This window comes from Bos grunniens, chromosome 10 (assembly GCF_055505025.1).
Source record: "Bos grunniens cultivar Pamir isolate PY7600 chromosome 10, Bosgru_T2T1.0, whole genome shotgun sequence".
Classification (NCBI taxonomy): Eukaryota; Metazoa; Chordata; class Mammalia; order Artiodactyla; family Bovidae; genus Bos; species Bos grunniens.
The window spans coordinates 76,385,128-76,457,216 of NC_141174.1; the positions used below are offsets into that span (position 1 = coordinate 76,385,128).

Below are 72,089 nucleotides of genomic sequence, written 5' to 3' on the forward strand. Positions count from 1 at the left end.
GGTTGGTCATAACTTTCCTTCCAAGGAGTAAGCGTCTTTTAATTTCATGGCTGCAATCACCATCTGCAGAAATAGTCACATATAAAAGAATGAAACTAGACCCCTATCCTACACTAATCACAAAGATTAACTAAAAATGGATTGAAGATTTAAACATAAGTCCTGAAACCATAAAACCCCTAGAAGAAAACAAAAGCTTCTTGACATGGATCTTGGCGATGACTTTTCGGCTATGACGCCTAAAGTATAAGCAACAAAATCAAAGATAAACATGAGGTATGATATCAAACTTAAAGTTTCTGCACAACAAAAGAACCAATCAACAAAATGAAAAGACAACCTATGGAATGGGAAAAAATATTTGCAAACTATATATCTGATAGTGAAGTAAGTGAAAGTCGCTCAGTCGTGTCCAACTCTTTGCGACCCCATGGACTATACAGGCCATGGAATTCTCCAGGCCAGAATACTGAAGTGGGTAGCCGTTCCCTTCTCCAGGGGATCGTCCCAACCCAGGTCTTCTGCAATGAAGATGGATTCTTTACCAGCTGAGCCACAAGGGAAGCCCAAGAATACTGGAGTGGATAGCTTATCCCTTCTCCAGCGGATCTTGCTGACCCAGGAATTGAACTGGGGTCTCCATAAGGGGTTAATATCCAAAATGTATAAAGAACTCATGAACTCAAGAGGAAAAAACAAATAATCCAATTAAAACCTGGACAAAGAACCTGAATAGGAATTTTCCCAAAGATTTATGAATGGCCAAAAGGTACATGAAAAGTTACTCGAAATCACTAATCATAGAGAAATATAAATCAAAACCACAAGGAGATATCACCTCACACCTGTTAGAATGGCTAGCATCAAAAAAGACAAGAGATAACAATTGCTTATCAAGGATGTAGAAAAAGGGACCTTAGTCCACTCTTGGTAAGATTGTAAATTGGTATAGCCATTATGGAAAACAGTATAGAGGTTACTCAAAAAGTTAAAAGTAGAACTACCATCTAATCTAGCAAGTCTACTTCTGAGAATACATCTGAAGGTATATATATATTTTTGACATAGTAATTTTCTTTCAAGTAGTCTACTTTAGGGAAATGTTCCAAAACAAAAATTTAAGCCCAGTGATTTTTATTGCATTATTTTAAGGTCAGAAAATTGTAAATAGCCTAAAAACCCTAGGGAAATGATATTAAAACAACACTCACTATTATGCAGCTTTCATAGTATTTAAGAGAGTTTTAGTTACATGGGAAAATGCAGGCTATAAATGTAAGCAGAATACTAAGTTGTAAATGCTGTATGACCTTATATGTATGAATTTTTACAATAAAAAAGACCAGAGGGAATATGCCAAATTTTTACTTGAATTATGTGTGCTTGAAAAAATTGTGAGTAATTTTTCAGCTCCCTCAATTTTTCTGACTCTTCCAAATTTTTGTTTAAATACAAGTTATCTTGATAATCAGAACTTTTAAAAATTGCCAACAGTGATACCCAGCACACAGGGTGTTGTAAGGATTAAATAAAATAAGTTAAATATAAGAATTTGTCACAGTATCTAGTATAAGATATCAATAGCAATTGTTTTCCATCTTTGACGCGTAAGATGGAAGGTAAATAGTTTACTATTTAAGAACTCACGCTTCACTCTCAGAGAGAACTGAATTCCGATCTCATCATTCCTATTTATTAAATGTTACAAATTATTTAATTAACGTAAGCTTCAATAGCTTCCCCATAAGTAAAAATAATAGTATATCTAACATATAAGATTGGGAGGGGATTAAATGAAATTACTCATAAATTTACTCATCTTACTGCCTGACATGTAACAAGTTTTCAGTAAATATTAACTGCTATATTTGTATGCCAAAGTACAAGGGTAGCTACAGGCATGGATAGGCTTTTGAACCCATATAATGAACTTAAAAATAAGTTAAAAAAAATAACTGTCCCTTTAATCAGAGAAAGAAGCTCAAAATTATATGGCAAATGCATAGCATCAATTGATAGAGTAGAATCATTGGTCCATTATGAGAAAAGGAGTATCAGATGTTTGAAATAACCTTAACAAAAGATGAGTCCCTGGGGTACTGACCATCCAGCTGAGGGAATCTCAGCAAGAGTCCCTTTAGGGAAACTGGCTTTTGCTCAGCAACAGTTTCACTGGGGACAAGTGGAGAATTCAAGCTTTCATTCTTACTACTACTGGATGGGGAGCAGGGGAAACACATCTTTTTCAACTTCCAAAAACAGAAAAATATTTCCCCAGATGCTCTGAAAGTGAAAGCACAAGGGAGAGAACTCTGAGATCCAAGGGAAATGAAGAGCAGAGGAAAGGCTCATCTGCAGACACTGTTTCCTATTCCAGTAAGTGCCTGAATCAACTCCTTCAACAAAGGGCATATTCATGAACACGGGACAGAGAAAAATACGTGTTATATTTTGACGGTGGAAATGTGAGTTTGAGAAAGTATCTTTCTACCTGTCTAGTTGAAAGAGAAATCATTACATTCAAATTTTATCAACTGTAAAGGCAAAAGAAAAGAAAAATAAGTGTATTGCCTTTATTTAATCCTGTCTAATATCATCATGATTTTTTTGACTTTTATTCTAAATTACAATATTCTCCTTAAAGTTTGCTGAAAAAAATTAAAACCCAAAATGGAAAATGGTATCATTTTCCTGTTTTTTTTCTTTCTCAAGGTAATTGATTGAGAATAAGGTATGCTTCCTTCCAATGGGAAAAGACTAATAACACGAATTCTCTCCAGAAGCTAATGGCTATCATTTCTCATGATGTTGCATTTGATTTTTTTAAACTTAACTTCTAATCCATGTCCTAGGTTTATGAAATGGCATTGGCCACTTATAAGTAAAATACAGCCTTTAGGATGCCCCGCTGGGAATCTTCCCATTCTCCTCAACCCTGGCACAGAGACTTACTTCATTGACTTTAAATCCAAGTAGCAAGTGAGTGAGAAATGATATTCTGCATGGTAAGTCACATATGACATAAATAACGGGCTTCCTAGCAACTTGTAACATTCCAGAAATAGCAAAGGTTACAAATTTTGGTTAGGGAAAATGGAAGATCCAGAAACGTGCCTTCAAGAATAATATTTTTTAATGTTTATCTTTTCAGTTTATAAAAGTAATATATGTTATTTATAGAAATTTTAAGAAACATACACATGTATAAAGAAGAAAAGTATGCAGCCTATCACTGATCTTGAAAAACTTACCACTATTAATTTCATTTTTTCCAGGAATTTTTATATTCCTCAATATTATTTACTTTTTCTAAAGAAGTATATATAAAGAAACTACATAAACTCCTGCTACACAAAGAACTCTCTAAAGTATGGAGGACTTTATAAACTTTTACTACTCAAAGAATTAACATTATCTTATTGCTTATTAGAAATTTAGAATCCCAAACCTCATCCACTCCTTCTGAGTCAGAATCTGTATTTTAACATGATTCCTAAAAATTCTTATGCACTGTATGAATTTTTTCTACACCTCTAATTCTTATTTAATGGGTATAAATGCTTTAAAAGCTCTGAGTATTTCTAAATTGCCAGCCAGAAAAAAAAATGTACAAGTTAATATACCCTCCAACAGTTTTTCTAAGTGTCATTTCATTGCACCTTTATCAACTCTGGTATCATGATTATTCATTTTTGTTAATTTGAAAAATCAAAACTATGTATTCATATTTAAATTAGTGACCTTTATCTGGAAATGTGGAGTTATAGATTTAACTACCACAATTTACACTGAAACTTATATTGACTTAAAGTGCCTCTTAATTTTACTGAAAATAATATTTCATCATGAAGGAATATAAACATATGTTCCAAAACACCCCTTGCTTAGTATTCAAGAATGCAGTAGACACTAAGCAAACTTTTATTGAATTCTTTAAATTCTTTAGTTTAGTGATGAGCTTATAAAGCTAAATTTAGGAGCTAAGCCTGAAAAGATTGTAACTAGCATATAAATATTCAGTTTATGGTAACAAAGTGGCAGGTGACAGAAAATGAACTAAGGTTCATGATGGATAGCAATCAAAAAGTTAATACTATTATTTTAAAATGTTTTAATAAAAATATGTTAAGAAATATTTTCCTTTATTATCCACATACTGAAACTATATAAGACAGTATTGTAGACAGTTCTTAAATTTTCCAGCAACAAAAATTTCAAGTCATCTTAGAAGTAATTCTAAGAAAAAAAGAAATGAAGAGAGAGAAAGAAACAGAGAGAGAGACAGAGAAACAAGTGAAATAAAGTGATTAAAAACAAGGAATGTTTTTCTCTGAGAAATTTAGTGAGCTTTTCACTGGGCTAAAACCTAAAGGAGAACATCTTTCCATACCAGCTGATAGCATCGTGGTCTCCTTGTTTGCAAGTTTATGAGATGAAAGAAAAAAACTAGGCTATCTTCTGCCCTCTGGAGAGAAAACAGCAAGGACAATCAATCTAAATTAGAATATGGACAGCTCTAAGGATTGATCTCCTTTCAAAAGAAAGAAGAAAAATGTATAAAAGAGAATTGACAAGAAAATAAAGTAAAATAGCACTTAATAATTTTAAATAAACTTATATTTTCAGGCCTAAGCAAATTATATCCCTGGGTACAGAAAGAATTTACACATGTGATTTCAAAATCACTATTGGTGTCTCTGAAGAATGCTAAAGAAAGAAAGAAAATGTTTTAAAAACTGAAATTGAACAAGGGCATCAGTTTTAAAAGCTACTTTTAAAATTTTCAATAAGCCCTTTGTTTATTAATGTATGCCAGAAAGTTTTTCAGATATAAAGTCATTTTCACCATTTTTGTGCTGTTTATCTGTTTATAGCTTAGCCATCTATCCCCAATTGTTGAGAATAATATGTGTTAACCTAGAAAAAAGTTTAAAGTTCTCTAAAAAGGCGATTTTTAATGTTCTACATATTCTAACCAAACACATAGGTGAAAAATCATGAGAAATTTTATCAAATTCACAGGGAATAAAAATACAAATGGAAGTTAATATTTGAAAGTCTTAGGATCTCATTCAATGAAACACTTGGTAAAATTCAGTAATTAACCTCCCTCACTTCAAAAACTCAATGACACAAGCACTAAATGGGGCCACGCTTGTTTTAAGTTCTATGAATAAAACTCTAGGGACTTTAGTATAATGAAAATTCAATAAAAGTCAAAAGTATAAAGTTACTGCCCAAAAAAGCCAAAGAATTTAAGCCTGCATGAGTTCCTAGAGCAAAAGAGATTATAATACCACTGTGCTCTGTGTCAGCCACACGTATGAGGGGTAAAGCCTCACATTCTCTCCTTTAAGGCACTTAGTTGATATTACCCTTTCATTCAGTAAATCTGTCAATTCTAGTTTTTTACAATTAAATTGCCCATGTAAAAGTTTATACATTAATTTAGCGTTAGCCAGACACCCATCTGGAGAAGAAAATGGCGACCCACTCCAATGTTCTTGCCTGGAGAATCCCATGGATGGGGGAGCCTGGTGGGCTGCAGTCCGTGGGGTTGCAAGGAGTCAGACACGACTGAAGCGACTTAGCACGCATGCAGACACCCATCTGTACTGTCTAGACCAATGTTCTCTAAAGTTCAGTGCATCAAGCAACCCAATGAGAGATGCAGAAAGAAAATATCTGGAATTCTATTTTTATTTTAATTCTAAGAAAACTTTTTTTTCAAAATCTTTACCAATATGTACTATATTTATTGACAGTGGTTTGTTGATAGTTTAAAAGCAAATAGTCATATATGTAGAAGAGTACACTCAACAACTGTATTGTTGGACTGTCCAACCAAAAATAGAAACTATTGGTCTAGTCCCCTCCCTTACCCTCAGGAAAATGTGCTCATCTCCTGAGGAGGAACCAGGAGACATAATTCTCTCTGTAAATGTAATTTCTGCTCCAATCCTCACAGAATGGACAGAATGATGATGTCAAAGGTCAGTAATATTTCCCACGTTGTGAGTGAGTTCATCCTCTTGGGCTTCCCTTGCCGCTGGGAAATAGAGATCTTCCTCTTTTCCATATTCTTTATAACTTACATCCTGACCCTCCTTGGAAATATGGCCATCATGTGTGCAGTGCGCTGGGACCGCCGGCTCCACACCCCAATGTACATTCTGCTGGCCAACTTCTCCTTCCTGGAGATCTGCTATGTCAACTCTGATGTGCCCAATATGCTGGCTAACTTCTTCTCCCAAACCAAAACCATCTCTTTTGCTCGGTGTCTCCTCCAGTTGTACTTCTTCTTCTCACTGGGCACAACGGAATGCTTATTTCTCTCCATCATGGCCTATGACCGTTTCCTGGCAATCTGCCGCCCTCTGCACTACCCCACCGTCATGACTACTAAGTTCTGTAGCAGCCTGGTCATCTTTTGCTGGGTGTACGGTTTCCTCTGGTTTCTGATCCCAGTGGTACTCGTTACTCAGCTACCGTTTTGTGGCCCAAATGTGATTGATGACTTTCTGTGTGACCTGGGTCCTCTGTTGGCCCTGGCTTCAGCATGTGCCCCAGTCCCAGGGACTGTTCTCATATGTGGTACCATGAGCTCCCTCCTTATCTTTGCCACCTTTTTCTACATTGCTGGATCCTACACCCTGGTGCTGAGGGTTGTAATGCAGGTGCCCTCGGTGGCTGGCCGGAAGAAGGCCTTCTCCACCTGCTCCTCACATCTGGTTGTTGTGTTTCTATTCTATGGTTCTGTCATGATGACATATGTGAGTCCAGGGTCAGGACAAGCAGAGGGCATGCAGAAGTTCACAACTTTGTTCTACTCAGTTTTGACCCCCTTTTTCAACCCCATGATCTATAGCCTCCGGAATAAAGAAATGAAAGATGCTTTGAAGAAAGTTGTAGGAGGTTCCTAAAACTGCTGCTACTGCTACTGCTAAGTTGCTTCAGTTGTGTCTGACTCTGTGTGACCCCATAAATGGCAGCCCACCAGGCTCTCCCATCCCTGGGATTCTCCAGGCAAGAACACTGGAGTGGGCTGCCATTTCCTTCTCCAATGCATGAAAGTGAAAAGTGAAAGTGAAGTCGTTCAGTCATGTCCGACGCTTCGCGACCCCATGGACTGCAGCCTACCAGGCCCCTCCATCCATGGGATTTTCCAGGCAAGAGTACTGGAATGGGGTGCCATCGCCTTCTCCGTCCTAAAACTGGGACTATGCAAATTAAAGTTGGAAAATCATTGATCTCTGAAAAGGCTCACAATAATCACAACCACATGTAACACTTTCTATTGACATCTACCTCCAACCGAGCAGTGGTTCTCAACTAATTGACTCTGAAATAGGGGTATTAGGACCAAGGCACAAGTATTTTGAAAAGTCCCCTGGGATACTGTAATATACAGAGAGGGTTAAGAACCCTCAAATTTAGGAATTTCTAAACTCTTTAATGGGCTTCCCAAGTGGCTCAGTGGTAAAGAATTCACCTGCCAATGCAGGAGACACAGGTTCAGTCTCTGAGTTCAGAAGATCCCCTGGAGAAGGAAATGGCAACCCACTCCATTTTTGCCTGGAAAATCACATGGACAAAGAAGCATAGCTACAGTCCATGGAGTCACAAGAGTTGGACATGACTTAGTGTCTAAATAACAACAACAACAATAAAATTCTGTGATAACACAGAGTGAGACCACACGCATACACACCCCTTTTCTTTTCAAAAGCCACTTTAGTGAAAATCAATCAAACTGAATCACTCTTTTATAGGTGGCTATCCAGTTTTACCAGCACCACTTGTTGAACAACCAGTTTTTTTATCCACTGTATATTCTTGCCTCCTTTGTCATGGGTTAATTGACCAAGGTGTGTGGGTTTATTTCTGGGCCTTCTATTTTGTTCCATTAATCTATGTATCTATTCTTCTGCCAATAATATGCTGCTTTGATTACTGTAGCTTGGTAGTATATACTGAAGTCTGGGAGGGTTATACCTTTAATAAGACATGTTATAACCCAAATATAATAATCACTGCTTTGCCAAAAAAAAAATGTTTATATCCAAGATAGGGCAATCTCTTTTGAATGATTTGTACATGCTTTTTTGAAGAAATTATGCATAGAAAAGGGGCTTCCCTCATAGCTCAGTCAGTAAAGAATCTGGTGCAATGCAGGAGACCGGGGTTTGATTCCTGGGTCAGGAAGATCCCCTGGAGAAGGAGATGGGAACCCACCCCAGTATTCTTGCCTAGAGAATCCCATGGACAAAGAAGTCTAGCAGACTACAGTCCATGGTGTCACAAGAGTCAGACGTGACTTAATGACTAAACCAACAACAAAAAAATGCACAGAAAAAAAAGAATATGAAAAACTATTCTGGCATTGTACTGGCCTTTGGAGTGACCCAGGTTAGCAATATTTCTTTCCTGTCCTCAGAGTACCATTCCCCGTCCCCCACTCCCCGTTTATTTATTTTTGCTTTTATTTCTTCTGCCTTAAAAGATTGATCCAGGAAAATACTGCTACAATTTACATCAGCATTCTGCCTATTTCTCTTCCTTGAGTTTTATGGTTTCCATTCTTACTTTTAGATTTTAACTATTTTTAGTTTATCTTTGCATATTGTATGAGAGAATGTTCTAATCTCCCGGTTTTATAGGTGGCTGTCCAGTTTTCCCAGCACCACTTGTTAAACAGCCAATCCATTGTATATTCTTGCTTCCTTTGTCATAGGTTAATTGACAGTTGGTGTGCAGGTTTATTTTGGGGCTTTCTAGTCTGTTCTGTTGATCTATGTGTCTATTTTTATGCTGCCAATAATATGCCATTTTGATTACTGTAGCTTTATGGTATAGACTGAAGTCTGGGAGGGTTATACCTCAAGGTTTGTTCTTTTCTCTCAAGATTGCTTTGGCAATTCAAGGTCTTTTGTGGCACCGTATGAATTTTATAATTATTTGTTTTACTTCTATGAAAAATGTCATGAGTATTTTGATAGGAGCTGCATTAAATCTGTAGATTGCTTTGGATAGTATGGCCATTTTAACAGTATCAATTCTTCCAATCCAACAGCATGGGATATCTTTCCATTTATTTGTGTTATCTTCAGTTTCCTTCACTAATGTTTTACAGTATTCAGAGTATAGGCCTTTTGTCTCCTTGATTAAATATATTCCTAGTGTTTCGGGGAAATGTTGATGCAATTTTAAATGGGATAGTTTTGTACTTTCTCTTCCTGATAGTTCATTTTTAGTATATAGAAATTCAATAGATTTCTGTGTATTATATCCTGCAACCTTACTGAAATCATTTATCAGTTGTAAGTTTTTGGGTAGAGTCTTTAGGGTTCTTTATGGAGTATCACGTCATCTACAAATAGTTACATTTTTATATCTTCCTTTCCAGTTCGGACGTTTTATTTCTTTTCTTTTTTTAATTATTTATTTATTTTTAATTGGAGGCTAATTACTTTACAATATTGTTTTATTTCTCTTTCTTGTCTTTTTACTGTAGCTAGGACTTCCAATATTATTAAACAGAAGTGATGAAAATGGGCTTTCTTCTCTTTTTCTGAATTTAGCAAGAAGGCTTAGCTTTTCACCACTGGATATTATGTTAGCTGTGGGTTTGTCATAAATGGCCTCTATTATGTTGAGATATATAGCCACTTTGATGAGAGTTTTTATCATGAATGGATGCTGAATTTTGTCAATGTTTTTATGTGTCTTTTGAGACGATCATGTGATTTTTATCCTTCCTTTTGTTAATATGTTTTATCACATTGATTGATTTGCATATGTTGAACCATCTCTGTAACCCTTGTGAATAAACCCAACTTGACCATGGTGCATGATCCTTTTTACACATTGTTGCATTTGGTTTGATACTCTGATTAAAGACGTTGAGTGGCTGATTGGAACAAAACAAGACCCCTCAATATGCTGCTTATAAGAGACTCAGTTCAGGGCCAAGACACACACAGAATGAAAGGGAAGGATTAAGAAAAAATTTCATGCAAATCAAAAAGAAGAGAAGGCAAGAGTAACAATACTTGTATCAGACAAAATAAACTTTAAAAGGAAGGCTATAACAAAAAGCAAAGCAGGGCTTTATATACCACTTGCAACAACATGGATAGAGCTAGAAATTATCATACTAAGTGAAGAATTCAGAAAGAGAAAGACAAATACTATATGATATCACTTATATGTGGAATCTAAAATATGGCAAAAATGAACTTAACAAAACAGAAACAGACTGACAGACATAGAGAATACATTTGTATTTGTCAAGGAGGAAAGAGGTGAGGGAGGGAAGAACTTGGAATTAACAAGTATAAACTATTATATATAGAATGGATAAAAAATAAGGTCTTACTGTGTAACACAGGGAACTATCTTCAATATAAACCATAATGGATAAACCATAATGGAAAAGAATATTTAAAAATCCCATTTGTGTATAACTGAGTCACTTTGCTGTACAGCAGAGATTGGCACAACATTGTAAGTCACCTACACTTCAACTTTTAAAAGTTAAGTTTAAAAAAAATGTTAAAAAGAAAAGTATAATGATAAAGGGATCAATATAAGAGGATATTACACTTGCTACATATACATACCCAGTACAATAGTGCCTAAATATATAAATCAAATACTAACAGACATAAAAGAAGAAATGGACAATAGTACAATAATAGTATAGGGGACTTTAACACCCCACTGACATCAATAGACAGATATTCCAGATAGAAATCAATAAGGGGTCTTTAATGACACAACAGGCCAGTTGGACTTAATTAATGTCTGCAGAACAATACATCCCAAAACAGCAAAATGCACATTCTTTTCAAATGCACATGGAATATTCTCTAGAATAGATCACATACTAGGTTACAAAATAATCTTCAACAAATATAGGAAGATAGGAATTTTATCAAGCTTTTTCTTCTGACCACAGCAGTATGAAACTAGAAATTAACTACAAGGAGAAAAATCAGAAAAGAACAAACACATGTAGCCTAAGCAAAATGCTACTAAAAATTGAATGGGATAATGTTGAAATCAAAGAGGAAATCAGAAAATACCTCAAGACAAGTGAAAACGGAAACACAACTTTCCAAAATTAATGGGCTATATCAAAAGCAGTTCTAAAAGGGAAGTTTATAGCAATATAGGCCTTCCTCAAGAAACAAGAAAAATATCAAGTAAACAATCTAAGCTACCACCTAAAAGAATTAGAAAAAAAAGAACATAAAGCCCAAAGTCAGCAGAATGAAGGGAATAATAAAGATCAGAGAGGAAATAAATAAAATAGATTGTAAAATAGAAAATATCAATGAAAAATGGAATTTTTTTTAAAAAAGCATAATTTATAAATCTTTATCCAGGCTCACCAAGAAGAAAAAAGAGAGGCCCTGAACAAGATAAGAAATAAAGGAGAAGATATAACAACAAATGCCACAGAGAAACAAAAAATCATAAGATAATGCTATGTACAGTTATATGCTAAAAATTATATAAAACCTGGGGGAAATGGACAAATTTCTAGAAACACAGCCTGACAAGACTGAGTGAAAAAGAAACACAATTTGAACAGACTGATCACGAGTCAAAATGAATTTGTTAAAAAAAAAAAAACCTCCCAGCAAGCAACAATCCAAGACCAGAGGGATTCACTGGGGAATTCTACAAAACTTAAAAAGAAGAACTAATATCTATCCTTTCAAACTATTCCAAAAAAAAAAAAAAATTGAAGAGGAGCTAACATTCCCAAATTCATCCTATGAGGCCAACATTACCCTGACACCAAAACCATATAAAAACACTACAAAAAAAAGAAAATTACAAGCCAATATTTTTTATTAATATAGATGTAGTTTGACTTTTAAAAGTACTTGAGCAGAAACACATAGAAATTAAATATAAAAATTAAATGCTAACAGGTATGAAAGGAGATATTGTTATTTATTAAGCTTCTTGGATGTGTTGATTAATGTCATCAAATTCGTGTATATGATAGTTTACAGTGGACAGATTCATGATCTCTGAAGAAGAAAATTTAACTTCAGGATCAGGGACCAGGCTTGATTACTCAAAGCTTTTGTGTGGCAAAGGTTTTATTACAGTAAGAAAGGACACAGAAAACTTCTGACATAGACATCAGGAGGGAGATGAAGAGAGCCCCAAATAGATAGTCTTATCAAGGCCTTATATACCTTTACCTGACCCATTCCAACAACATACATCTTAAAATAACAAGATTAGAATGAACAGTAGAAAAAAAGAAAAAAAAAAAACTAACAGTAGGAAGGTCTTAGCAGACCCACTCCCACATAAGAAAACAGGATTAGTTAGAAGGTCCCTGTTAGGGAGAAACATGTCCTCAAGCAAGATACATTGTTGTTATATAATCATTTGTACAGAACTTAGAGAAAAACATACCCTTGAGCCATTAGCTCAGGGCTTAAAGTAAAAGCCACATTCACAGACAACTAGCCAATCTGATCACATCAGTTCAGTTCAGTTGCTCAGTTGTGTCTGACTCTTTGTGACCCCATGAATCACAGCACGCCAGGCCTTCCTGTCCATCAACAACTCCCGGAGTTCACTCAGACTCACGTCCATCAAGTCAGTGATACCACCCAGGCATCTCATCCTCTGTCGTCCCCTTCGCCTCCTGCCCCCAATCCCTCCCAGCATCAGAATCTTTTCCAATGAGTCAACACTTCACGTGAGGTAGCCAAAGTACTGGAATTTCAGCTTCAGCATCATTCCCTCCAAAGAAATCCCAGGGCTGATCTCCTTCAGAAAGGACTGGTTGGATCTCCTTGCAGTCCAAGGGACTCTCAATAGTCTTCTCCAACACCACAGTTCAAAAGCATCAATTCTTCGGTGCTCAGCCTTCTTCACAGTCCAGCTCTTACATTCATACATGACCACAGGAAAAACCATAGCCTTGACTAGACGGACCTTTGTTGGCAAAGTAATGTCTCTGCTTTTCAATATGCTATCTAGGTTAGTCATAACTTTCCTTCCAAGGAATAAGCATCTTTTAATTTCATGGCTGCAGTCAGCATCTGCAGTGATTTTGGAGCCCCCAAAAATAAAGTCTGACACTGTTTCCCCATCTATTTCCCATAAAGTGATGGGACCAGATGCCATGATCTTCATTTTCTGAATGTTGAGCTTTAAGCCAACTTTTTCACTCTCCTCTTTCATTTTCATCAAGAGGCTCTTCACTTTCTGCCATAAGGGTGGTATCATCTGCATATCTGAGGTTATTGATATTTCTCCCGGCAATCTTGATTCCAGCTTGTGCTTCTTCCAGCCCAGTGTTTCTCACTCTGCATAGAAGTTAAATAAGCAGGGTGACAATATACAGCCTTCCTCTTATCACATGGACCACAGCCTTGTCTAACTCAATGAAACTAAGCCATGCTGTGTGGGGCCACCCAAGATGGACAGGTCATGGGGGAGAAGTCTGACAGAATGTGGTCCACTGGAGAAGGGAATGGTAAACCATTTCAGTATTCTTGCCTTGAGAACCATATGAAAAGTATGAAAAGGCAAAAAGATAAGACACTGAAAGATTAACTCCCCAGGTCGGTAGGTGCCCAATATGCTACTGGAGATCAGTGGAGAAATAACTCCAGAAAGAATGAAGGGATGGAGCCAAAGCAAAAACAACACCCATTTGTGGATGGGATTGGTGATAGAAGCAAGGTTTGATGCTGTAAAGAGCAATATTGCATAGGAACATGGAATGATAGGTCCATGAATCAAGGCAAATTGAAAGTGGTTAAATAGGAGATGGCAAGAGTGAACATCGACATTCTAGGAATCAGCGAATTAAGATGGACTAGAATGGGTGAATTTAACTCAGATGACCATTATATATACTACTGTGGGCAGGAATCCCTTAGAAGAAATGGAGTAGCCATCATAGTCAACAAAAGAGTCCAAAATACAGTACTTGGATGAAATCTCAAAAATGGCAAAATGATCTCTGTTCATTTCCAAGGCAAACCATTCAATATCACAGTAATCCAAGTCTATGCCCTGACCAGTAATGCTAAAGCTGAAGATTAACAGTTCTATGAAGACCTACAAGACCTTCTATAACTAACACCCAAAAAAGATGTCCTTTTCATTATAGGGGACTGGAATGCTAAAGTAGAAAGTCAAGAAACACCTGGAGTAATAGGCAAATTTGGCCTTGGAGTACAGAATGAAGCAGGGCAAAGGCTAACAGAGTTCTGCCAAGACAATGCACTGGTCAAAGCAAACACCCTCTTCCAACAATACAAGAGAAGACTACACATGGACATCACCAGATGATCAACACCAAAATCAGACTGATTATATTCTTTGCAACCAAAGATGGAGAAGCTCAACAGTCAGCAAAAACAAGACTGGGAGCTGACTGTGGCTTGGATCATGAACTCCTTATTGCCAAATTCAGACTGAAATTGAAGAAAGTGGAGAAAACCACTAGACCACTCAGGTACGACCTAAATCAAATCCCTTATGACTATACAGTGGAAGTGAGAAATAGATTTAAGGGACTAGATCTGATAGACAGTGTGACTTACGAACTATGGACAGAGGTTTGTGGCATCGTAGAGGAGACAGGAATCAAGACCGCCCCTAAGAAAAAGAAATACAAAATAGCAAAATGGTTGACTGAGAAGGCCTTACAAATAGCTATGAAAAGCAGAGAAGTGAAAAGCAAAGGAGAAAAGGAAAGATATACCCATTTGAATGCAGAGTTTCAAAGAATAGCAAGGAGAGATAAGAAAGCCTTCCTCAGTGATCAATGCAAAGAAATAGAGGAAAACAACAGAATGGGAAAGACTAGAGATCTCTGCAAGAAAATTAGAGATACCAAGGGAACATTTCATGCAAAGATGGGTTCAATAAAGGACAGAAATGGTAGGGACCTAACAGAAGCATAAGATATTAAGAAGAGGTGGCAAGAATATACAGAAGAACTGTGTATTCGTGAAGAAAAAAGATCTTCATGACCCACATAATCACAATGGTGTGATCACTCACCTAGAGCCAGACATCCTGGAATGTGAAGTCAAGTGGGCCTTAGGAAGCATCACTATGAACAAAGTAGTGGAGGTAATGGAATTCCAGGTGAGCTATTTCAAATCCTGGAAGATGATGCTGTGAAAGTGCTGCACTCAATATGCCAGCAAACTTGGAAAACTCAGCAGTGGCCACAGGACTGGAAAAGGTCAGTTTTCATTCCAATCCCAAAGAAAGACAATGCCAAAGAATGCTCTAACTATCACACAATTGCTATCATCTCACACGCTAGTAACGGAGAAGGCAATGGCACCCCACTCCAGTACTCTTCCCTGGAAAATCCCATGGACGGAGGAGCCTGGTAGGCTGCAGTCCATGGGGTCGCTAAGAGGCGGACACGACTGAGTGACTTCACTTTCACTCTTCACTTTCATACGTTGAAGAAGGAAATGGCAACCCACTCCAGTGTTCTTGCCTGGAGAATCCCAGGGACGGGGGAGCCTGATGGGCTGCCGTCTATGGGGTCGCACAGAGTTGGACACGACTGAAGTGACTTAGCAGCAGCAGCACATGCTAGTAAAGTGATGCTTAAAATCCTCCAAGCCAGGCTTCAGCAATACGTGAACCGTGAACTTCCAGATGTTCAAGCTGGTTTTAGAAAAGGCAGAGGAAACAGAGATCAAATTGCCAACATCTGCAGGATCACTGAAAAAGCAAGAGAGTTCCAGAAAAACATCTATTTCTGCTTTATTGACTATGCCAAAGCCTTTGACTGTGTGGATCACAATAAACTGTGGAAAATTCTGAAAGAGATGGGAATACCAGACCACCTGACCTGCCTCTTGAGAAACCTGTATGCAGGTCAGGAAGAAACAGTTAGAAATGGACATGGAAGAACAGACTGGTTCCAAATCGGGAAACGAGTACATCAAGGCTGTATATAGTCACCCTGCTTATTTAATGTATATGCAGAGTACATCATGAGAAACGCTGGGCTGGAGGAAGCACAAGTTGGAATCAAGATTGCCAGGAGAAATATCAATAACCTCAGATAGGCAGATGACACCACTCTTATGGCAGAAAGTGAAGAGGAACTAAAGAGCCTCTTGATGACGGTGAAAGAGCAGAGTAAAGAAGTTGGTTTAAGGCTCAACATTCAGAAAACTAAAATCATGGCATCCTGTCCCATAAATTCAGTTCAGTTCTGTCGCTCAGTCATGTCAACTCTTTGCGACCCCATGAATCGCAGCATGACAGGCCTCCCTGTCTATCATCAACTCACGAAGTTCACCCAAACTCATGTGCATCGAGTTGGTGATGCCATCCACCCATCTCATCCTCTGTCATCCCCTTTCCCTCCTGCCCCAATCTATCCCAGCATCAGGATCTTTTCCAATGAGTCAACTCTTCCCATGAGGTGGCCAAAGTATTGGAGTTTCAGTCTCAGCATCAGTCCTTCCAATGAACACCCAGGACTGATCTCCTTTAGGATGGACTTGTTGGATCTCCTTGCAGTCTAAGGGACTCTCAAGAGTCTTCTCCAACACCACAGTTCAAAAGCATCAATTCTTTGGTGCTCAGCCTTCTTCACAGTCCAACTCTCACATCCATACATGACCACAGAAAAAAACATAACCTTGACTAGATGGACCTTTGTTGGTAAAGTAATATCTCTGCTTTTTAATATGCTATCTAGGGTGGTCATAACTTTCCTTCCAAGGAGTAAGAGTCTTAATTTCATGGCTGCAATCACCATCTGCAGTGATTTTGGAGGCCAAAAAAATAAAGTCTGACACTGTTTCCACTGTCTCCCCATCTATTTCCCATGAAATGATGGGTCCAGATGACATGATTTTAGTTTTCTGAATGTTGAGTTTTAAGCCAACTTTTTCACTCTCCTTTTTCACTCTCATAAAGAGGCTTTTTAGTTCCTCTTCATTTTCTGCCATAATGGTGGTGTCATCTGCATATCACGGCAAATAATTGGGGAAACAGTGGAAACAGTGGCTGACGTTACTTTTCTGGGCTCCAAAATCACTGCAGATGGTGATTGCAACCATGAAATTAAAAGATGCTTGCTCCTTGGAAGAAAAGCTATGACCAACCTAGACAGCATATTAAAAAGCAGAGACATTACTTTGTCAACAAAGGTCCATCTAGTCAAGGCTATGGTATTTCTAGTGGTCATGTATAGATGTGAGAGTTGAACTATAAAGAAAGCTGAGCACAGAAGAATTAATGCTTTTGAACTGTGGTGTTGGAGAAGACTCTTGAGAGTCCCTTAGACTGCAAGGAGACCCAACCAGTCCATCCTAAAGAAGATCAGTCCTGGGTGTTCACTGGAAGGACTGATGTTGAAGCTGAAGCTCCAGTACTTTGGCCACCTGATGCAAGTGCTGACTCATTTGAAAAGACCCTGATGCTGGATGGATTGGGGGCAGGAGGAGAAGGGGACAACAGAAGATGGTTGGATGGCATCACCGACTCAATGGACATGGGTTTGGGTGGACTCCGGGAGTTAGTGATTCACAGGGAGGCCTGGCATGCTACGGTTGATGGGTCACAATGAGTCAGACACGACTGAGCGACTGAGCTGAACTGAACTAAAAAAAAAACACTTTATGTGACTAAAAGAAAGAATGTAGGAAAAAAAAAAAAAGTTTTCACTTCTCTCCTCCTTGAGAGCCCCATACCCCACTCTCCTCCTCCAGGTCCCTAGACCCCTTCCTCCTTGAGGGTCCTGGACTCTTTATCAACCTACCTAAGAATTAACTCTCTCATGTATTTACCCATTATTTCTTCAAAGATTCTTTCACCATCTTTTTATCTCTTTTCTACTTCTTGGATTTTCATTATATGTTGGTATGCTTGATGGTGTCCTACAGCTTTCTTTAGCTGATCATTTTTACTCATTTCTTTGGCTTCTATTCTTCAGATTGGATAATCTCCAATTAACCTATTCTCAAGTTTGCTGAATCTTGCTTCTGCCAATTCAAATACAGGGTTGAACCCCTGTATTGAATTTTTTTTTAATTTTATTTTATTTTTAAACTTTACATAATTGTATTAGTTTTGCCAAATATCAAAATGAATCTGCCACAGGTATACATGTGTTCCCCATCCTGAACCCTCCTCCCTCCTCCCTCCCCATACCATCCCTCTGGGTCGTCCCAGTGCACTAGCCCCAAGCATCCAGTATCGTGCATCGAACCTGGACTGGCAACTCGTTTCATACATGATATTTTACATGTTTCAATGCCATTCTCTCAAATCTTCCCACCCTCTCCCTCTCCCACAGAGTCCATAAGATTGTTCTATACATCAGTGTCTCTTTTGCTGTCTTGTACACAGGGTTATTGTTACCATCTTTCTAGATTCCATATATATGTGTTAGTATACTGTATTGGTGTTTTTCCTTCTGGCTTACTTCACTCTGTATAATAGGCTCCAGTTTCATCCACCTCATTAGAACTGATTCAAATGTTTTCTTTTTAATGGCTGAGTAATACTCCATTGTGTATATGTACCATAGCTTTCTTATCCATTCATCTGCTGATGGACATCTAGGTTGCTTCCATGTCCTGGCTATTATAAACAGTGCTGCGATGAACATTGGGGTACACGTGTCTCTTTCCATTCTGGTTTCCTCGGTGTGTATGCCCAGCAGTGGGATTGCTGGATCATAAGGCAGTTCTATTTCCAGTAATAAAAACTGAATTTTTATTTCAGTTACTGTACTTTTCAACATAGTTTCCATCTGACATTTTTTATGATTCACATATCTTTCTTGATGTTTTCTATTTGGTGAGACATGATTCCCATAATTTTCTTTAATTCTTTAGATGAGTTTTTTTAATTGTTTGAGTTTGTTTATAAAAGCTCATTTAAATTATTTACCTGGTAAGTCCCACATTGGACTTACCACAAAGTCCCACATTGCTGTTTTTTCCTGTATATGGGCCATATGATTTCTTTGTATTTCTTGCATGTGTCTCTCTTTTTTATTTGAAATGGAATGTTTTAAATAATATAAAGTGAAAACTCTGAACATCAAATTTCCCCCACTTTTCAAGTTTTGTTGTGGTTATGGTTTTTGTTGCTCATGTTTCCGCTATTTATTAGACTTTTTTCTTTTTTTTTACTAGTTCTGTGAAATCTCTATCACCTGTTATGTGTAGTTAATGAAGTCTGCTTGGTTTGCTTAGTGGTCAGATCATGATTGTACAGGAGGGAGAACTTTACTATATATTTAGAGATATAGACATATTAAAGCTCAAAAGTGTTCCTCAACTCAGTCCGATTAAATTCTGTAATTTAATTTCAGTTCAAATATCAGAAACATCACATTTCATCTTATGATAGTTAAATAAATTATTTGTTCCTAATCATAATTTTGCCAGAAATTAGTGTCAAAAAATTCTTTGTGCCCTCAAACACCAAACATTTTTAAAATTTATTTATTTATTTTAATTGGAGGCTAATTACTTTACAATATTATGGTGGTTTTTGCCATACATTCACATGAATCAGCCATGGCTGTACATGTGTTCCCCATCCTGAAACCCCTCCCACCTCCCTCTCCATCCCTCAGGGTCATCCCAGTGCACCAGCCCTGAGCACCCTGTCTCATGCATCGAACCTGGACTGGTGATCTATTTCACATATGATAATATACATCTTTCAATGCTATTCTCTCAAATCATCCCATTCTCACCTTCTCCTTCTCCCACAGAGTCCAACAGTCTGTTCTTTACATCTGTGTCTCTTTTGCTGTCTCACATATAAAGTCATCATTACCATCTTTCTAAATTCCATATATATGCGTTAATATACTGTATTGGTGTTTTTCTTTCTGACTCACTTCACTCTGTATAATAGGCTCCAGTTTCATCCACCTCATTAAAACTGATTCAAATGCATTCTTTTTAATAGCTGAGTAATACTCCATTGTGTATATGTACCACAGCTTTCTTAGCCATTCGTCTGCCAGTGGACATCTGGTTGCTTCCATGTCTTAGCTATTGTAAACAGTGCTGCAATGAACACTGGGGTACACGAGTCTCTTTCAATTCCAGTTTCTTCAGTGTGTATGCCCAGCAGTGGGACTGCTGGGTCATATGGCAGTTCCATTTCCAGTTTTTTAAGGAATCTCCACACTGTGCTCCATAGTGGCTGTACTAGTCTGCATTCCCACCAACAGTGTAAGAGGTTCCTTTTTCTCCTCACTCTCTCCAGCATTTATTGTAGACTTTTTGATAGCAGCCATTCTGACCTGCGTAAGATGGTACCTCATTGTGGTTTTGATTTGCATTTCTCTGATAATGAGTGATGTTGAGCATTTTTTCATGTGTTTGTTAGCCATCTGTATGTCTTCTTTGGAGCAATGTCTGTTTAGTTCTTTGGCTCATTTTTTGATTGGGTCACTTATTTTTCTGGAGTTGAGCTACATGAGCTGCTTGTATATTCTGGAGATAAATTCTTTGTCAGTTGCTTCGTTTGCTATTATTTTCTCTAGTTCTGAAGGCTGTCTTTTCACTTTGCTTATAGTTTCCTTATAGCTTTTAATTTAATTAGGTCCCATTTGTTTATTTTTGCTTTTATTTCCAGTATTCTGGGAGGTGGGTCATAGAGGATCCTGCTGTGATTTATGTCAGAAAGTGTTTTGCCTATATTTTCCTCTAAGAGGTTTATATTTTCTAGTCTTATATTTAGATCTTTAATCCATTTTGAGTTTATTTTTGTATATGGTGTTAGAAAGTGTTCTAGTTTCATTCTTTTACAAGTGTTTGACCAGTTTTCCCAGCACCACTTGTTAAAGAGATTGTCTTTTCTCAACTGTATAGTCTTGCCTCCTTTGTCGAAGATAAGGTGTTCATAGGTGCTTGCATTTATCTCTGGGCTTTCTATTTTGTTTCACTCATCTATATTTCTATCTTTGTGCCAGTACCATACTGTCCTGATGACTATAGCTTTGTACTATAGTCTGAAGTCAGGCAGGTTGATTCCTCCAGTTCCATTCTTCTTTCTCAAGATTGCTTTGGTTATTCGAGGTTTTTTGTATTTTCATACAAATTATGAAATTATTTGTTCTAGTTCTGTGAAAAATACCATTGGTAGCTTGATAAGGATTGCATTGAATCTATAGATTGCTTTGGGTATTATACTCATTTTCACTATATTGATTCTTCCAATCCATGAACATGATATATTTCTCCATCTATTAGTGTCATCTTTGATTTCTTTCATCAGTGTTTTATAGTTTTCTATATATAGGTCTTTTGTTTCTTTAGGTAGATTCATTCCAAAGTATTTTATTCTTTTTGTTGCAATGGTGAATGGAATTGTTTCCTTAATTTCTCTTTCTGTTTTCTCATTGTTAATGTATAGGAATGCAAGGGATTTCTGTGTGTTAATTTTATACCCTGCAACTTTACTATATTCATTGATTAGCTCTAGTAATTTTCTGGTGGAGTCTTTAGGGTTTTCTATGTAGAGGATCATGTCATCTGCAAACAGTGAGAGTTTTACTTTTTCTTTTCCAATCTGGATTCCTTTTATTTTTCTTCCCTGATTACAAACATTTTAATAAATAAATCATTCTGAAAAACTTGACGACCATGCATCCTCAGATATCAGTTTTATGATGGGAGAAGTAATGTTGCCGTTTAAAAGACAAAAGCACTTCTACCTTACAGAAATGATGCTGAGAAAATGAGCAAGGTAAACTAATAACCCCCCTAGAAAAACCTCTTCTTGTCAGTAAATGATATGTAGTCATTAGTAAATTGCTAGCAAGAGTCCATCTCATTTGAGATTGTTCCAAACCAATACTAGGGGAAAAAAGTAAATATCTGATCTAAATTCATACATACCTATGTGCATATGCACACACATGCAAGTAATAAAAACAAAGGGGTTCAGAAGTTTAGGTCATCTCTAAAGAAGCAAGACAGTTTCAACTGTCATGTCAACTTTTAGAGACATAGTTTAAAGGACGAGATGGAGATGAATCTTCTAGAAGTTTGGCATTTCACCACTTGTACCACAGTTTCCTGGGCCCTACTCACCATGAAATGATATTTTACTTATTACTATCAGACTAGAAGCACAGAGCTTGACCCAGAAGAAGAAGCCTTTTACTAAAGAACAAAATGAAATAATATTTTCAAGCCAGAGTGAATCCATAGGGAAAAGAAAGGACTACCATAAGGCAATTCTGATATTAACACATAAGAGAGTTCAAAACTTGCAGACAGACTCAAAAAATGAATAAAATTTAATGTAAAGGAATAAAAAATAAACAAAAATGTCATACTTTAGCTAAACTGATGATGCTGAGTGTTTGCACCATCATGACTCAGGTAACCAGACCAAAGGACAAAATAAACATCTGCTCTAAAAATAACATGAGATGATCATCCACTGTTGGAGAAACAGGGTCCCAAAGGCCAATAAAGGACTCCCAATGGAAGGGAACATTTGGGATACGATTAATAATCTTCCCTCATAAATCCTCAGTTTTAGAATTCATAGGGGATGATATCCCTTAGGAGAAATAAAACCTAGGTTTCAGTAAGTCTCTGTTTTTCAGCAAATATGCCAGTTTCTTTCCAAACCAGTATCACTGTCCAGTAAGGTTAACCAGCTCTCTGGGCTGTTGGCTGCCAAACAAGTCATGCTCTCCATCTTACATGCCTTTTGCTGCAGCAAAAATAGAAGATAAGTCAGACCCTCGAGTTCTACAAGAAGAGGGGTTCAGAAGAGGTAATATAAGACAACTCTTAGATGTTCGTTTTAGCTCTGCCTTCTTTTGTGTGGCATGAAAATAACAGAATCTCAGGCTTATAAATTAATTTAAGCAGATTCATCCCTGCAGCTAAGAAGTCTGGGAATCAGAGAAATGAGGGAGATAAGAACAAGGTAAGAGCTTCGATGTGTATAAATTCTGTTCTTATTAACCAGGAATTAGATGTACCCAGTCAAAACCAGGTCTTTGGGGAAACAAAGATGTTAGCAAAGTGATATCTGGAAAAAACTGACAAAGCATCTATGAGGAACAGGGTAGAAAAATAAAAAAACAACACAAAACTTAAGCCTTCCCTATTTTTAGCTGTGTTTGGATCTGCCACAGGGAAAATGATGGTCCACTGTCTCTGCAAGGAGGAAGAGCAAGATGATGACTGAACAGTCCAAATTGGTGCGTTCACTCCGTATAGTTTACAAAGTCAATGGAATCCCCATATACATCAGTACCAAATATTTCTTGCTGTTTTCTCTTTCCTCATGGTTACTTTGGCTTCTGAGTAACTCTCAATTTCTCCTACAGAAGAATTGTTCACAGCTTTGCTCTGCCATATATGATCTATTTACAGACTGAAGAGGAAACTTGCAGTGAAGCGTGATATGAAAAATTTTTTCTCTTATCTGTTATGTCACTAGTTGCAATCATCGAGATCATCCTTAAAACTATAACATTATGTGATATGGAAAGTATTACATTTTATCATGAATACATTAATGAATATTCTTAGCTAGAATACTGTTATTGAAGGTTTCTAGGTTTGTATTCTGCACTTCTATTTTCCTGAATAAGTATCATCACTCAATCATGTCACTTGGGTCATTTTCATACAAATGATAACTGTCCCTCAATAATAGAGGGGATCCAGAAAATAAATTAATAAATTAAGACCAAATGACTGGCAACAGAATCTCAGGTGGTTTCAGTGCCTTTGTTTTTCCTTCTCTCACCATAGAAGTCACACAGTGTTCAAGACTAAGTCACACTCAGAGTCAGAGAAAGAAGCTTTAACAAAGATGATTAATCAATTTACCAAAACAGCTCTAACCTTCCACATCTGTAATTGGATGGGGACAAGAGGAGAGAGTAGAAATCAGAGGAATCCATGTCCAGAGGGCACTTATGACTCCCATCACTGTTCTTGATTCCTAGAGGTATCTGCTTATGGGTATCTGATATTTATGATCCTCTGCATCTAACCATAAACTAGAAGAATAGCAAGTTTTCTAAGAATCCTGACATCTCAGGCAAAAATCTCAAGTCTGTTATATACCAGATCTTCTATAGTTTTTCTGGTTTCAACTTAAACCAAGATTTCACAAAAGTATTAAAACATCTAGTAAAAGGACTATTATGTAGATGTCTAGACTTTTCATATTTTTGTGAGTTAAAAAACCATGATGAACACTGAAGAAACAATGGCACATGACATTTCTTGTCTGGGTTATCAGAACACCTTAGGAAGCTGACATTTATAATTCTAACATTGATCCAGAATAAGTGAAATGCACAGAATGTCATGGTGTTATTTGTTACGTTTCTTTTCCTCTTGTGATGCCTAGTATTATGACTCTAATTCCAAATAAACACAGAATCGAAATTCTATGTCTAATATTAAGGGTCTACATATCTTATTCTATAGATACAAATATAAAATACCTATTTATATTTGCAAGTATTGTCATTAATCTTCTCCAAACTGCTTTTTTGGAGTTTTGCTGGGTATAAGAAAATACTGAAAGAGAAATGAGAAAGTCCAAAATTCAAAGACTTACCATATCCAGCATTCTCAAAGTTTGACAGTCTTCAGCAGCGCATTTACATTATTTACTTAATACAGTAATAGAATCTGAGGGACTCACAGATTTCTAAAAGGAGAGTAAGGTCATCTTTGTCATTGTCATTTTTTCCTCTCCACCTCTTAAGAAGCCATGAATGTGTCAAGAGTCAACACGGTGACTGAATTCATACTCCTGAGTTTTCCCTGCTCTAGAGAGGTACAAGTCCTCCTCTTTGTGCTCTTCTCTGTGTCCTACATCCTGACACTGATGGGGAATGGGGCCATTGTCTTTGCAGTGAAGCTGGATCACAGACTCCACACTCCCATGTACACTCTGTTGGCCAACTTCTCATTCCTGGAGATGTGTTATATCAACACCACTGTTCCCAATATGTTAAGGAACTTCCTGTCTGAGACCAAAACCATCTCTTTCACTGCCTGCTTCCTCCAGTTCTACTTCTTCTTCTCCATGGGCATTACTGAGACCTTCTTACTGCCCCTCATGGCTTTTGATCGATACTTGGCCATCTGCCGACCTCTCCACTATCCTACCATCATGAGCAGCCGTCTCTGCATGAACTTGGTGGGCCTCTGCTGGGTAACAGCCTTCCTCTGCTATCCAGTCCCTATCTATTTCATCACACAACTCCCCTTTTGTGGCCCCAATACCATTGACCATTTTGTCTGTGATCCTGGTCCTTTACTGGCTCTATCCTGCATCCCTGCCCCTGGAATTGAGCTTTCCTGTTCTATATTAAGCTCTCTTATTATTTTTATCACCTTCTTCTTTATCCTTTGGTCCTACACCCTGGTTCTCAGAGCAGTGTTGCGTGTCCCTTCAGCCGCTGGCAGACGTAAGGCCTTCTCCACCTGTGGTTCCCACCTGGCTGTGGTATCTCTGTTCTATGGAACCATCATGATGATGTACATCAGCCCAACCTCTGGAAATCCAGCTGGGATACACAAGATTGTAACCTTGCTGTACTCAGCAGTGACTCCACTTGTAAACCCACTGATCTACAGTCTCCGGAACAAGGACATGAAGACTGCCTTGAGAAAAATTCAAATGTTTACAAAAACTGGCCAAAGCAAACAAGAGCTCATGAGTGGACCAAGATCATAATATTTATTTTTTCCTTCACACTCTTCTCCATAGTGCCTGTACCAGTTTACATTCCCACCAACAGTGTACAAGGGTTTCCTTTTCTTCACACCCTCTCCAACACTTATTATTTGCAGAGTTTTTTGATGATTACCATCAAAAAAATCTATTCCAACTTAAAAAGTAGATCTCTACTTACTGTCTCTAGAAATACAGACCCAAATTCATCTACTTCTGCCTAGACAATATGGACAATAGTACAACCGATTAAATCCAACCTTACCTTCAAAACAGGACTTGATAGACAGTAACTTGAATTAAATGACCTGCATCTGAACTTTAAACTCTTCTCCTATCCTGACTGCCAGTAACTAATTTCCCTTTATCTGAGATCATTCTCCTCTATTGTGTGCATATTCTTACATTTGGTTTTTATCATAATTGAGCCAAAATTTGTATTTAATCAATATCCAAAAAAATAATAATGATCTTAAGCACTATGTCATAGTTATTTAGAGAAATCTTTAAAAGAACAGATTCCCAGGTCTTTCTCCAAATCCCCTAATTCAGAATATAAAATTAACACCAGAAATTCCCATTTTAATGTGATTCTGTTGTACCTAGACCAGCACCAGTTCACACACTGACCTTATGGAGCCACTATTTTAAGAAAAATACATGACATATAGTGAGAAATAAAAATCTTATAATAATTGGTTGGGAAAGCGAAACAAATTATGGTGAGTAGTACAGGTGGTGAAAACACTCATGACAGCAGCAGTGAAGCTTCTCCTGCCTCTATTCCCAAATCCTCCATTTATAGAATAAGAAATATATTACAGTCTTCTTACCTTTTCCTACCTGTGAAAAATAATTAAAATACCTAGAAATAGGTCTACATTTTAAAAGATTAGCATGTAGTGACAATATATCAGTACTTTGGGGTTAGTTTCAAGAGAAGGAAGTTTGAGTTGAGCACGCAGCTCAAAAGAGGTAAAAGCAGACAGAGAGTAAAAGCCAGTGAGCCTGAGATATGAGACAGGTGTAGGTGATTTGGCTCAACTATTTGGTCATAAATAAATTAGCCAAGTTGTCCTCTTGGGTTGATGCATTTCATTCAGGCATCCAATAAACATTTATCTCTATTTGAATGCAGAAGATCAAGTCCCTGTCTTTGTGCAGCTTACATTATAGTGAAGGGGATAGATAATAAGAAGCTGAACACATAAATCTCATTAGTTATAACTACTAATTCCAGTAGTTTGAAAAATTTGTGACTATATGTGGTAATGGATAGTATCTACAATTAGACTTCTTGAAGTAATGGTTTCACCATATTTACATATATTGAATAATGTTGTACACTGGAAATTAATGTTTTCTATCAATTATATCTCAATAAAACAAAAAGAATCAATGAGAACTCTTTTAGTTTTTTAATTAACCTCCATACTGTTCTCCAGAGTAGCTGTACCAGTTTACATTCCCACCAACAGTGTAGAAGGATTCCCTTTTCTCCAAACCCTCTCCAGCATTTATTGTTTATAGATTTTTTGATGATGAGGATTATGATCTATTGAGGTGATGCCTCATTGTAGTTTTTATTTGAATTTCTCTAATAATTAGTGATGTTGAGCATCTTTCCATGTGCTTTTTGGCCATTTGTATGTCTTCATTGGAGAAATATCTATTTACATCTCCTGTCCATTTTTTGATTGGGTTATTTGTTGGGTTTTTTGTTGTAGTTGTTATTGAGCTACATGATTTGCATGTATATTTTGGAGGTTAATCCCTTGCCGGCCACTTCATTTGCAAACATTTTCTCCCATTCTGTGGGCTGTCTTTTTGTTTTTATGGTTTGCTTTGCTGTACAGAAGCTTTTAAGTTTAATTAGGTCCCATATGTTTATTTTTATTTTCACTACTCTAGTAGGTAGGTCAAAGTGATTTATGTCAGAGAACATTCTGCCTATGTGTTCCTCTACAAGTTTTATAATGAAATAGAGCTATCATATGATCCAACAACCCCAATCCTGGCCATATATCCAGAGAAAACCATAATTTGAAAAGATACATGAACCCCAATGTTCACTACAGCACTTTTACAATAGCCAGGACATGGAGCCACCTAAATGTCCATTGATGGGTGAATGGATAAAGAAGATGTGGTTCACATACACAATAGAATGTTACTCAGCCATAAAAAAGAAATTAAATACTGCCATTTGCAGCAACATAGATGATCCCAGAGTGAAGTCATACTGAGTGAAGTAAGTAAGACAAAGGGACAAATATCATAGGATATCACTTGTATGTGGAATTTTTTTTAAACGGTACAAATGAACTTATTTACAAAACAGAAACAGAATTACAATCCTAGAATTACCAGGGAGGAAAAGGGGAAGGGATAAATTGAGAGATTGGGATTGACATATACATAGTACAGTATATAAAATAGATACCTAATAAGTACCTACTGTACAGCACAGGGAACTCTGCTTCTGCTACTGCTGCTAAGTCGCTTCAGTCGTGTCCGACTCTGTGCGACCCCATAGACAGCAACCCACGAGGCTCCCCCGTCCCTGGGAACTCTACTCAGTACTAGTTAATGACTTTACAGAAAAAGAGTCTAAAAAAGAGTGGATATATGTATATGCATAACTGATTCACTGGGATGTACAGCAGAAAGTAACACAACATTGTAAATCAACTATGTTCCAACCAAAAAAAAAGATGCTATCCTTGAAACACCAAAAAAAGGAATAAATGGGAGTATGAATACAGAAATTGTTGGGGTAGGATAAGGCATAGTTTACATCTAAATGGTTAGAGAATGTCTTTGTTAGGAAGTGACATTTCAAACTCAGATAATATATCATGCAAAGATCTAGGACAATAAACTGCCATGTAAGTACAGATAGAAGCTTGTGATTTTCAATGAATAAGAAAAGTTGATTTTGCCAGCTGGAAAAGTAGGCAGCATCAAATCACTTAGAAACTTCTAGCCCACAATAAAAAGTTTTTATATGAACTCCTGGGGAAGCCTGCTCAATACAATATACTAAGAGGAAGGCTAAAAAAGTTCTCCTTAGAAAAATCCATATCTTCATAAGCTCTTCTTATATTGAAACTACTTATTTACTTACATGTTTATTTATATGTTCCTTTATTATACTGTATCCCACTTTTTTTCTTTAAGAATCTGAAGTATGAAAGTGCACTGAAAGAAAGAATAATAAAAATATGAATTTAAAAAGGAAAAACAGGATGATGGTTTGTGGAAAATAGGATAAATGCTGACATTAAGTCAAGCCTGTAAAAGTGTTATGAGCTCCCTTTAAAATGAAGTGGGAAATCATCAAAAAGGATCTTCAGTGTTGAAGTTTTTTCAAGTGTTGTTACAATTCTCTATAAAATGTTTCTTTGATTCAAAAAATTGAAGTAGAGAATGGAGAAACATTATCTGTCATATGATTTTCATTAACTGTAAGAAGAAACAAATCTGTTTACAAGGAAAACTAAGTTACTGACTCCTAGTTCTATAATTTCTTTCAAGATGATTCATATGAGGGAGAATGAGATATACTGAACAGTGGTTCCCCAAAATATCTGACATATGTACATATAGTTTAACACAGTTGCTTCTTATAGCATATCTTAATAAGATTCAAAGGCATTATATAGAAATATAACTCAGTGGAAGCAATTCTTTCCAGATCTAAGAACTGAGGTCCAAATATTTGCTTTCTGATAATCTGCCTTAATCCAAAATTCTGACCTTCACCTCACACTAGTCAGAGTGGCCACCATCAAAAAGTCTACAAACAATAAATGCTGAAGAAGTTGGGGGGGAAAGGAAGCCTCCTACACTGTTGGTGAGAATCTAAATTGGTGCAGCCACTCTGGAGAACAGTATGGAAATTCCTTAAAAAAACTAAAAATAGAGTTGCCATATGATCCAATGATCCCACTCCTGGGCATATATCTGGAGAAAACCCTAACTTGGGTTTTGTAGCCCAATATTCATAGCAGCACTATTTACAACAGCCAAGACAATGGAAACAACCTAAATGCCCACTGACAGATGATTGGATAAAGATGTGATACATATATACAGTGGAATATTACTCAGACATAAAAACAATGAAATAATACCATTTGCAGCAACATAGATGGATCTAGACCTCATCATACTAAGTAAGTAAGAAAGAGAAAGACAAATACCATATATCATTTATATACGGAATCTAAAAAATGACACAGTGGAAATTACTTATAAAATATAAATAGCTTCACAGACATAGAAAACAAACTTATGGTTACCAAAGGGGATACTGTACAGCATAAAGAACAATATTCAATATCTTATGATAACTTATAATGGAAAAAAATCTGAAAAAATATTGAAAAAAATGGAAAAATCTGTATATATGTACATATATATACATGTATATATAACTGAATCACTTTGTTATACATCTAAAACTAATATCAGTATTGTAAATCAATTACACTTCAATTAAAAAATAATCTATTATAGGATTGGTGGTTTGGTTGACTGATTTGAGGGAGGACCTAAGGAAGTGATGGTCTGCTCCAGATTGTATGTTGTCAATGCAAGGGCAATTCTAAGACTAGGTATCTCAGCAAATCTTATCTATATAGAGGGCAGAGAAGAAGGAGATTAAAGCTGTAATTGGCTTTTTTTTTTTAAGTACTAGACACTCATTTTAGCCAAGAGAGGAGGATATTTGGTGTTTTATGACTGGCACAGTGACGTTGTTTTTTTTATCCTTAGACAAAATTATAAAGTAGCTTTGTTTTGTTTCATGTATGTGTCCAATAACAGAATAGCATGACCTAGCTCAGAGTGTCAGAACAGCTTGTAATAACTTTGAGGTCTAGTCAAATCATTTATGGACATCTGGGGCTGCATTTATCCCCTTCAAGTTTTTTAAAGTCTTCATTGGCCACATGGTATGCACACTTAGGGGAGTTAGAGTTAGATATACTGGTTGATTAATTAATCAAGCAATCAGTTGATTTGTTAGCATTTCCTTCTATGTGTAAGAGTTTTAAAGAAGGAAAAAGATATCATTCAACCACATAGAAAATAAAAACACTGAAATTAAGAAAGATCCCAAGGGAAGTGAATAACAAGCATAGCGATGTCTCTTGACATTGTTTTCCTTTAGCAACAATAAATGGATCCTCAAGGATCAGGAAAAATAAGACTTAATTCCTGGCAGTCTCTGCTTATAACCCCTCCATCCCTCAGCAAACACATTCAAGAATTTTTACCACAACTATTTCCAGCTCTTTCCTCCTCTCTGGTTATTGTTAAGAAGACTATCTCTTCTAAGAGAATAAAAAATAAACTTTTGATAAGCTTCAGCTTAGAATTCCCTTTGCTGATCCAGGTAATAAGATTATGTACTGTTTAGAAGAGCAAAAAAATCATAATCTACTGATTTTTACCCACAGCTGTCTTTGAATTATTACAGTCATATACATACAACCAATATTTCTTAAACTCTTACTGGTCACGCAATAGTCAAAGTACTTCCACAGGAATTTATCTCATTCAGTTATCTTTGTAACAGCCCTTTAAAGAAGGCATAATTATTTGCTTATTATAGCTAAGTATTAATTTCTTATGACAAGTAAACAAAAGTTCTTAATTCTAAATTCAATAATTTTTCTATTATATACAGCTCTCTACCAGTCATCCCACTCTGGAAAATCATTCTTACTTTTTAAGTATCTTCCAGAAACAGATTATCCAATGTTACAGCCCCTCACTGAAACTGTACAAACTAACTAAGGAAGTGAATTGAGTTGTCATGGTTGGGAAGATCTCCTGGAGAAGGAAATGGCAACCCACTCCAATATTCTTGCCTGGAAAATGCCATGGACAGAGGAGCCTGGCAGGGTGAAGTCCATGGGGTCACAAAGAGTTGGGCGTGACTGAGCAACTGAGCACACACACATGAAACATCTCTGGGTGGGTTCTAGAGAGAGAGCCAACAAATGAGTACCAAGATTCGACTGTCCTGAGCTTTGAGGGAAAATTAAATATTGGTGAATGTCTTCCTTGTATTGCGTATGGCATGGCCTGGTTCATTCAGACATACTCTACCTCAATTTTTCAAGGGCTGACTAATTTAACAAGTAAACAAAGAAAACAAGGCGATTGTTGTTAATTAACTCAGTCCAAGTGGTCAGGGTACAAATACACAGACATCATTGCACCCATGTTCCAGTGCCCTCTGTAACTGACACAGGGTGAGTTTATTGGTCTTTTGCTGTTTGGTTGGTTGATTGGTTTGGGGAATTTTTTTTTGACAGTTTCAGCTCAGACTTGAGGCAGGTAACGTCATCAGTCTTCTGTACAGAGGAGCTCAGTAATAAAAAGTGAATAGTGATGCAAGCAAATTAAATATGTTAGATTGAGCGTAAAATGGTGATGGCAATTCCTGTTTTCTAGAACACGTTCCTGTTTTCTATAACAGCTCTGTAAGACTTCTTGGCACAGAATTGCTGAGAGGGAAAAGTTTTACTTAAAAGTGTAACATGATCAGTTTCTCCATTTTTCAAGGAGTACTCAGTCGCTGCTTAGAAAATGGAGGGTAGAAGGGTAAAAGTAGAAGCCAGGAGCTGTGTTAGAACACTGCTGCAGAAGTCTAAGGAAGAAAGGATGGTAATTTAAACTTGAGAGACAGCAGTTAAGACAAAGGAGTGCATGATACAAGCCATCCTTTAGAAACAGAAGAATCCTGCTAATGAATTGGATGTGAGGGGAAAAGAAGAGATGTAACAATGAAATAGACTATACCAGAAAAAGTAAGTTCTTCAACATTAACTAAGCTATTTAAAGAGCTGAAAATATTTTGAGATGATAAAGTGATTAACACACACAAAAATAACCTTTTAGAAGGTTATTTCTTTAAAACATAAGGCTGAGCACAAGACTCAAAATTAAAGATGACTGTAAATTACATGCATTAAAATGTTCTCCTTAACCAAATCTGAAGACAGTTTTCTTTATAGTTTCCAGAATACTTTCCCTTGAAAGTAAAAAATTTCTAATATAAGCTCCTACTCTGAAAAAAGGAATACTGCCAGGAAGACAACTATGCAGTCTTATATTACAAAAATAAAAGAGAGAGAAGTCATTAAAAATGCAGTATATATCTCACTCCCTGCTGCTTCTGCTGCTAAGTCGCTTCAGTCGTGTCCGAGTCTGTGCCACCCCATAGACAGTAGCCCACCAGGCTCCCCCGTCCCTGGGATTCTCGAGGCTAGAATGGGTTACCATTTCCTTCTCCAATGTGTGAAAGTGAAGTCGCTCAGTCGTGTCCGACTCTTAGCGACCCCATGGACTGCAGCCTACCAGGCTCCTCTACCCATGGGATTTTTCCAGGCAACAGTACTGGAGTGGGGTGCCATTGCCTCCTCCGATCTCATTCATTAGGCTCTGGTAAATAGAGACCTTACCATTAGAAAAGAATGTTGACAATTTGAGCTTTCACACACTATCAGTAGGAGTGATAAATAATGCAATAATGATGGAACACTGTTGAACTTATCTACTGAAGGTAAAGATACACATGCCCTTATGATCTAGCCTATAGAAATGCATGCATGTGTGAACCAGGAAAAGAAAACTATGTTCATAGTACCATTACTCCTAACAGCCCCAAACTAGAAATAGCCAAAATAGTCATCTATAGTACAATGGTTTAATAAGTGGTGGTTTATTCATAGAGTACAGTGGGGTATAAATGGACACACTATAGATGATTGTAACAACATGAATGTAAAAAACCTTACTGTTGAACAAAATAAGCCATCCAAATACTACATATACTATGATTTCAATTATGTAAAATAAAAAACAAGCAAAACTTAAAAAAAATGTTTCAGAATGCATACTTAGTTATTAAAGAAAAATAGGGAGGTGATTACTATTAGGAAAGGAGAGTGTTAACAATTGGAGGGACTAAGAGGCAGAGGATAGTCATCCTCTTATTGGGATGGAGCATAACAGGAGATTCTAGGCTACAAGTCATCCTCTATTTCTCAACTTCAGTGATAGTTACTGCAGAGTTTTATATATAAAGATTTAAATGTTGAACATGTTTCCATACATTTCACAATAAGTAAATATCTCTATATATACTGATATTCATTTAACTTGTGTTTTTTTTCTTTTTCAAATTTCAAATGTTTATTTCTTTTTTTTTTAATTTTATTTTATTTTTAAACTTTACATAATTGTATTAGTTTTGCCAAATATCAAAATGAATCCGCCACAGGTATACATGTGTTCCCCATCCTGAACCCTCCCCCCTCCTCCCTCCCCATACCATCCCTCTGGGTCATCCCAGTGCACTAGCCCCAACCATCCAGTATCGTGCATCGAACCTGGACTGGCAACTCATTTCTTACATGATATTTTACATGTTTGAATGTCATTCTCCCAAATCTTCCCACCCTCTCCCTCTCCCACAGAGTCCATAAGACTGTTCTATACATCAGTGTCTCTTTTGCTGTCTCGTACACTGGGTTTTTATAATCCAACTACTAAACTATGACAGTAATTCAGAATTAGACTAAAATAGTAACTATTCATACATAAATGTTTATTTCATTCCCCAGAGTGGCTTCAATTCATATCTGGGTTCTCACTTGTCTTTACAATTATTCAATAATGTGATGGTGTTTTCACAGCTTGCAGACTCATGAAAATCTCCAACACCCCCAGCACCTCCAGCACCATCACTGGCTTCATCCTTCTGGGCTTCCCTTGCCCCAGGGAGGGGCAGATTCTCCTCTTTGTGCTCTTCTCTGCTCTCTACCTTCTGACCCTCATGGGCAACGGTTCTATCATCTGTGCTGTGCGCTGGGATCAGAGACTCCACACCCCCATGTACATCCTGCTCGCAAACTTCTCCTTCCTGGAGATCTGGTATGTCACCTCCACTGTCCCCAACATGTTGGCCAACTTCCTCTCTGATAACAAGTTCATCTCCTTCTCTGGGTGCATTCTCCAGTTCTACTTTTTCTTCTCCCTGGGTTCTACAGAATGCTTTTTCTTGGCTATTATGGCATTTGATCAATACCTTGCCATCTGCTGGCCTCTACACTACCCCACTCTCATGACTGGACATCTCTGTGCCAATCTTGTGATCAGCTGCTGGGTACTTGGTTTCCTCTGGTTCTTGATTCCCATCATCATCATCTCCCAAATGTCATTCTGTGGGTCCAGGATCATTGACCACTTCCTGTGTGACCCAGGTCCCTTGTTGGCCCTCACCTGTACTAGAGTCCCTGTAATAGAGTTAACTAGCTCCACCTTAAGTTCTCTCCTCTTATTTATCCCCTTTCTCTTCACCATGGTGTCCTATGCTCTGGTCCTACAAGCTGTGCTGAAGTTCCCTTCATCTGCTGGACGAAGAAAAGCTTTCTCCACCTGTGGGTCCCATCTGACTGTGGTTTCTCTTTTTTATGGATCAGTGATGGTCATGTATGTGAGCCCAACATCTGAACATGATGCTGGAATGCAGAAGATAGTGACTTTGTTTTATTCTGTAGTTACTCCACTCATTAATCCTGTAATATATAGTCTGAGAAACAAAGATATGAAACATGCTATGAAGAAATTATTAGGAACATAAAAGTAAGGGTTTTGATTTAAAATATTTGGGGGGACAGAAGCTGTTTTTAATTTCTTGGTTAAAAAGAAGACTAACTGACTATAGAACTATAAGACATCTCAAAGATTTACTGCATATCCCCAATTTTGCAAGTGATAGAGCCATAGATTGAAAAACTGAGTTTAGTTTGCTGGGAAATATAATTAAATATAAATTTCCTGCCAATCTAGAAAACCTCTCCACAATGGTGGAAGAGAATAAAGCAGTTTTATTATTTATTATTTGTGGGTGTGAGAGTTGGACCATAAAGAAAGCTGAGAGCAGAGGAATTGATGCTTTTGAACTGTGGTGTTGGAGAAGACGCTTGAGAGTCCCTTGGACTGCAAAGAGATCAAACCAGTCAATCCTAAAGGAAATCAGTCCTGAATATTCATTGGCGGGACTGAAGCTCCAATACTTTGGCCACCTGATGTGAAGAACTGACCCAAAGGAAAAGACTCTGATGCTGAGAAAGAATGAAGGCAGGATGAGAAGGGGATGACAGAGGATGAAATGGTTGAAAGGCATCACTGACTCGATGGACATGAGTTTGAATAAGTTCAGGGAATTGCTGATGGACAGGGAAGCCTGGCGTGCTGCAGTCCCTGGGGTCACAAAGAGTCGGACATGATTGAGCAACAGAACTGAACTGACTGATTATTGAATAAGCGTTAAAGTAGGAGACTATGGGCATCTCAGGCAACCCACTGAAAAAGGGCAAAGACCAAAAGAAATTTCATCCTTTTGTAGTCAAGCAAATACAACCCATTATATACAGGTTCTCAAGATAAAAAGCTAATCCTCAAAAAGACTTGACCATTTTATCAGACATAATCAATTCATCCTAGACTCACCTAGTAATTGGACTGGCCATCTGTGTTTGCTAATTGGCTTCACACAGGGGAGAAAAGACATTTCTATATAACAGGTGGTAGCTTTCAACTTGGAAATTAGGCCACCAAAGTTAGGCTCCTATCTTCCCACAGGAAATGGAAGATTGGGGCCTTTCTATCTTGATTATTACGTTTCAGAGAGACTTCCCAGGTCCTTGACAAAGACATTCCTAGGTCATAAATCTGGCAAGGTGTTCAAATCCCTTAAAATATAAAACTTTTAAATTTTACATTCATTTCAATGACAGATAAACAAGTACAAGTTTTCTAAACTAAGTGTTCTGAAAACAGGAAGAGGGGAAAGTCTCTTTCTTTATCTTCAGCATGGATACTTACACCTCTTTTTTTTTTTTTTTGTATTTGCTCTTCCAAATTGTACAATCCTAGGGCAAAACTTGTCTCTTATTACTCTTCCAACACCAACAAACTCTTTACTTTTCTGGTAGTGCTTTTATTTCTGTCTTCTAAAACATCTATCGTGATAACATCAATTTTAATGTTGTATATATCTTCAAGTCAATATGAAAAATAGCATCAGCACAATAAAAGTGGTAAATATATGAAAAAAAGTAAATAGCATATGAAAGGCTTTTAAATATCTAAAAATACAATTCTATTTTGTTCAGAATTAGAGAAGTACAAAGAAAGCTATAATAAATATATCTCTTTTCCCCCAAAATTGACAAAGATCAAAAATAATGTTAAGAAAAACAGCAATGTCTTCCCTTACTGGTAGAACATAAATTGGTACAATATCTACGGAGGACATTTTGCCAAAAAAACTATCAGAATTTAAAAGGCATTCCCTGACTCAGCAATTCCACTCTTAGGTATTTATCTGCGGAGTATATTCACAAATAAGAAAAATGACATGTGTACAAGAATATTGACTACTGTTTCTACTAGTAAAAGATTGGAACATTCCAAATTCCCATTAATTAATGACTAATTAGATAAATTATTGTATATACCCCCAACAAAGGTCCATCTAGTCAAGGCTATGGTTTTTCCAGTGGTCATGTATAGATGTGAGAGTTGGACTGTGAATAAAGCTGAGGGCTGAAGAATTGATGCTTTTGAACTGTGGTGTTGGAGAAGACTCTTGAGAGTCCCTTGGACTGCAAGGAGATCCAACCAGTCCATTCTGAAGGAGATCAGCCCTGGGATTGCTTTGGAAGGACTGATGCTAAAGCTGAAACTCCAGTACTTTGGCCACCTCATGCGAAGAGTTGACTCATTGGAAAAGACTGATGCTGGGAGGGATTGGGGGCAGGAGGAGAAGGGGACAACACAGGATGAAATGGCTGGATGGCATCACCGACTCAATGGACATGAGTCTGAGAGAACTCCGGGAGTTGGTGATGGACAGGGAGGCCTGATGTGCTGCGATTCATGGGGTCGCAAAGAGTCAGACATGACTGAGCAACTGAACTGAACTGAACTGAGGGTGGAATATACTATATAACTGTTAAAAATTAAGATCTGTACATGTTGATATAAAAGTACCCTCAAAGTTAAAGAAAAAGCGAGATGAAAGAGATCTGTCTTGGGCCATCTTTCATAGGAAGAAAGATTACATAAATATCTACATATTTATGTTCATAAACATGTTGTGTATCTCTGAAAGAAGAAACTAAGAACAGTGATGATTTTGGGAAACAGAATTGGGTATCTAGGGACAGGGAGAGAAGGAAACATTTTCACTGTGCATACAAACCTTTGTACATTTTAAATTTTTCCATATGCATGTATTTCATTTAAACACACATTTAAACAACATTTATTATTATCATCTAAAAATAAAATTTAAAACTATTTTACTATGAAATTGGAACAAAGGTAACATTTATTCATAATTCTGTGATTCTTTGAGAAACTAAAAAGAATACTGTTTCTCAGAGGAAAATAAAAAAAAACAAAACTGACGTCTTCATGTCATCTCACTAAAATTCTTTCGTTCAGCCGGAACAAAGTAAGAAATGTCTTCCTCTTCTGCGGACCTAAGAGAGTAATAAACTATGAAAAAGTGAAAGCAGCTTTTTAAAAATAATTGCTGTATCATCTTCCTCCATAGTCACTTATTCACTAAAACAAACACATTCAATATGTTAGGCACTGAGCTGGAAGGGACAAGCCATATACAGAAGTAAATAAGACACATTTCCTTCTCTTCTGGGGCTCATGAACAAGTAGTAAATGAAGCAAGATGTTCTATAAACAAGGGAATTATAAGTTGCTATAGGAGCAGGTAAAGGAAGGCACAGATAAAAACCCATGATTATGAGAGGTAAGAAATCATGGCAACTTCTGAAAAATGCATATAACCATTCCCAGAGCACTATCTATTTACTAGTATACTACAATATACAGAATAGAAGTATTCCTCAAATAGATGTCCATGTGGCATTTACTACCCATCATGACTTATAATTGGCCAAACTTATTAATATATTAATGAGCATCCTTAATCAAAATAAATACAGCTTCAAGATGTAATATAATTCACAATTCGTCAAACAGATATAGATAGATAGAAAAATGGCTGATTCATGTTGATGTTTGGTAGAAACCAAAGCAATACTATAAAGCAATTAAAATGAAGAAATTATCCTTCAATTAAAAATAAATAAACCAAAAAAGGCCCCCCAAAAAGACAAATAGAAATAAAGAGGCACATCATTGGGATATAGGTATTAAAATATAAAAGTCAGTCTTCAGATGCCATCACAGTAAAAATATTACTGTTATTTATTATTAGTATTTGTTTCCAGGGAACTCAACCTACAAGACCATATCACTTAGAAAGAAAATAGCACTTGCATGCTTAAGTAAATCAATGAGCCAAAAAAGACATATCAACCTACCTCAGATCTTTCATGAGAATGAAGTATTCCAGTGAGTGGCAGATGGCCAAGGGCTGATCATTTTCCATGACAAAGTAGAACTGTGCAGTTGTGCTGGGGGAAAAAAGTAGAACCAAGTGATGCAACCAGAATAGGAAATGGTCTTGGTTTTCGAAAGCAAATTGTCCTATATGTTGGACTTAAAAGTTGTGAAGTAATTTTAAAAGTCACAATAGCTACACTAGCTAACTCTCAATGTGCCTAAAATGAACTTCCACTTTAGCCATTCAAGTAAGGTACAGCCTCAAGCACACCATTCATATCTTCATTTTATAGATGAGGTAACTAAAGCCTAGATTGAATAAGCAAGTTGCCCAAACAGTTGATTAGTGTTGGAACCAGCTATGACTCCAAAAACCATACTATAAATTGTTATGCTATGGCATCTCTTAATGTTAGATTATTATATGTGAACTCCCAAGCTAAGCATTTTGTATACAATCTCTCTTTTAATCCTCATTATATTATATGAGCCATTACTATTTTACATGCTTTACAGAGTAGAAAACTAAGGCCTGGAGAGAATAGGTAATAATTTACCAGTAATACAGTCTAATAGTAACTAGGAAAGCAGGGATTCAACCAGGTCTCTCTGAGTCCAAACTCATATTCATCATCACTATTAATTTGTCATAGCAGACTTACATATATTGTTTAAAAGCAGGAAAAATTCTCCATGTGCCTCTAAAGCTGAAATAATATCCAACTATTATTATTTGGGTAAATGGTTGATAAAAAGTTTATGAATAAATATAGTATAGCATTGTAAATACAATATGACACGTGCAGAAAAATTAAAATCTGGTCTTTAGAAAAAAAAATACAAAGGGAAGCACTTCAAAATATTTGAAATGGCAATGTTTTGGCAGTAATATGGAGGTTTTGGAGGTTTTTTTTTGGGGGGGGGTTCCAATTGTTTGCTTTATTTTCAAATGTTTCAATACCAAGTACAGATAGTCCCCAACTTACTATTTAACCAGTTTTCAACTTTACAGTTGTGAGAAAGTAATACACATTTGGTAAAAACCATACTTTGAATTTTTACATTTTTCTGGCCTGTTGATAAGTAGTATGATACCCTCTCATGATGCTAGGTTCAGCTCTGAGCCACAGCTTCCAGTCAGTCACCTGATCATGAGGGTAAACACCTATACACTTAAACCACTCAGTACCCATGCAGCCATTCTGTTTATCATTTTCTGTACAGTACTCAATAAATCAACAGTAATATTTATTATGAAAATTCAGCAATTTTATTATGAAATAAGCTTTATGTCAGATGACTTTTGCCCAAAAGTAAGCTAATACGTGTTCTGAGAACATTTAAGGTAAACTAGGCTAAACTATGATATTTGGTAAGTAATGTAATCAACACATTTTTAAGGCTCAAGAGGGAGGATATATATGTATAATTATGGCTGATTTGTGTTGTTGTACTGCAGAAACCAACACAACATTGTAAACCAATTTTCCTCCAATTAAAAAATTGAAAAATTTTAAAGCATTTATTTACTTATCATATTTTCCATTTTAAAGATTTTATTAGGATGTAAACCTATTTCAGGTCAAGGAAGATATGTAATAATATATTAAGAATACTTTGACTCTCCAGTAAGTTATTTTGTAAATAATAATAATGATAAATCTAGCTCAGTTTCCCAGTTTAAAAGAACTAGCATACCTTAAGGATGCTCATCTATATAAAACCTCAGTAACCATAATGTCCCTTATTTTTTCTAACAAAACTAATATTTGTAACTTCAAAACTGTGTTTTCTTAATTTTCTCAGAATTAAATTAAGAGACAGCCACTAGGTACCCTGAGGGAATGGGAGCCAGACTTGAAGATTGAAAAGTGAGCCCTTAGTATTGGACAGAAGGGAAAAGGCCTGTTAGGCCATCCAGCTTCTCATCAGTCAGTTTCACTGGTACCATGCAGAAGAGGGGAAGTTTCTCAACTTTGATACATCAGCTGATAATGTATAAAGGGAGGTGAAATCATGCTAGCAACATTTCAAACTGAAGACTGTTATCAATCATATTGCATACTTTCTAGTTCTGAATTAATATGTCCCTACAGAGTTGGTAACAGTTTACATTTCACTACTATTTAAATTGGTATTTCTCATAAGTACAAATGAATTTCTAGAATATAGTAAATAGGTCTGCAAAATTTAATACAAATCACAATTTATAACCCTGTTTACTTATAAATAGGGATATATGCATACTTAAGTATACACATATAAACATATTTGAGAAGATATGGAAAATAATTCTAAAGAAATGTCACAAAGTATAAACTGAAGAAGCTTTTGCATTTTACTTCAGTGATAGAGTCATACAAAATATGTTTTGGATCACGAATGGACCTTTATATCTAGGATATAGTTTGTTTCCTATCCCAAGGTCAATGTTCTTTAGAGCTCCAAGTTCTTACTCATTAATAATTGTATAAAATATCTGTGGCATCTTTTTCATATTTTTTCTTCTGAAATATTCATGTTAAATTCCCATGATAAATGAGGACAAGTTTTAATGTTCTTTGCATTTCTCTAATTTTCCAATTTTCATAGTCATTCACAATCCAGAGGAGTGGTACATACATAGTAAATATTCAGTGATGGATTTCTGGAAGTCGTATATTCAGTCAGGCATAAGCCACAAAAGATATGCAGCAAAAACCAGAATTACCTTTACTTGCTAATATGTTACTACAGCTGAAATAATTCCCTAAAACCTTTCTCTATATTTTTGCAATTTTTCTTCTTTTTGTTATCTTCTTTAGGACCCAGCTAAATCATAAGAAAAATTGTATTTTGTTTACAAATGTTTAAAAAGACTAACTGCTTCCAAATAAGACCTTGAGAACCAGAAAAAAAAAAGGCATATTTGATAAATAAAAGTAAGATGATTATTTTTATAGTTTTTATTATCAATCAAAACTTCAGCTTTGCAGAAAAGTTGCAATAATAGTAAATTACAGAAAGTCTATATGCCCTTCATCCGGATTTCAAATTATTAAAATTTTAAAACAATTTCTTACAGTCTCTCCGTGTCCTTTTACATCTATTACCCTCTCTGTGTCCATATGTCTCACTGTCAAAATCAAATGAACCTTTTTGTGTTAGTAAATTGGTGAAAACCTCAAAGTTCTAAAACAGACTTTTGAAAGCAAAGTCAATTCTTAGGAAAAAAATTTTTATTCAAAATTAAATTTCCTTATTTGAAACTGTAAGTAACTGTTTTGTAGTGCAAATAAATAGAAATAAGAACTATTGAATTCTAAATGATAAATGCTTATCAGATTCAACACAAGATTTCTAAGGATTTTTTTTCTACAGAAAAAGGCCATGATGGTCTGGGGAAAAGAGTGATTGCACAGCTTCGTTATTCCCTAAAACCAGTCTCCTCTGTCTGATAGCAAGACAAGCATCTGTCCCCAGCACCCACAATTGACCACAGCTTATCAGAAGACCAAAGAACTCCAGCAAGGTGAACAGTCTTGGCTTGGGTTTTGTTTGACAGAATTTCCCCTGATCGTATGAGAGGTATTCTGAACAGATTTGGTGAGTAACTGACGAACCTGTCGATTGAATCTCTGGCCATCTCTAAGAGACTAAAACTAAGGAAAAGATATTACTTCCTCCATCACTGGGGAAATAAAAGCAACAATGAAGACACAACGGTCTCCAGAGGAGAAATGGAGAGAACGAGGGAATAACTAGCACAGACCTGTTTCCTGGCACAATCCTCCTAGAGGCAGTAAATGATTCCTCAAGGAGGACGACAAGGTGTGCTTATAATCCATGGATCCCAAAGCACATACATTCACTGAGCCCCATCCAACCTACTTTTTACACCTTCTCTCCCAGCTGGTTACTACAAAGACAACTGCTTCTACTCAGAAGAATCTGCGAAAACCTGAGAAGCTTCAGTTGAGAATCCCTTTCTTACTTCAGAAAAGAAGGTAATTCAGTTCGTAGAGGAGAAAAATATTAAAATATAGCTGGAGAATCTACATCTCTGGGGGAAAAAAGTCTCCTGTTAACTCTGCCAGCTTTACCCAAAACACCTAATATTTACCATATGTCAGATATTGAGAAGTTGCTTCCACCTTGTCAATTTATTATTCCATTCATTAGTCTTCATAACAACCCTCTGGGGAAGGTGTTATCATCTCCATCTGACATTTGAGGAAACTAAGAGTCAGAAAATAACTGGCTTATAGAATTTGCCACGACAATGCAATGTTTAAGTGTTGGAATTCAAATCCTGGGCTCTTGTATCCAAATTCAGTACTATTTCTAGCACACCATAACTGCCTGCCACTCATCAGTAGTGGATAAATACACTGCTTTTGGGCTTTTGAAAAAGTTTAAACAATAGGAGATATATACCCTATATATATATTGCTAGGCATTTTAAAACTATTCTTTCTGTAATCTTCAAAATGCCCTCTGTAGTTCTATTCACTTCAACTTAAGAAAAGGACACCAAAGCATAGAGAGGTTAATACTTGGTCTAGCATCCATGGCTATAATGTGGTGGAGGCAGGATTCAGACTCAGATGGTCCAGTTCTGGAAGCTGTGCTTCTGTATGGAGTAGCCTGTCCAGGCCAGCAAGGCAAAGGACTGTGTTCACAGGGAATCATCCAGGCTGGCTGCTGAGAGAAGTTAGTGAGGATAGCAGGACTCCACTCCACTATGGAAAACAAAACTCTATTGTTTTCAGGTTTGGAATATATTTCTTCCAAAATATCTTCTATGTATAGATATTGTTAAGGAAGCTTTTATTCTCTTCATTATAATGCATACATTTTCCAAAGTTTCAATAATAACCAAATTTTATAATCAGAAAAATAATTTTGAAAAAGAGAGCAGTTAAAAAAAGTTTATTAAAACTATTTTGTCCCATAGTTTTAATAAAACAATGAAACCAACAGACAAGATTCTTGCCCTCATTTGGCTGGCAAAGATACACAAGTAAAAAAAAAATAATAATAATTTCAGTTCTAATGAGGTAGATGAAACTGGAGCCTATTATACAGAGTGAAGCAAGCCAGAAAGAAAAACACCAATACAGGATACTAACGCATATATATGGAATTTAGAAAGATGCTAACAATAACCCTGTGTACGAGACAGCAAAAGAGACACTGATGTATAGAACAGTCTTATGGACTCTGTTGCAGAGGGAGAGGGTGGGAAGATTTGGGAGAATGGCATTGAAACATGTATAATATCATGTATGAAACGAGTTGCCAGTCCAGGTTCGATGCACGATACTAGATGCTTGGGACTAGTGCACTGGGATGACCCAGAGGGATGGTATGGGGAGGGAGGAGGGAGGAGGGTTCAGGATGGGGAACACGTGTATACCTGTGGTGGATTCATTTTGATATTTGGCAAAACTAATACAATTATGTAAAGTTTAAAAATAAAATAAAATTAAAAAGTAAAAAATAAAATGTAAAAAAAATAATAATTTCAGATTTTGATAAGTATGAGGAAGAAAATAAATAGGAATTTATGAACAAAAGAATGACAGAGATACTTACATAGGGTGTTCAGAAGAACAGAATAATTAGGCTGGAAAGTGAAAAATGGGCTCCAGATACATTTCCAGGCGAAGAGAACATTTAAAGCAAAGAACCCAGTCAGTAAAGAAGTTGCATATTCCAGGATACAAAGAAGGCCCGTGTAAATGAAGAAGGGGGAATAGGAAAAGACAGATCGGAAAAGGGAGAAGGGAAGAAAATGGTAAAATAGGTGGAAGCCAGATCATTCAGGGGCCCATGTATCATAAAAGGGAGCTTGGATTTTATTCTAGGTTGAGTTATGGAATGTTTTTGCATAAGGAAATTGCATGATCTTATTTACAGTTTTAAAAGGTCAGTCTGTCTGCTGTGTAGAGAATTGATTGTATAGAAGCAAAGGCAGGAAGCAGAGAAATCATTTGGGAGACCTTTGCAGTAATTTAGAGAAATGGTATGGGTAACATGAACTAGGAAGGTGCAGGGGAAAGAGAGAGAAGCAGGTGCATCAGGGCTCAAGGCATATTTTAGAAATAAAGAGAATTATAGCTGAACTGTGTATGAAGGATAGTAGAAAGAGAGATGTGCTATTAAAACATAATGGAAGTTTTAATTCAGCATTCACTTCAGCAAAGTGAATCAGCTATACATATACATATATCCCCTTTTCTGGATCTCCTTCCCATTTAGGTCACCACAGAGCACTGAGTAGAGTCCCCTGTGCTATACTGTAGGTTCTTATTAGTTGTCTAGCTTATACATATTAGTGTATACATATCAATCTTAATCTCTCAGTTCATCCCAACTCCTCCTTCCCCCTGTTGGTATCCATACATTTGTTTTCTATGTCTGTATCTCTATTTCTGCTTTGCAAATAAGTTTGTTGGTATCATTTTTCTAGATTTCACATAAAATTGATATAATATTTGTTTTTCTCTTTCTGATTTACTTCACTATGTGCGACAATCTTTAGATCCATCCATGTGTCTGCAAATGCTACAGTTCTGTTCCTTTTTATGGCTGAGTAATATTCCATTGTACCACATCTTTACCCATTCACCCATCAATGGACATTTAGGTTGCTTCCATGTCCTGGCTATTGTAAATAGTGCAGCAATGAGCATTGAGGGGCGATGTATCTTTTTGAATTATGGTTTTCTCCTAATATATGCCCAAGAGAGGGATTGCTGGGTCATCAGATCATATCAGATCAGATCAGTCACTCAGTCGTGTCCAACTCTTTGCAACCCCATGAATCACAGCACGCCAGGCCTCCCTGTCCACCACCAACTCCCGGAGTTCACTCAGACTCACGTCCATCGAGTCAGTGATGCCATCCAGCCATCTCATCCTCTGTCATCCCCTTCTCCTCTTGCCCTCAATCCCTCCCAGCATCAGAGTCTTTTCCAATAAGTCAACTCTCCGCATGAGGTGGCCAAAGTATTGGAGTTTCAGCTTTAGCATCATTCCTTCCAAAGAAATCCCAGGGCTGATCTCCTTCAGAATGGACTGGTTGGATCTCCTTGCAGTCCAAGGGACTCTCAAGAGTCTTCTCCAACACCACAGTTCAAAAGCATCAATTCTTCGGCGCTCAGCCTTCTTCACAGTCCAACTCTCACATCCATACATGACCACAGGAAAAACCATAGCCTTGACTAGATGAACCTTTGTTGGCGAAGTAATGTCTCTGCTTTTGAATATGCTATCTAGGTTGGTCATAACTTTCCTTCCAAGGAGTAAGCGTCTTTTAATTTCATGGCTGCAGTCACCATCTGCAGTGATTTTGGAGCCCAGAAAAATAAAGTCTGACACTGTTTCCACTGTTTCCCCATCTATTTGCCATGAAGTGATGGGACCCGGATACCATGATCTTTGTTTTCTGAATGTTGAGCTTTAAGCCAACTTTTTCACTCTCCACTTTCACCTTCATCAAGAGGCTTTTGAGTTCCTCTTCACTTTCTGCCATAAGGGTGGTGTCATCTGCATATCTGAGGTTATTGATATTTCTCCCGGCAATCTTGATTCCAGTTTGTGTTTCTTCCAGTCCAGCGTTTCTCATCATGTACTCTGCATATAAGTTAAATAAACAGGGTGACAATACACAGCCTTGACGTACTCCTTTTCCTATTTGGAACCAGTCTGTTGTTCCATGGCCAGTTCTAATTGTTGCTTCCTGACCCGCATACAAATTTCTCAAGAGGCAGGTCAGGTGGTCTGGTATTCCCATCTCTTTCAGAATGTTCCACAGTTTATTGTGATCCACACAGTCAAAGGCTTTGGCATAGTCAATAAAGCAGAAATAGATGTTTTTCTGGAACTCTCTTGCTTTTTCCATGACCCAGCAGATGTTGGCAATTTGATCTCTGTTTCCTCTGCCTTTTCTAAAAGCAGCTTGAACATCAGGAAGTTCACAGTTCGCATATTGCTGAAGCCTGGCTTGGAGAATTTTGAGCATTACTTTACCAGTGTGTGAGACGAGTGCAATTGTGCAGTAGTTTGAGCTTCTTTGGCATTGCCTTTCTTTGGGATTGGAATGAAAACTGACCTTTTCCAGTCCTGTGGCCATTGCTGAGTTTTCCAAATTTGCTGGCATATTGAGTGCAACACTTTCAGAGCATCATCTTTCAGGATTTGGAATAGCTCAACTGGAATTCTATCACCTCCACTAGCTTTGTTCGTAGTGATGCTTTCTAAGGCCCACTTGACTTTACATTCCAGGATGTCTGGCCCTAGGTCAGTGATCACACCATCGTGATTATCTGGGTCATGAAGATCTTTTTTGTACAGTTCTTCTGTGTATTCTTGCCATCTCTTCTTAGTATCTTCTGCTTCTGTTAGGTCCATACCATTTCTGTCCTTTATTGTGCTCATCTTTGCATACAGTAGCTCTAATTTTAGTTTTTAAGGAATTTCCATACTGTTCTTGATAGTGACTGTATCAATTTACATTCCCACCAACAGTGTAAGAGGGTTCCCTTTTCTCCACACCGTCTCCAGAATTTATTGTTTGTAGATTTTTTTGATGATGATCATTCTGACTGGTAAGGGGATACCCCATTATAGTTTTGATTTGAATTTCTGTAATAGTGAGCAATGTTGAGCATTTTTCATGTGTTGGTTGGCCATATGCATGTCCTCTTTGGAAATTTCTGTTTAAGTCTTCTCCCCATGTTTTGATTGGGTTGTATGTTTTTTGAAATTGAGCTGCATGAGCTGACAGATAAATTTACAAGCTGAGCAAAAGCACATAGAATCTGGAACTCATAATGCAGTCTTCTCTCCCTCCCAATCTCACTCTAGCTGAAGCCAGCAAGGCACTGTGGTACTGCACAGTAAGATAGAAATGGACAGAATCATGGGAGTTCTTATTGAACACATGAGTACCCCTTGACCTGAGAAGCAAGTAATATTGATTCTGACCCAGAAGAATGGGTTCCAAAGTGCTGTGTTCCCCAGCACAGCACTGCATTCTTATCACAGAGAATAGACAGAACTATTTCAACATGGTCATATTATTGATATATTAATTTTATCATTCAAGAAATCTGTTTAGATGGCCTCTTTCTTGGCGCTATTTTTTCAGGAAATTTTCCCCATGAAAATTGATTAATTTACTTATGAAATTGTCAGATAATGGTACTAGAGAAAAGGAATCAACAAGTTAGGTTGGAAGATAGCCGAATGTCAATTTTTAAATGACATCAAAAGTCACACGTTTTCCTGCTTCAAAATCACATGATCCAACAAAGTACCTGCCTACAAGCAGCTGCATTAGGTGACAACTCAAGGAGTACATAGGAAATGCAGTTTTCCACTCATAAGGAAATTACAGAAACCCTTCTAAATGCAAGATCATGTACGTCCCCAGTCATCACCGTGACACTACTGTTTGACATACTAATAACTTCAGCCTGCCCTTAAGAAGGTGTTTGCCAAGAAGAACAATAACTCAATATATTACACATTGCATTCTCCTACTGGGATAAGCTACATGAGGTATGGGTTTTAATCTCTTGTGTTCATTGCTGTATCCCCAGTATCTAAAAGTAAACACTCAATTATAATGAATTAATAACAAGTAAATAAATCTCAGTTTCATGTTGGGACAAAGAAAATGAAGCTCCTCTGCTATTCCAGGGATATTCAGTAATTATGACCTTTCACAGCTCACAGATCCATGAAAATCTCCAACACCTTCAACACCTCCAGCACCATCACTGGCTTCATCCTCCTGGGCTTCCCTTGCCCCAGGGAGGGGCAGATTCTCCTCTTTGTGCTCTTCTCTGCTCTCTACCTCCTGACCCTCATGGGCAACGGTTCTATCATCTGTGCTGTGCGCTGGGATCAGAGACTCCACACCCCCATGTACATCCTGCTCGCAAACTTCTCCTTCCTGGAGATCTGGTATGTCACCTCCACTGTCCCCAACATGTTGGCCAACTTCCTCTCTGACAACAAGCTCATCTCCTTCTCTGGGTGCTTTCTCCAGTTCTACTTTTTCTTCTCCCTGGGTTCTACAGAATGCTTTTTCTTGGCTATTATGGCATTTGATCGATACCTTGCCATCTGCTGGCCTCTACACTACCCCACTCTCATGACTGGACGTCTCTGCACCAATCTTGTGATCAGCTGTTGGGTACTTGGTTTCCTCTGGTTCCCAGTCCCAATCATCATCATTTCCCAAATGTCCTTCTGTGGATCCAGGATTATTGACCATTTCCTATGTGACCCAGGTCCTCTTCTAGCACTCACCTGTGCTAGAACCTCAGTAATGGAGTTTTTTTGGGCAATCATAAGTTCTCTCCTCTTATTTATTCCTTTTCTCTGCATCATGGGGTCCTATGCTCTGGTCTTGAGAGCTGTATTGAAAGTCCCTTCAGCAGCTGGACAAAGGAAAGCTTTCTCCACCTGTGGGTCTCATCTGGCTGTGGTCTCACTCTTCTATGGTTCAGTGATGGTCATGTATTTGAGCCCCACATCTGAGCATGATGCTGGAATACAGAAGCTTGTGACTCTGTTTTATTCTGTGGGAACCCCACTCATTAATCCTGTGATCTACAGTCTGAGGAACAAAGATATAAAATATGCCCTGCAGAAATTTCTGGAAATACAAAAATAAGAAACGTGGTCAAAAAACAAAAGATGAAATCTTCAGGCAACTGGGCTATCTTTATACTTTTCCAGGTTAAAAAGTCTTAAGTAAATAGCTAGTACCAACTCAATGTACATGAGTCTGAGTAAACTCTGGGAGTTGGTGATAGATAGGGAGGCCTGGAGTGCTGCAGTCCATAGGGTTGCAAAGAGTCAGACATGACTGAGTGACTGAGCTGAACTGAACACTTCGAGAATTATTCATCCTATTATTGAACCTATTCATCATGGCTATTCGTACTTTTCCCAAAATTTTTAGGACAAAGGACTCAGAGACTTTATCCAACTCCCTCATTCTGCAGATTAAAAAGCTGAAGAATGGAAAATTTGAGTGATTTGCTCTGGTAATAACATTAAAATGCTTAGAAAAATCTTTATACTTCTTATTCTACTCATAAAGAGAGAAATACATAATAAACTATAAGAGAGTATTGGAGGGTTTGGCCAGTGATGTACAGCCATCAAATATTCTTTCATCTAAGAGGGGAAAACATATATTACTGATAAAAGTCTAAACTGGTACAACTTCTACTTAGGACATTGCAAACAATTTCAGAAAATGTAAAATTCACATACCCATTATCCCAGCAATTGCACTCACTCCTAGATACTCAATCTACACATATAATCATACAAATGCGAAAAATGCATTTTTATAAACCACTCAAATGCCTATTTATTGAGACATATTTCAATATGTATCGGAGAAGGCAATGGCACCCCACTCCAGTACTCTTGCCTGGAAAATCCATGGACGGAGGAGCCTGGTAGGCTACAGTCCATGGGGTCGCTAAGAGTCGGACACGACTGAGTGACTTCACTTTCACTTTTCACTTTCATGCATTGGAGAAGGAAATGGCAGCCCACTCCAGTATTCTTGCCTGGAGAATCCCAGGGACAGAGGAGCCTAATGGGCTGCTGTCTATGGGGTCGCACAGAGTCGGACACGACTGAAGCGACTTAGCATCAATATGTATGACATTCATGCAATGGAATACGATGTAGCATTTCTTAAATGAGAGAATTTTAGATATACAGATATGGAAATACCTCCAACTTATATTTGCTATTAAGTGAATAAATGATGCATAGCATGTAAGTTGTCATTTACTGATGAGATTATAAATTTGTCCTCATGGTTTTAAAAAAAAGGAATATCTTTCATAAGATAAATAAGAAACCTAACCATGGTTTCATTTGGCAAGAGGATGTCTTAAATTCAAGAGAAGGAAAAAAGACTTATTTTCACTCTTTGGTATCTTTGAAACAAAATTTTATAGGTAATAATGATAGCTCTACTGGTAAGTTTTCTGAGAACTGGAGCCTAAGAAACAGTCACCCACAATTCCTGGGTTTTGGGGAATCTATGGCAAGGCACAGGCTGTCTCCGATGCAAACAAAGGAGCCAGAACCCAAAAACCCACAAACATCATTTCATTCAGACTTCTAGGTTCTGGAAGGAAAATATGGGAAATTATTTTGTTCTCTGAAGATGTTTTTCAATTTCAAAATTGGGAAAGGAGCACGTCAAGGCTGTTTATTGTCACCCTGCTTATATAACTTATGCACAGAGTACATCATGCAAAATGCCAGGCTGGATGAAGCACAAGCTGGAATCAAGATTGCCCGGAGAAATATCAATAACCTCAGATATGCAGATAACACCACCCTTATGGCAGAAAGCAAAGAAGAGCTAAAGAGCCTCTTGATGAAAGTGAAAGACAGCAGTGAAATAGATTACTTAAAACTCAACATTCAGAAAAAGAAGATCATGGCATCTGGTCCCATCACTTTATGGCAAATAGATAGGGAAACAAAGGAAATAGTGACAGACTTTATTTTCTGGTTTATTTATTTATTTATTTATTTATTACTCAGTCGTGTCTGACTCTTTGCGACCCCATGAATTGCAGCACGCCAGGCCTCTCTGTCCATCACCAACCCCCAGAGTTCACTCAGACTCACGTCCATCGAGTCAGTGATGCCATCCAGCCATCTCATCCTCTGTCGTCCCCTTCTCCTCCTGCCCCCAATCTCTCCCAGCGTCAGTCTTTTCCAATGAGTCAACTCTTTACATGAGGTGGCCAAAGTATTGGAGTTTCAGCTTTAGCATCATTACTTCCAAAGAAATCCCAGGGCTGATCTCCTTCAGAATAGACTGGTTGGATCTCCTTGCAGTCCAAGGGACTCTCAAGAGTCTTCTCCAACACCACAGTTCAAAAGCATCAATTCTTCGGCACTCAGCTTTCTTCACAGTCCAACTCTCACATCCATACATGACCACAGGAAAAACCATAGCCTTGACTAGATGAACCTTTGTTGGCAAAGTAATGTCTCTGCTTTTCAATATGCTATCTAGGTTGGTCATAACTTTCCTTCCAAGCAGTAAGCGTCTTTTAATTTCATGGCTGCAGTCACCATCTGCAGTGATATTGGAGCCCCAAAAAATAAAGTCTGACACTGTTTCCACTGTTTCCCCATCTATTTCCCATGAAGTGATGGGACCAGATGCCATGATCTTCGTTTTCTGAATGTTGAGCTTTAAGCCAACTTTTTCACTCTCCTCTTTCACTTTCATCAAGAGGCTTTTGAGTTCCTCTTCACTTTCTGCCATAAGGGTGGTGTCATCTGCATATCTGAGGTTATTGATATTTCTCCTGGCAATCTTGATTCCAGCTCGTGCTTTTTGCAGCCCAGCATTTCTCATGATGAATGCCAAAGAATGCTCAAACTACCGCACAATTGCACTCTTCTCACACGCTAGTAAAGTAATGTTCAAAATTCTCCAAGCCAGGCTTCAGCAATATATGAACTGTGAACTTCCAGATGTTCAAGCTGCTTTTAGAAAAGGCAGAGGAAACAGAGATCAAATTGCCAACATCTGCTGGGTCATGGAAAAAGCAAGAGAGTTCCAGAAAAACATCTATTTCTGCTTTACTGACTATGCCAAAGCCTTTGACTGTGTGGGTCACAATAAACTGTGGAAAATTCTGAAAGAGATGGGAATACCAGACGACCTGACCCGCCTCTTGAGAAACCTATATCCAGGTCAGGAAGCAAGAGTTAGAACTGGCCATGGAACAACAGACTGGTTCCAAATAGGAAAAGGAGTACATCAAGGCTGTGTATTGTCACCCTGCTTATTTAACTTATATGCAGAGAACATCATGAGAAACACTGGGCTGGGTACAGTTCACAGGGTCGCAGAGTCGGACACAACTGAAACGACTTAGCATGCATGTAAAGTGTTAATTGGTCTAGTGTCAGGGCTATTATATTTACATTCCTTATTATTCACTAGTTCATTAAAAGCATTTAGTGAATACTTGTAATATATCAAGTATATATCTAGGAAATGAATCAGATAAGTCAGTAAATCACATTTCAGTCCCTCATGGACAGTCTAGGATGAGAAAAAATTAAACTGTGAGATGTGCTATGACCAAGAAGAAGATTTGTTGTTACAGGGTCAACTGGGGAACGGTATATGCAAACAGTGGAAAGGTAAGTGGTGAGAGAGCAGGAGAATGAAGTATTTCACACAGATAACTATGGCTCAAAAACTACAGGGGAAAGGTAAAGATCAGGTGTGTCCCTGATAGACATTCATAGAAAGGGTCTCTGAGCCTCTTAAAGAAAACCTGTCTCATGGTTTACAGTTTATTTGCTACTACAAGCAAAAGATTTCTAACTGTATTATATGACAAAATAATTATTTTATTATATAAATATGATATAATAGTAGTGTATTATATGATTTCCCTGAGGGTAGGAAGCAAGAAAACTGAAAATTGCTTCAGCTCTTTGCACAGCAGCTTACATTCAGCATTTTATCTCAAATGCATTTGTAACATAGTAATTGTTTGATAATAAATATCCTGATTTCCTTTCTTATTTACATAATACTTGTTTATTTTAAACATTTATTTTTTTAATTTATTTTTTAATTGAATAATTTCTTTATGGAATTTTGTTGTTTTCTGTCAAACCTCAACATGAATCAGCCATAGGTATACATATATCCTCTCCCTTTTGAACCTCCCTCCCACCTCCTGCCCCATCTCACCTCTAGGTTAATACAGAGCCCCTGTTTGAGTTTCCTGAGCCTTACAGCAAATTCCCATTGGCTATCTATTTTACTTATGGTAATGTAAGTTTCCATGTTAACTTTTTCCATGCATCTCACCCTCTCCTCCCCTCTCCCCATGTTCATAAGTCTATTCCCTATGTCTATTTCTCCACTACTCTCCTGTAAATAAATTCTTCAGTACCATTTTTCTAGATTCTGTATATATGTGTTAGAATACGGTGTTTATCTTTCTCTTTCTGACTCACTTCACTCTGCATAATAGGTTCTAAGTTCATCCACCTCATCAGAACTGACTCAAATGTGTTCCTTTTTATGGCTGAGTAATATTCCATTGTGCGTATGTACCACAACTTCTTCATCCATTCATCTGTCAGTGGACATCTAGGTTGCTTCCATGTTCTAGCTGTTGTTAATAGTGCTGCAATGAGCAGCACTGTTTACTACACATGGGATACATGTGTCCTTTTCAATTTTGGTTTTCTTAGGATATATGCCTAGGAGTAGGATTGCTGGGTCATATGGTGGTTTTATTTCTAGTTTTTAAAGGAATCTCCATACCATCTTCCATAGTGGCTGTATCAATTTAAATTCCCACCAACAGTGCAAGAGCGTTCCCTTTTCTCCACACCCTCTCCAGCATTTTGGCATTTTAAACTTTTTTTAAATAGTAAAGTATAAATATATTTCAGTCACCTAAATTCCACTGTCCAGAGTTCCATATCATTAAATTTTAGTTATTCATCTCTTTAGATGTGTTATGTGCATATGTATAGTATAGAGAGAGTATATAATTTACATTAATGCATATGATTTATATACATATGATTATACACATACACACATATAATTTTACATATATGGTCATAACAGACAAGTTGTCTCTCTGTGCAGCATCTTCATTTTTTTTTAATTTTTTAAAATTTATTTATTTATTTTAATTGGAGGCTAATTACTTTACAAAGCTGTAGAGGTTTTTGCTGTATATTGACATGGATCAGCCATGGGTGTACGTGGGTGTACATGTACTTGTTCTTTTCCTCTCTTGTTACCTTTATTCTTTCCCCCACTTCTCTCCACAATTACCTCACACTCTAGTTAAATAATCAGTATGAATAATCTAATGTGTATCCTTCCACATCTTAGTGCACATGTAATTGTATGCTTATACACACATTCACACAACTCTTTGTGGCCCCATGGACTGTAGTCTCCCAGGCTCCTCTGTCCATGGGGATTCTCCAGGCAAGAATACTGGAGTGGGTCGCCATGCCCTCCTCCAGGCGATCTTCCCAACCCAGGGATCCAACCCAGGTCTGCCACATTGCGCGCAGGTTCTTTACCATCTGAGCCACCAGGGAAGCCCTTATTCTAAACTACTTATACCTTTATTTTTATTAGATAGAGTTCTATGAATGTATTGATATTTTTGGATCAAAGATCAGTACACTTAATATTTAGATATTGTTAGATTGCTTTCACTCAAGGCTATGCACAGTCACGTTTCCACTATTAGTATAAGTACCCATTCACCCTTAGGAGCTAACACAATTACTTTAAATTTTGCCAGTTTGGTGGGTTAAAAGAGACAGTCCACTTCTTTTACTAGTGATAGTTGAGCATTTTTTTCCTTATGACGTTGGCCAGTGGATTTTCTCTACTTTTTGCTTGTTAGCATCCTTATCCATTTTTAATTTTTCATATTTTGCTCAAGAGAAATTTTTTAATTTATTTTAGATATTAACACTTTATCTGTCAATTGTGTTGCAAATATTTTTCTCTACCATTTCATTTTGTGCTCATAGTATCTTTACTAAAATTTTATTACACATACTGAACATTTTTTCCTTGTACTAATAGCTAGAGATTTATAAAGAATAAAAATTAATCAATTTGGATTGTCAAAAGAGCTTATAATCCCATACACCAGAAAAAGGTGGCGTTAACTACAGGGCTATCCAAAGACAATTCATGAGCTCTGATTAATTCTCATTCCACAAAGATCTGTAAGATCCAGATTATTGTTGAGTAGGTTAGAGATTACAGGGTTTGACATTGATTTCACTACAGAATAAACCAATATCATGATGTGATTATTGTCTGCATTTTAAATGAACTCCTAGATGTAGAACTCAAGGAATGAAATATGTAATTTATGACTGGAATGAGGGTACAGGACAGGGCATCAGTGGGTCCACGTCACAAAGAAAGTGATAAATAATGTTAGGGAGAACTGAGAATTAAGCACATAAGGACATGAATGAGCAAACACAAGAACACTGGAATACACAGAGCCACCCATGCTGGGATAGTGCAGCAGATGTTCAGGTACGAGTCATTAGCAGAGAAAGAGAGAGCCAGTATCATTCAGTTATGTGTAGGAAAATGAAGCAGAAGTGAGAAAAGAAGCCAGAGAAGGACAGAGTGTTGGATTGAATATTGATAAATATGTTGTGAACTGTGCAGGCAATACACAAGAATGCAGTCATTGCCCCAACAACTCATTGACACAGGCTCAAAGAGCAATAGACCCAAACACCCATGACCTAGGTTTGAATTCTAGTTTTGCCATTTACTAGCTATGCACTGCAAAAAGTGATTAAAATCCTCTGAGCCTCAGTCTCCTCTATGTAAAAGGTAAAATTGAATCAAACATTTCTAAAATCCACAAGCTGTTCTAATTACTGTTAAATCCTAAACAATTTGCATTTATTTTTATCAAGATTATTCTATATTTTTGCTTAGGCAGGGAATGGAGAAGTTACACCAGAGGGGTTTATGGGCAGTCTTTAACTCACAATTCAGCAAATCTAAAGAGGAAGTGTTTTATTTATTAAGCTCATTTACTCATTAAGCTTATTTACTTATTAAGTTTATTTATAAATTAACTTTCTTTTAATCATTGGATGGAGATAAAGTGATAAATGAAAGATAGGGCTATCAACAGACAATCCAAAGCTTCCTCAAAGAATTAAAACTACAAGTACCATATGACCCAAGAACCCCTCTTCTGACTACTTATCCAAAGAAATTGAAATCACACCTTGAAGAGACATCTGCACTACCATGTTCATTGCAGCTCTATTCTCAATAGCTGAGATATGAAAACAACTTAATGTCCATCAACAGATGTGTGCATGAAGAAAATATGCATAAATATATATTATGTATGTATGTCTGGAAGAAGGAGGGCTTCCCTGGTAGCTCAGCTGGTAAAGAATCCACCTGCAATGCAGAAGACCCCGCTTCCATTCCTGGATCAGGAAGATCCCCTGCAGAAGGGATAAGCTACCCACTTCAGTATTCTTGGGCTTCCCTGGTGGCTCAGACAGTAAAGAACCTGGCTGCAATGAGGGAGACCTAGGTTTGACCTCTGGATTGGGAGGATCCCCTGGAGGAGGGCATGGCAACCCACCCCAGTATTCTGGCTTGGAGAATCCCCATGGACAGAGGAGCCTGGCGGGCCTCAGCCTATGAGGTCACAAAGATTAGGGCACTGAACAACTAAGCACACAGCATGGAAAGTGAAAGTCTCTCAGTCGTGTCCAACTCTTTGCCACATCATGGACCATACAGTTCATGAAATTCTCCAGGCCAGAATACTGGAGTGGGCAGCCTTTCCCTTCTCCAGGGGATCTTCCCAACCCAGGGATTGAACCCAGGTCTCCCACATTGCAGGCAGATTCCTTACCAGTTGAGCCACAAGGGAAGCCCACAGAGCATGGAAGAAGGCACGAAAAGAGGGGAGAAAGTGAGGCAGTGAAGACAAAGAGAAAGAAGGACAGGGAGGGAGGAAGAGAACAAGACAGGGGAAGGAGAGAAACAGAGAAAGGGAAAGGGAAGAAGAAAGGAGGAAAGAAAATGAAGAAAACGAGGAAGAGATTTACTCAAACCAACTATGTGTGTGTGCTCAGTAGTGTCCAACTCTTTGCAACCCCATGGACTATAGCCCACCAGGCTCCTCTGACCAACCATAATGGGATTTAAAACCAGAAAATGATGATGGGTAACCTGACACCAGACAGGAGTATGAAAAAAAATAGCAGTATCATTCTGTAATTGTTTATAGTATCGAATTAACCAGTGGTACAGACGTTCTAGGAAAACGGTCTGTAACAACATGACTTGAAAGCTTATCAGAAACCAGTTGGCTTGGCTACAGAATGAAGTAATCTCTACTGCACATGCTCTACAAGAAAATGGATCTATACTTCAGACATCCGCCACTGAGTCATACAGCAATCTTCTGGGCTCTCTAAGAGAAGAGGCAACAGCATTATGCTCACAAGTGGCATGTTAATCAAGCGGTGTCCTCAGTGGAATATTATCTTTTGAAACTTCTCTTATAAGAAAGCTTATTCCTAATAACCAATTAAGAGAAAAAAATCAGTGACCTGTCACATGAATCCATTATTCCTTTACCTGGAAAATCTACATGCATGCTCCATCTTCCACAGTAAAAAGGCCTGACTGCAGATAGGTGGTGTTTTGATGATAGTACTTTTTTTTTTTTTTAGATTAAATTTAAGGATTTAATTTTTTTAATTGAGGCAAAATTAATATAGCATACAATCAGCCATCTTAATGTATACAATTTAGTGGTATTTAGTGCATTCACAGTGTGGTGCAGCCACCACACTTCTGTAATTTCATCACCCCAGAATAACACCTCATATCCGTTACAGTAAGTCACTCCCCCCTCCTCACCCCGCCACATTACCTGGCAGCCACTAACCTGCTCCCTGTCTCTCTGGGTTTGCCTATTCTGGACAGCCCATATGAAGGAATCATACAATATGTGACTTCTTGTGACTGCCTTCTTTTACTAAGCATAAAGTTCCCAAAGTAGCCCAAGTTGTAGCATATCTCAGTACATCATTCCTTTTTGTGACTGAGTTAAACATTTTTTATAATTAATCTGTTTGATGATAGTACTCTTAAAGGAACCATTATAACGAACAGCACCCACCTGACAATACCAATATTTAAGTTGTTAAAAAGCTTAATGGAAGAATATTTAAATTTGTTTGAAACTGGATACAAACTTGATTATCTAAAAAGTGTCACAAATGGTGACTAGACCAAATATACCAGCCCCTATGTCTTTATCGGTGTCCCCCAAAATAAATCCTGAGACAAAAATTCCAATGCAGAGTTCATTACAGTAATGAAGGGAAGACTGATAGAGAAAAGTCAAATAAGAAAGAGAAGTCTTCGGACAAAGGGTAAATAGTCAAACCAACTCCCACTGGACGTAAATGCAGTTAATCCCTCTGGAGGATCCCAAGGTAGGCAATTAGACATTCCAGACTTATCCCAATATTTTGCCAAAGGAGCTGGGATACTGATACTCCAATTCCAATTTGTCTTTCAGGAAGTGTGGAGGTCATTAACTTCCAGCCTGAAAGAATGAAAAATGAGCAGCCAAAGCAGGTTTCCCAGTTATGAAAAAACTCTCAGGAAAACAAATGTAGAAGCTTGCAGTTGCACTCAAGTGGAAAGGAGGAAAAAATACAAAGGGAATACGGACCAGCAACCGATGAGCTCTGTTACAGTGTACTAATACCACCTTCAGAAATGCTATGAGAAAATATTTTGAGCTGGGGGAAACAATGACAGGAGAGGCTACCAAAAAAGAGAAAAAGAAAGAAAGCAAGCAAGCAAAGAGAACACTTCATAAGTTATCTCCCTTCTGCATGATTAAGTTAATCTCCTGGGATCCTCACTCCACAGGGCTTAACTCTCCCATTGGTAGTCATCAATTCACAGTGTTCTTGTCTGCTTTTCAGAGGGTAAAATTATTCACCCCACCGAAATATATGATATTCCACTGTGTGTCTAAGCAGTCTAATCTGACTGTGACACAAGGACTTCTGCAAGAAATAGTGGGGAAAAAATGAAAAATATAAAATATGGACCTACTGTTTAGCACAGGGAACTCTGCTCAATATTATGTGGCAGCCTGGATATGAAGGGACTTTGGGGAAGAATGGATACGGGTATATGTATAGCTTGATTCCCTTGCTACGCGTCTGAAACTATCACAACATTTTTAATCAGTTATACTTCAATATAATAAAAAGTTATAAAAATATATATATATTAACTTTAACAACAAGAGTAACAATAGTTACAGCTGAATTGCAATGGTCCTTGTTTGCCAATTTCAAATCTCATGTTGTAAACAGAGGGAAACAAGCAGTTCAAACAAGGAAGGTAAACCACCTGATAAGTCATTGACCTGAAACTCCTTCACAAATGGGACAGAGGGACAAGAAATGGGTTGTGCTAAAACACCTGTACCTCTGTCAAGATGAGGAAGCCTTAGATCCAACTCCCTGATGCAACCCTAGAGCTAAGGAATGTTCTGCTCTGGCTTCTCTTGGACCTGAGTTAACCATCAAGACACCTGCTTGAGACACCTGCTTGAGACTCACAGGGCTCAACCACAAATGAGAAAGGGTAGATCTATAAAACAAACAGGGAGGTCCTGGAAGGGGATTGATTCCTGGAGTAACTGCACAGCCCTCTATGGCTGAGGTCACATCATACCTCCAACACATCTCTTCCTTCAGGAGAATCAGAGAAGACTTTGTTCCCCAAACCCATAATTGACAGCACTCACTAGAGGCCCAGGAACATCATCCACATAACAGCCACCACACTGTTTTTTTAATAGACTTCCCCTTGAACAGCACTCTGAGTTGGCTCATATTGGCAAAAGACTGATGAATTCTCATGCCATCACTGACAAGTTTGGGGCTGGAAAAAGTAATATTTTCTACTCTACTGGGAGACAAAGATAGAAGGACCACAGTCTCCTGAGAAGACAGGTCCCAGAGGAAGGGAATAACTAGTAAGAACAGTCTCCTAACACAGAGATCCTTCTGGAAGTGGTAAATAGATCCTCATGAATTCTCACTCTTGGAGTCTCTGCTTATAATTTTCACATCCTTCAGCAAGCCACAGAAAGACCTTCACCCAGTTTCTACTCCTTCACCCCTTGATGGTTTCTGTAGAGAAGACCAACTCTCCTCTCCAGGAAGACCAGACACTAGGAGAAACTTCAGGTCTGGATAGTCCTTTTGTTCAAGAAAGGAGAAATAAATATAAAAGAATGAGAAAACTACTATCCTCTAAGTAAGGCTTCCTTTTACTTCGCTTCACCTGTACATTACACAGCTAAACTTCCTATGCATTGCAGTGTGTCAGACCCTAGACAAGGTTCCACATGTTTTATCATCCAGAGTCCTCAGCACTTTGGTGAAAGTGCTGCTGTACCCATTTTACAGTTGGAAGAACTAGAAATAGTCTGTATGTTGTATATCATACCCTCAACTCCTTACTCCAAATCCTTTGCTCTTCTATTATGCTGTAACTGCCTACCACTTCTCAGAAATGAGAGTTTTTCTTGTTTTCAAAAGCATTGCAGAAATGGGACAGCTGTGACATCTCCTGACCAAACCAAATGAAGCAGATGGCTGTGCTATTGTGAGAGCAGGACATGATGCTTCTACCCCATTGTGCCTTTGTGGCCTAGCCCTGGGGGAAAAGCAAAATTTCAGAGAAATATCTTTCCTTCATCTTATATATTACATCTGAGAATCTGGCAAATCTAGATTGGGTTTAACCCAACCTTTCCAAGATAGCATGGAGGTCAGGGAGTAGTTTATCTTGCTTGGCTTTGTTAATAAACTCAGTCCAAACATCCTACATACATAACACAACTTTGACACCACTGTATGCATATTCCCACTCCCTCTGCCACAGAGCTTTCTGCAACTAATTCAGGGGAACTGTCCTGCCTCTCTGGACAGCTCCAGCTTCCCCTTGTGTCAGATGAACACCACAGCTCTTCTGTACAAAAGAGTGAAGTAATAAAAGGTGAGCAACAAACAATATGTTTTTATTCAAAATATCTTTTTTCACCCAGTGACAATTTATAGTTATATTGAGCATGAAATGGTGATGAAACACAGAGAATCATCTTTTCACACTTTTCTTATTTTCTAGGGCAGCTTTGTCAGACTCTCAAAGTAGAATTGCCCTAGAGGGAATCACCTGGATATTTTTGCCTCGTGTAAACGTGACAAACTAATGGATTTTCTCATCTGAGACATAAATGTAAATAAATTATCACCTCTAGATCTATAAAACCTTCATATCATGTGTACTTGTAGTATACTTGGAGTAGGAGTAAGCATGTTATAATGAAAGGTTATTAAAAATTATATAACCCTACTCCCTTTTCACATAAAGAAACCCAAGTTTATAGACAGTAGAAGACTCCACTAGAGCCACTAAGCAACTCTGTGATGATGCTAAACCTGGAATTTCCATCCTACCCTCCCTATCTCCTATTTTAACATCTACAGCTGGAGACCATTATTATCTCTAGCAATACAGAGTAAGCCACCTGGGGTGGGACATGTTGTTCCACACAGAACCTTAGCTCCCATTACTTCCTTTGAATGGATTCCTCTCATCTCTGGGCCAATACTCTCATAGTCTCTGATCATTTGGAGCCGTTTCTTATATAATTTATTTCCGAAAACTTCATCTCACTGCCTCTTTGAAGCTCAAAGAAAGTAATTGGTAGATATCTCCATATTATCTATCCATATTCTCTATGTTGGTAACAGTGAGGACAATCATTTCTTTCAAAAAAAATTACAAATGTATACTATCTTCTTCATACTGTGCTGAGAACTAATTACGAATGACCATGGAGGACAATAAGAACAAAGACCCCGGGTCAGAAAAGTACTTGGCTATTTCTAGAAACTGAAAGAAGGCCAGTGTTATATTACTGAAGTACTGTGGGGAAGAGGGAAGCCGTGCATGCATGAGTATGTGTGTGTGTGTCTGTGTGTGTGTGTGTAGAGACAGAGAGAGAAAGAGGCAAATGGCTTTGGAAGCTCATCTTTTTAATTAAGCTAAAGCTGGCCCAAAAGTGCTACCTGAGAAGACTAGGCTGATTCTAGCTGCCTCTAGTGGTCTCCTCCCTTTCTATCTAGTAAGATTCTTGCTGGACCAAGGAGCTTCTATTGCTCCACAGTATAGTGATGATCTTTGCTTTCCTATCCTTAAAAATGCATGGAACAGGAGTCAGCAAATGATGGCCAGTGGTCCAGGTCTGGCCTGCTGCCCATTCTTGTATAGACAGTGAGCTAAGAGGAAGATTTGGGAGAATGGCATTGAAACATGTATAATATCATGTATGAAACAAGTCGCCAGTCCAGGTTTGATGCATGATACTGGATGCTTGGGGCTGGTGCACTGGGACGACCCAGAGGGATGGTATGGGGAGGGAGGAGGGAGGGGGGTTCAGGATGGGGAACACGTGTATACCTGTGGTGGATTCATTTCGATATTTGGCAAAACCAATACAATATTGTAAAGTTTAAAAATAAAATAAAATTTAAAAAAAAAGAATTCTTATATTTTGAATTTAAATTAAAAAATCAATAGAAGACTAACTTTCTCTTAGTCAGAAACTGTGCTAATATAACACATCAGAGTTATATTAAATTCAAACTTCAGAGTCCTTTGCAAAACAGAATGTGTGTTTCTGTGTGTGTATGTATGTGTTTGAGAGATACAGTATGTATATGACTGATTAATACAGTCATGAGATGAGGTTGGAAATGTTACAAGGGGTCATCTAATAGTGTGGTTTGAAGATTTTATTTTCAGTGCTTTGGGAAGCTAACTGAAGTATGTGCACAAGAAAAGGGACTGATCTGACTTTCTTTTTTAAAGAGCACTCTGGCCATGACAGGGATAACACACTATCTAGAGGCAAGGGTGAAGCAGGAAGCCAGTGAGGACGGTGTCACAGTGACCCAGGGAAGGAAAGATGATAGCTTAAATAAGAGAGTGTTAGACACGAGAAAAACTAACAATAATTTCTGATGGAATCAATGTGAGGGTTACATAATGGAGAAAAACTACACTGACATAAATGTCACCAAAAAAGTTATTCAGCATTCAATTGAAGAGGTCAATTATATGATTGTTGAGCAGATGCTTACTCCTAAAATGAAATTTCAGGAATACCAGCAAAACAAACTGGTCAAAAATACTTAACTATTGTTTTTAATTGATCATAATACTTTCCTCTGAATCGGTACAAGAATTACAGACATGCTTTTTTTTTGCACAGACACAGACTTTGTTAGGACATTTCATAATGAGCATCAGCCTGCAGTGTTAATGTGGAGCAAAGGATTCTGGCAAAGTTAGGGTTAATCCCGGCTGGCAAATCTAGATTTATCTTTAGATTCTAAAATACTTAGAACTCATTAAGAACCTTTTCACATAGCAGAATTATTCTTTTGCGTCCCTAATTTTATTCTATACTAATCAATGGGCTCGTGCGACTAATATAACTTTGTAAATACACTACAAAAGCCAGGGTAAGAAGCAAAAAAAAGAAGGGTAAATGATTACTGTCATTGATCATGAGTGAAACTGGTACAGAGTGACTTAAAAGTCACTCAGCTATTATACTCTTCTGCTGTCTTCCTTCAATCTCCTTTATAAAAAAATAAATGTGTGGTCTCAGAAATTTACTGGACCCCTAGAAAAATGATTTTAAAAGCCGAAGAGAAAAAGATAGTAAATGGAATTGCATGGTATAGGTACCAGAACCTACACACTCTCCCCTTCACCAAATAGAGTCCATTAAATCTTATTCTAGTCCAGTTATATGCTCTAAAAGACAATCTGGCAGATCTGCAAGAATTTTATTGGCCTCAAGCATCCCTCATACGATAGGAATCAGGGAATCCTGTTTAAAATGACCCAGAAAGGGTTTTTAAAGAATATGTATTGTATTAGAATCTCTGCCACAGCCTTGTTCCCCTGCCTCCAACCAACACAATTGTATTCCTCCTCCAGCACATCATGTAAGCAGCCACACCCTTACATGAGAAGGGATGACACCTTGCTGCAACCACCTTTTGCTCCTGATCCTGGAGGTTTCTCAGAAATTGAATATTTCTGGTAGGAAATTATTAGACTTCCTGAGTCCCTGTGTCAAACTTCAAAATGCAAAATATGGATTTACAATAGAACAAGGGGTAGGGAACATAGATTTTCTTTATATTGCACATTTATACATTATCTTACAGGGTTCTGATTGATTTCAAGATCAATGTGCAAGATTATTTAACAAAAGTATTCTCACTTAGAACAAGAGAAAAAGACATGTTGCAGATATGCAAACTTTAAAAGCTACTCTGCCTTGAGATGCTCCAAGTAGTTACTGGAGGATAAGCAAAATTTTAGTTTTGAATCCTTACAAATCCACTGCTCTTTAAATATTTAGAATTCCCTGTTATCAGTAATATTCATAGCTCATATCATTGGGATAGAAATATATCAATAACTGTAGCTTGGAAATTTTCATATCTCTGTTCCAGGTAAGTATAGACCTGTTTTACATGCTCTGTTAATAATTCTTACACACTTGTCCACTGTGAATGACTAGGATTGCCTTTTTAACACAATAGAAATCAAGGCTAATTTCCCCTAGTTGATCTGATGATTGTTATCTGATGATTACAGATGATTAGTGTAAAACATTATGAAATTAATAATTTAAATCATTTAGTTTGAAATAAAGGCTGCTTCAAAAGTCACATGAAAAAGTAACTCAAAAAGTTCCATTAAAAAAAAAAAAGTTCCATTAATTTATGTTACATGGCAACATAGGTCTGTCCAGTAACTACTTGGAGCATCTCAAGGCAGAGTAGCTTTTGAAGTTTGCATATCTGCAACATGTCTTTTTCTGTTGTTCTAAATGAGAATACTTTTGTTAAATAATCTTGCACATTGATCTTGATATCAATCAGAACCCTGTAAGATAATGTATAAATGTGCAACATCAGATCAGATCAGATCAGTCGCTCAGTCGTGTCCGACTCTTTGCGACCCCATGAATCACAGCATGCCAGGCCTCCCTGTCCATCAAAAACTCCCAGAGTTCACTCAGACTCACGTCCATCGAGTCAGTGATGCCATCCAGCCATCTCATCCTCTGTCATCCTCTTCTCCTCTTGCCCCCAATCCCTCCCAGCATCAGAGTCTTTTCCAATGAGTCAACTCTTTACATGAGGTGGCCAAGTACTGGAGTTTCAGCTTTAGCATCATTCCTTCCAAAGAAATCCCAGGGCTGGTCTCCTTCAGAATGGACTGGTTGGATCTCCTTGCAGTCCAAGGGACTCTCAAGAGTCTTCTCCAACACCACAGTTCAAAAGCATCAATTCTTCGGCACTCAGCCTTCTTCACAGTCCAACTCTCACATCCATATATGACCACAGGAAAAACCATAGCCTTGACTAGATGAACCTTTGTTGGCAAAGTAATGTCTCTGCTTTTGAATATGCTATCTAGGTTGGTCCTAACTTTCCTTCCAAGGAGTAAGCGTCTTTTAATTTCATGGCTGCAATCACCATCTGCAGTGATTTTGGAGCCCAGAAAAATAAAGTCTGACACTGTTTCCACTGTTTCCCCATCTATTTCCCATGAAGTGGTGGGACCGGATGCCATGATCTTCGTTTTCTGAATGTTGAGCTTTAAGCCAACTTTTTCACTCTCCACTTTCACCTTCATCAAGAGGCTTTTTAGTTCCTCTTCACTTTCTGCCATAAGGGTGGTGTCATCTGCATATCTGAGGTTATTGATATTTCTCCCAGCAATCTTGATTCCAGCTTGTGTTTCTTCCAGTCCAGCGTTTCTCATGATGTACTCTGCATATAAGTTAAATAAGCAGAGTGAGAATATACAGCCTTGACGTACTCCTTTTCCTATTTGGAACCAGTCTGTTGTTCCATGTCCAGTTCTAACTGTTGCTTCCTGACCCGCATACAAATTTCTCAAGAAGCAGGTCAGGTGGTCTGGTATTCCCATCTCTTTCAGAATTTTCCACAGTTTATTGTGATCCACACAGTCAAAGGCTTTGGCATAGTCAATAAAGCAGAAATAGATGTTTTTCTGGAACTCTCTTGCTTTTTCCATGATCCAGCGGATGTTGGCAATTTGATCTCTGGTTCCTCTGCCTTTTCTAAAACCAGTTTGAACATCAGGAAGTTCATGGTTCACATATTGCTGAAGCCTGGCTTGGAGAATTTTAAGCATTACTTTACTAGCATGTGAGATGAGTGCAATTGTGCGGTAGTTTGAGCATTCTTTGGCATTGCCTTTCTTTGGGATTGGAATGAAACTGACCTTTTCCAGTCCTGTGGCCACTGCTGAGTTTTCCAAATTTGCTGGCATATTGAGTTCAGCACTTTCACAGCATCATCTTTCAGGATTTGGAATAGCTCAACTGGAATTCCATCACCTCCACTAGCTTTGTTCGTAGTGATGCTTTGTAAGGCACACTTGACTTCACATTCCAGGATGTCTGGCTCTAGGTCAGTGATCACACCATCATGATTATCTGGGTTGTGAAGACCTTTTTTGTACAGTTCTTCTGTGTATTCTTGCCATCTCTTCTTAATATCTTCTGCTTCTGTTAGGTCCATAACATTTCTGTCCGTTATCGAGCCTATCTTTGCATGAAATGCTCCTTTGGTATCTCTGATTTTTTTGAAGAGATCTCTAGTCTTTCCCATTCTGTTGTTCTCCTCTATTTCTTTGCATTGATCGCTGAAGAAGGCTTTCTTATCTCTTCTTGCTATTCTTTGGAACTCTGCATTCAGATGCTTATATCTTTCCTTTTCTCCTTTGCTTTTCGCTTCTCTTCACAGCTATTTGTAAGGCCTCCCAAGACAGCCATTTTGCTTTTTTGCATTTCTTTTCCATGGGGATGGTCTTGATCCCTGTCTCCTGTACAATGTCACGAACCTCATTCCATAGCTCATCAGGCACTCTGTCTATCAGATCTAGGCCCTTAAATCTATTTCTCACTTCCACTGTATAATCATAAGGGATTTGATTTAGGTCATACCTGAATGGTTTAGTGGTTTTCCCTACTTTCTTCAATTTCAGTCTGAATTTGGCAATAAGGAGTTCATGGTCTGAGCCACAGTCAGCTCCTGGTCTTGTTTTTGCTGACTGTATAGAGCTTCTCCATCTTTGGCTGCAAAGGATATAATCAATCTGATCTCGGTGTTGACCATCTGGTGATGTCCATGTATAGAGTCTTCTCTTGTGTTGTTGGAAGAGGGTGTTTGTTATGACCAGTCCATTTTCTTGGCAAAACTCTATTAGTCTTTGCCCTGCTTCATTCCGTATTCCAAGGCCAAATTTGCCCGTTACTTCAGGTGTTTCTTGACTTCCTACTTTTGCGTTCCAGTCTCCTATAATGAAAAGGACATCTTTTTTGTGTGTTGGTTCTAAAAGGTCTTGTAGGTCTTCATAGAACCATTCAACTTCAGCTTCTTCAGCGTTACTGGTTGGAGCATAGACTTGGATTACTGTGATATTGAATGGTTTGCCTTGGAAACGAACAGAGATCATTCTGCCGTTTTTGAGATTGCATCCAAGTACTGCATTTCGGACTCTTTTGTTGACTATGATGGCTACTCCATTTCTTCTGAGGGATTCCTGCCCGCAGTAGTCGATATAATGGTCATCTGAGTTAAATTCACCCATTCCAGTCCATTTCAGTTCCCTGATTCCTAGAATGTCGACATTCACTCTTGCCATCTCTTGTTTGACCACTTCCAATTTGCCTTGATTCATGAACCTGACATACCAGATTCCTATGCAATATTGCTCTTTATTGCATCGGACCTTGCTTCTATCACCAGTCACATCCACAGCTGGGTATTCTTTTTGCTTTGGCTCCATCCCTTCATTCTTTCTGGAGTTATTTCTCCACTGATCTCCAGTAGCATATTGGGCACTTACTGACCTGGGGAGTTTCTCTTTCAGTATCCTATCATTTTGCCTTTTCATACTGTTCATGGGCACAAATGCAATGATGTCACCTCTTTGAAAAGTGGAATAAATTCATTCCATTTTTGTGACAATAGACCAGTAGGTTGGTTGGTAGATAGATTGATAGATAGACTCTATTAAATGTAATAGTTATATGCATGCATGCTAAGTCACTTCAGTCGTGTCTGACTCTTTGTGACCCTATGGACTGTAGCCTACCAGGCTTCTCTATCCATGAAGATTCTCCAGGCAAGAATACTGGAGTGGATTGCCATGCCCTCCACCAGGGGATCTTCCTGACCCTAGGATTGAGCCTTTGTCTCTTATGTCTCCTGCATGGGCAGACGGGTTCTTTACCACTAGCGCCACCTGGGATGCCCTAAAGGTAATACACTTATATGTATATTCTCTATCAAGTCTATATAATCTTCAAATACCACTACAACACTTTGCTAGAAGGGTTTATCTATTCTGACCAGAAATTTTCTGGAATCCAGGATGAAAATATAAATGAGAATAAAGAGGAAACCCAGGTCAATATTTCATCTTTCAAGAAAAAAATTATTGATATTTAAGTCCTTATGGGCTTCCCAAGTGGCATTAGTGGTAAAGAACCTGCCGGTCAATGCAGGAGACATAAAAGATGTGGGTTCGATCCCTGGGTTGGGAAGATCGCCTGGAGGAGAGCATGGCAACCCATCCTAGTATTCTTGCCTAGAGAATTCTGTGGACAGAGGAACCTGGCGGGCTACAATTCCAAGGGTTGCAAAGAGTTGGACATAACTAAAGTGACTTAGCACTCAGGCATGCAAGTCCTTATATCTTTCCCAAGATGATTTAAGTATAAATCTGAGTCCTCATGTCTCTATACAAACTCATTTGATATTTGCTGGTCCTTTCACAGCTCCCAGATCCATGAAAATCTCCAACACCCCCAACACCTCCAGCACCATCACTGGCTTCATCCTCCTGGGCTTCCCTTGCCCCAGGGAGGGGCAGATTCTCCTCTTTGTGCTCTTCTCTGCTCTCTACCTCCTGACCCTCATGGGCAACGGTTCTATCATCTGTGCTGTGCGCTGGGATCAGAGACTCCACACCCCCATGTACATCCTGCTCGCCAACTTCTTCCTGGAGATCTGGTATGTCACCTCCACTGTCCCCAACATGTTGGCCAACTTCCTCTCTGACAACAAGCTCATCTCCTTCTCTGGGTGCTTTCTCCAGTTCTACTTTTTCTTCTCCTTGGGTTCTACAGAATGCTTTTTCTTGGCTATTATGGCATTTGATCGATACCTTGCCATCTGCCGACCTCTACAGTACCCCACCATCATGACTGGACGTCTCTGCACCAATTTTGTGATCAGCTGCTGGGTACTTGGTTTTCTCTGGTTTTTGATTCCCGTCATTATCATCTCCCAAATGTCTTTCTGTGGATCTGGGATCATTGACCATTTCCTGTGTGACCCAGGTCCTCTTCTAGCACTCACCTGCAAAAAAGCTCCTGTGATGGAGCTTGTCTTCTCCACTCTATGTCCTATTCCCCTCATCATTCTTTTTCTCTTCATCATGGGGTCTTATGCTTTGGTCATAAAAGCTGTATTGAAAGTTCCTTCAACAACTGGACGAAGGAAGGCTTTCTCCACCTGTGGGTCTCATCTGACTGTGGTTTCACTGTTCTATGGTTCAGTAGTGGTCATGTATGGGAGCCCAGCATCTGAGCATGGTGCTAGAATGCAGATGACTGTGACTCTGTTTTATTCTGTTGTCACCCCACTTCTTAATCCAATAATCTATAGTCTTAGGAACAAAGATATGAAAAAGGCCCTGAAGAAATTTCTGAGACTATAAAACTATTAACCAAAAAGACTCTTAGCAAGTAGAGCCCAAATTTTTATGTACTAATTTGCAAACTTTTATAAATATTCTATTTAACTTATTTTCAGCTTAAAAACATATTCAGAAAATTTTTCATTAGAGTATTGACCAAAATTTCAGTATCTTGTGAGCATGTTGTCTGTTGATTTTTTCTTCTCTTGGTTCCTGATCATTTGTCCTGTTTCTTCATATGCTTCCATATTTTTCATTGAATGCTGCACATTATATTTTTGACATTGTAAAGACAATGGATATAGTAATGCAACAAAGGTTAAATTTTCCTCAAGTAGCAGATAGAGTAAAAACAGATCAGTTTGATCCCATTTAAGGATTCATGTTGTAAAAATAACCTAACCCACTTTTGCTCTTATTTCTGGGATGTGACTCTTACTCGGGAATATGACCTTTCTGAGATCTCAGCTGCAAACCTGGACTGTTTTTAGGATACCTCCACCTTAGCAATCCCTGAATTCCTATTTTTGTACTCTGAAAAATCATGACTCCTAAAACATCTGCTCAGCTCTTTAGACTCCCAATTTCTGCTTTCTGCTAGATTTTTTAAAAATCTCATCTTGTATCTAAATGGCTGGCAGAGAAATCAAAAATGCCTTGAAAGGAGATTATAGTACCCTTTGATCTTCCTTTCCTGTGAGCCTCCTTTTCCAGAATTTGTTTCTCAAACCCCAAGTGCCTTACTGGCCATAGCACCAAACTTTCATTTCCTCAGTTCAGTCTGAGGAGAATCTACTGCTTTTTGCTGAGACAGTATTCTTCCTTCACCCCAATCTTTCCCATATGCCTTTCTATCTACATTTTCCTGCCCTACTGATTGCTATTCCTCAGGGGAAAACCCCCAAGGTGAATGTGGAACTCATCTCCTTGTTGCTCCCTTCTTGGAATTGTATCCCCTGAAGTCTTTTCTGTGTTAACTGCTTTCTAGTGCCTTAGAATGTTCTTTTTATGTATTTTGTCAAGGTTTTATACTTATTTTTTGTAAAATGGTTAGTTTAATGCAAGCTGTTTAGTCAGGACCACAGTCAGAGATTCTTGTCTTTTATATTTAAATTCCAGACATTCTCATTACTATTCTCAGTTTCAGAAGATGATCTTATACCATAAATATGCAAAAACCCACAAAACAAAGAACAGTAAACACAAGGACTGGTACAAACGCAAATCTAGGAAGTAGATCTGCTTTTTTTCAATGCAGGCAGCTCCAGATTCTTGGGGCAGAGGCGAGGGTTGGGGGGAGGGGAAGGGGAGTTTACTTACAGTAAGATATGAAAAAGCAGAACCACAGAGAACAGATTTAGGCCATTTTTTCATTGGTATATAG

General features: G+C 37.8%; 5 protein-coding genes and 1 long non-coding RNA gene across 6 annotated transcripts; 5 read left to right on the forward strand and 1 right to left on the reverse strand.

Moving 5' to 3' along the window:
• The first annotated feature begins 5,925 nt into the window (after positions 1–5,925).
• LOC147364925 (olfactory receptor 11H6-like) lies at positions 5,926–6,923 on the forward strand. Its single transcript, XM_086322114.1, has one exon. The coding sequence runs from the start codon at positions 5,970–5,972 to the stop codon at positions 6,921–6,923; it is 954 nt and encodes a 317-aa protein (XP_086178240.1). The 5' UTR covers positions 5,926–5,969.
• A 16,877-nt stretch (positions 6,924–23,800) lies between these two features.
• On the forward strand, positions 23,801–25,740 carry LOC147364926 (olfactory receptor 11H6-like). Its single transcript, XM_086318876.1, has 2 exons — positions 23,801–23,816; positions 24,764–25,740. The coding sequence occupies exon 2, from the start codon at positions 24,769–24,771 to the stop codon at positions 25,738–25,740; it is 972 nt and encodes a 323-aa protein (XP_086175002.1). The 5' UTR covers positions 23,801–23,816; positions 24,764–24,768.
• Positions 25,741–32,107: 6,367 nt separating this feature from the next.
• On the forward strand, positions 32,108–35,398 carry LOC147364927 (olfactory receptor 11G2-like). The gene is made up of 2 exons (XM_086322116.1): positions 32,108–32,132; positions 34,452–35,398. Exon 2 carries the CDS (start codon positions 34,463–34,465, stop codon positions 35,396–35,398), a length of 936 nt encoding a protein of 311 aa, XP_086178242.1. The 5' UTR covers positions 32,108–32,132; positions 34,452–34,462.
• Positions 35,399–38,137: 2,739 nt separating this feature from the next.
• LOC147364928 (uncharacterized) lies at positions 38,138–43,260 on the reverse strand. Its single transcript, XR_015135058.1, has 3 exons — positions 42,947–43,260; positions 39,174–39,266; positions 38,138–38,309 (listed from the first exon to the last, which is right to left on the reverse strand). It is a non-coding gene; the product is annotated as an uncharacterized LOC147364928 (long non-coding RNA).
• Positions 43,261–48,925: 5,665 nt separating this feature from the next.
• On the forward strand, positions 48,926–49,867 carry LOC147364929 (olfactory receptor 11G2-like). The gene has a single exon (XM_086322115.1). It carries the CDS (start codon positions 48,926–48,928, stop codon positions 49,865–49,867), a length of 942 nt encoding a protein of 313 aa, XP_086178241.1.
• Positions 49,868–61,728: 11,861 nt separating this feature from the next.
• Positions 61,729–70,726, forward strand: LOC147364930 (olfactory receptor 11G2-like). Its single transcript, XM_086318877.1, has 2 exons — positions 61,729–61,870; positions 69,783–70,726. Exons 1-2 carry the CDS (start codon positions 61,729–61,731, stop codon positions 70,724–70,726), a joined length of 1,086 nt encoding a protein of 361 aa, XP_086175003.1.
• Positions 70,727–72,089: the final 1,363 nt, after the last annotated feature.

What these genes read in the sequence shown, in the direction of transcription:
- LOC147364925 (XM_086322114.1), top strand. Translation starts at nt 5,970, where the DNA reads ATGGACAGAATGATGATGTCAAAGGTCAGTAATATTTCCCACGTTGTG.
- LOC147364926 (XM_086318876.1), top strand. Translation starts at nt 24,769, where the DNA reads ATGAATGTGTCAAGAGTCAACACGGTGACTGAATTCATACTCCTGAGT.
- LOC147364927 (XM_086322116.1), top strand. Translation starts at nt 34,463, where the DNA reads ATGAAAATCTCCAACACCCCCAGCACCTCCAGCACCATCACTGGCTTC.
- LOC147364929 (XM_086322115.1), top strand. Translation starts at nt 48,926, where the DNA reads ATGAAAATCTCCAACACCTTCAACACCTCCAGCACCATCACTGGCTTC.
- LOC147364930 (XM_086318877.1), top strand. Translation starts at nt 61,729, where the DNA reads ATGCATATTCCCACTCCCTCTGCCACAGAGCTTTCTGCAACTAATTCA. An exon ending in AAAGAGTGAAGTAATAAAAG is followed by an intron (nt 61,871 to 69,782) that starts GTGAGCAACAAA and finishes GTCCTTTCACAG; the next exon opens with CTCCCAGATCCATGAAAATC.